Genomic DNA, 65,437 nt, shown 5'->3' on the forward strand with positions numbered 1-65,437 from the left:
AATCACTTAGTGTAATCTGAGCTATGATTATTGATGATTAATTATGGCATGGGCAGATTGTGATTGTGCTGTTTGTGGGCCTTGAACTTGTGTGGACTCTTGGCATTGGATAGTAGCTTACAAGGTAAGCTTTCGTGTCGTCCTCGGTTTAGCCATGTTGTGGTTCCACCATGTCCCATGGGGGTGTGGTTATATGCATGTTGTGTTACATGCTTTGAATATTTGAAATGCTGTTGAGCTTTATGTGTAATGGCTTTTAATATGCATATGTTGTTTCATCTTGACGGTAAGCCTGAGTATGTGGCGTTATACAATATGGCGATCCGGGGTGAATGCAAGTAGCGTCTTGCACTATGTGTGGGTATTTGGCGTATATGAATCCTGCATTTCTCTGGCCAGTAGAATAGAATTGACACACATGACATGATTATCTGCTGCATTGCACTGTTTTAGAAATGATATTGATGAACTGCTTTTAAACTTATATTGCACATGTAAGTGAGCTTGGGGTGGAAGATCCTTGAGGATCCCTTGTCTTACTGAGATTTCTTGTTTAGAGATCTCACCCCACGTTTGGGGAATGCTTATTTCAAGTTCAGGTAGTATGGTGACTGATGCCTCTGGCGGCAGGAGGCCAGAGCTTAGCTGATTATGATATTATGTTGTATTGCTGCCATGACTGGATTTGGATGTTGTTTATGTTTTCCGCTATTTATGATTATGTTGTTGTTGAGACTGATGTTGGGCTTGTTGCCTTATTTGAGTGAGCATGTGGATTGTCCATGACACTTTATGTTAGTACTTTTGGATTGGAGTTGTATAACCTGCTAGTTGGTCCAGCCTACTTGTGGTAGTCCCGTGATTTCTAGAGACACACTTTTATTATCTATGTTATGAGGTATTTCAGTTAGTTGTTTTATTGCAACTACATACAGACAATGTTTTATTAATTGATTAATAAGCAAGTTGGTAATGATAATGACATCATAATTGAAAAGAAAAAGATATTCTGCATTTTTAATTAAGCGCTTCTTAATACGATAGTATGATAACATTACCGGATATATACGGGGTGTTACAGTTTTCATGAGTATTATTTTGTGGAAAAGCTTTTGATTCTCAAATTTAAATTTGGTGGAAATGAGTATGATTTATAATTGATTATTGTGGTGAGGTTGTTAAAGCAAGTTTAGTTGTGAATAAAAGTTGTAAATGATCTTTGAAGAATCCTGTATGATTCAGCCATGGGGTGTAGAAATATGCACACCAAGTGTTTGTAAAATTGTCCAAGAGGAATCATAAATTAGAATTAAAACTATGATGAATTAAATGAAAAATGAGATGATAAATGCTGAAAATTTTGGATATGTACCTCTGACTTTGGAGGATGATATCTCCCTCATACCTTGGTCAAATGAGGCTCATGATACTTCATTTTAATGCTTGAGATGTCATCTATATGGACCTAAAATTTGAGATGATTATGTGTTGTGGTTTTTCCTCAAAGTAAATTTGAGTCCAGACTGCCCAAAATCGCAAAGTGCAGGGGCGTTTCCCAGGATCTAACTTCAAAAATTCATATCTCTCTCATTACTTACTCAAATTAAGCTTATGATACCTAGAATTAAATCCCTAGGTGTCTACTACAACATATTAAAATTAGAGAGAAATAAAACTTGAATAACTCGCACAGGGATAAAAACCGTGAGGGAGGTTGGGATTCTCCTCCACTTCCTAAAACAGCTTTGTGAGTTGAACTTCCAAAAATCATAACTTGAGCTATATAGCTCTGATTAAGGTGTATGGTATCTTGTTGGAAAGTTTAGGAAGTCTAAAAAAAACATACTAAAATATTGGGATTTATTGATATATAGTTCATTCCCAGATTCAGTTTTGAATGAAGGTAACTCAAGTTGGAAAAATATGAAAACACTAAATTGGGCCTTGGGTGATGGGAACCACTTGGGTATATTAGATAAGTGTTGTAAAAAGTTATTTTAGAAGCTTGGTTGAGTCATTTTATAAGCCTATGTAAGGTAAGCATCCTTAAATGATCTAACAAATGAGTTTAAGAAATTACGGTCTTGACTTGTGAATTGACATATGTTTGGCATAAGTGTGAAGAAAGGAAAGTAAGCAATAAAATGTATGCCTTGCGTAAATTACATGGCATCGTATTATTTTATTGATTTTTGTTTTGAATTCTTTCTCTAGGTGTTCCTAGGGACTAAGCGTCTTTGGATTCTTTTGAAGCTAAATAGGTTAACTTGTGTTACAAGTGAGCAAATTGGTAAAGCTTCAGAAGATAAACTCTATGTTTAAGGAGTCTTTTCCTGCTTGAGTGCTCCACCATGGTTAGTGAACTATGGTTGGATTGTATGACCGTATTTGATGCTTTGTATAGATGCATTCATATAGAGCTATTTGATAACATGGTATTATTTGTTCAGATGTGATTTATGTATTGGTCTTTCGCGATTGATTTTATTATGCACTGATGACTGCTTGGGGTCCTCCATCGGGACTGACTGTGAACACCTCTGATATGTTTTGGTTTCGCTTGGGGTCCTCCCTTGGGAATGACTGCGTACGCCTCTGATAAGATATGTATATATGATTTGTTTAGTTTCAATATCTGTTATATGATGCCTTGTATACTCTGTATCTGACTTTCATGCAGGAGTGGGCCCGGGGGTGTGGAGAATTCTCTATAAACATAGAGCTTATTGGGATTTGTTACCTCACCCCTTCTTGGGGACATCATTTCAGGTGTTCAGATTCTCGGTGAGCCCTCACGAGGCAGGGACACGACTCGTGGCTAGAGGGGTTGCGATAGACCAGATTTGGAGTAGCTTTAGGCTACTGATATTTGGTGGATATTTTGTAGTTTCAGTATTTTATTATTTTAGGATCATGATGTTTGATCTGATACTTGTATATGGCCTGTATATATTTTGTACATGTTTCCGCGTTGATGCATGTTCAATTATGTATTCAGACATGTTTATATTATGATGTAGTATTCAGTTATATGATTACATGTTGGATATGCATGTTGTTAGACATAGTGGCACGGAGCCAAGTTATGCATGCGCCCATGGATGGGTATATGGTCTTCTATGGATATCTGGTAGTGTTGAAATAATATATTATATAAATTGTTTATCAGGAGACCTTTAGAGTGGGATTTGCAAATCCCCAGTTCTCCGATTTACAGAGGTTACTCTGCCCGATTTTCGTCTCTGCCAAATAAGAATTAAACTAAAAGAAGTATGTAATGTGATATATCATGTGCAAAAGGATTTAAGAAAAAAAAGAAAAAGTTAGCTTGGATTTTTGTAAGTTAAGTCTTCCGCTGTTTCTGTTTGTATCATATGTATGTTAATTGAACCGGCTCGAGACAGGGATGTTACAGTTATCAATTTGTTTGAATTTCTGTTTAATTTGAAATGAATAGTTGGAAATGAAGCATGCAACTTTGTTACCAGATTATATTTATACATATCGGACAAGAGGAGGGTTATATTGATAAACTTACAAACTACATTGTGTAGTTTATAAGACATTGTGTAGTTTATAAGAGTTTGTAAACAAAAAATTTGTAAATATAACATTCCCATCAGATAAATCATTTTATACATTTGTAAATTATATTTTCAATCTCAATCATGGTTTTTACTTGGAGCTTATATATTCTGATGTAGTAAAAGAAGAGTTATCTTCTATCATAGATATATAGTGATGGGCCCACCACTTAAAAAAACAAAAAAATAATAAAATACAACACAATTTTTGAAGTATGTGTAGGAAGAAAAACTACTCTCCTACAAGATGAGAGTAATTTTTCCCATTTATTGTAATATTTCTCTCAAGTTGCATTAGAGAGAAATATTTTCCTACACTCACATAGTCACATTGATAATTGAGCTACTATTTTATTTTATTTTTCTCTCTCTTGGTGGGCCCTACAATTATATGTGAGCGTAGGAAAATATTTCTCTCTTATATAACTTCAAAGAAATATTACCTTTTATATTTTTATACAGGTATAAGTTGAACTGCTCTTATATGTACCACGATAATAAGAATGAAGGCAAGTGGCTCATTTGAGCTAATCGAGTTATTGCATCGATTCGAAAGGGAAGATGAATCTTCCATCATCCATTTCACATATTATAATTCAAAACTATCAATTTTTATCACCCAATAAATATGGCTCAGTTGACATCACACACACATATATATATATATATATATATATATGGTTTTGAACGTTACTCTAATAAAAAGGATGCTCCCTCCTTGTTTTACTTTTTAGTGGGACCCACATCCTTTTTATTAGAGTGACATGACACAAAAAGTTTCCTACAACATAACATTCATAAAATCCAAAGGAATATAATCCTTTGACACCAGTAGACAAACTAAAAAGTTTGACACCAAATCTTAATCATTGATTTTCGCCACTCGACGATAATAATATATTAAAAATTATTAATTAATTAATAAGTGTGACTCAATAAAATATTATCATTAGATTGACAGAAATCAACGATTAGAATTTGATGTCAAATGAAGTTGTCCATATATATATATATATATATATATATATATATATATATATATATATATACTAGAAAGCATTAAATGTGGGGAATCATAATCATACAAAAGATGAAAGCATTAAATGTGGGGAATCATAACCATACACCTGTCGTTTGTAACATCCCGAGCGCTGACGAGGGCGAGGAGTGATCGTCGGTGCAAAGAGGCACGGATAAGGAGCGGCAACTGACAGGATTCCAGCGGGGGGTTACATGCATGAATGAATCGAATCGACACCCGAAAGAGAGGAATTCCAAAGGTTGTGCAGGTATAAGACTGCACAGTTTGGGATAGCTTATAAGAATTAATTGGTTCTACCTATACTAACAAGATGCATCTGCTTTTCGATAGCCCGGATCGGAAGAACTCCACAGTTAAGCGTGCTTGACTTGGAGCAATTCTGGGATGGGTGACCTCCTGGGAAGTGTGCGAGTGAGGAAAAAGCACACTGAAAAGTCTCGTGTTAGTATGTGGGGATAGTCGTGATTCTTGAAGCAGCTAGGCGTTACAAGTGGTATCAGAGCAGGGCCTCTTATCCAGTACGGTGTGGTTCGAGGACGAACCAGGCGGAAGCTGGTGGGCATGTAACATCCCGCACGCTGACGAGGGCGGGGAATGATCGCCGGTGCAAAGAGGCACGGACAAGGAGCGGCTCCTGACAGGCTTTCAGCGAGGGGTTACATGCATGAATGAATCGAATCGACACCCGAAAGAGAGAGATTCCAAAGGCTGTGCAGGTATAAGATTGCACAGTTTGGGATAGCTTATAAGAATTAATTGGTACTACCTATGCTAACAAGATGCACCTGCTTTTCGGTAGCCCGGATCGGAAGAACTCCACAGTTAAGCGTGCTTGACTTGGAGCAATTCTGGGATGGGTGACCTCTTGGGGAGTGTGCGAGTGAGAAAAAAGCACACTGAAAAGTCTCGTGTTAGTATGTGGGGATAGTCGTTGATTCTTGAAGCAGCCAGGCGTTACATCGTTGTTGTACGTAAAACGGCTGCAGAAATGATTTAACCATATATATATATATATATATATATATATATATATATATATATATATATATATAACGTCTTGAAAAAAAGTCATGATTCAAGGATTATAATCAAAAAGAGGAGAATGCTATAATATTATATTTGTTTATTTATGTATTTAAGGCATAAAAGTTGTTTGTTCCATGCAATTTATGATTTGTAAAAAAAAAAAAAATCGGCTGTATAAATTGTTATGAATAAGAAGTTGGAACTTGGAAGAGTCGCGCCTCTCCAACATGTTTATATATACTAGAGTTCAGTAAATTCAAAATATGAAGTTTTTATTGACTCTTTTTCGAAACTTTGCCAAAGTTATTCCTCACTTTTTTCATTTGCTAACCAGTTCTATCTTGGGATATATTTTGTCCACAAACCATAAGCACGGTTGAGAAGCAAAATTGCCTTATAGACAAAATATTTGTAACCCCTATGTATACGATATGTTATCATCACATATGATATGAAGTGTGTAAGAGTCTGCACCGTTAATTACGGAAGTGAATTAATTAATTATGTGAAATTAGGAAATAATTCCATAATTGACCGTAATAATTATTATGAGGCTCTAATAATTATAGTAAGTGATTAAGAATGCCGAAAGTCGCTTTTCGGAAGAAAAGTGCAGATCCGATTCTGCTAGTCGGTATAAATGAGTACCGAAAAAGTATCCCGGAAAATTATAATAAGTGCATGATATTACTAGAATAACATGTAGGACTTGTAAAACGAGTTTCAAGTTAAAATAATGAGAACTGGTGCCAGAAACTGATACTGACTATGAAAAGCGCGTACCAGAAAGATGCTCCAAAAATTATAAGAAAAATATGATAATTCTTGTAAAATTGAGTAGGTTAAGAATCTTGAGTTATCAAATAACACTAACCAATTTTTACGTGGAAAACTATGTTTTTTTTTTTAATTAATCGTTGAAGATAGTCTCTTTAACTTTTTTCACTCCTCCAATCCTAACAAACCTCTCGCCTTCAATGTTGTCACACCTTTAACATATCTCGATTTTCAATATTGAAAATGTTTATCTAAGTTCATAAAATACACGAAGAGTTTCAGTCAAGTAACATGAACACGAAAGGTACAATAATTGTCAATTAATTTGTCATTAAGGCATTGTCGTCGCACATTGTCTAGCTGAGACGTGTAGAGAGACTGAGAGAGCATACATTGGTAGATCACACAGTCCCCACTAGACTTTCCTACTTGGATGAAAGTTGAGCTTGCAAGTAGTTTTTGATAGAATAGTATACATCATTCTAATAATTTTCATAATTCTGTAAAGAACTATTAAATACTTTTTAAGTTACTTAAATTTCAAATATTTCTTTTTCATTTAATATGTTATTATCTAAATAATTAAAAAAATTAGGATAATTTATTAAGAGATATAACATTAAATATTTTGACACCAAAAGAAACAGACAGCAAATGGATTATTAATACTAAAGTGCAGAAGAAAAATCTTTATCATTAATCAGAAGTTCTGAAAGAAAAAGTTAAAGACTTATTTCTAGTATAATATGGGCAGATATGATATTTAAACGTAAAATTATTCGTTGTTTTAAAAATTATACATTCTAACACATTTTCACTATTTTTGCCAGGAAAGAGAATAAACAATAATGTAATCACACAATACAATTTTTTATTTATAGATAATTTTAAATTGACAAATACTTTTCGTTACTGAGCTATTTTCTAGAAATTGTTTTGTGGGGCTAAATTTTGAAGTCTCCGCAAAGAGCCAAGGACAAACCTACCCGGTATCTAGTGCTTGGATACCATTTTGTTTTCCATTATTTTAGATACAATGTGTAATGCAATTCTTCTTAAATAACTAAAAAGATTACATCAAAGACGTGTTAGTAAAAAATGGAATTATTGTTATCAAAAAAAAAATATGGAATTATTTGATTACCAAAAAAAGAAAAAGAAAAAAGAAATGGAATTATTTGTAATTGAGTTATGCAATGCCCTTTTAACTAGTATAGGAGAAATTGGATCCGCGATGGCATAAGGGGTCATTGTGAAAGTGTGTGGGTACCAAGAAACTCTAACTCTAGACTTCTTAGGTTATTTTCACACACTAAAACCCAAAGGTTTTTTTTTTTTGTTGTGGTAAAAGAGTAATACCCAACAATTTATTCACTTATATCTTTACAATACTTATAGTAATAAACAATTAATTCTCTTAAAGAATAACAAGCATGCATGGTTAATGGCTCCTGAATCAATGATCCATGTATCATTAAAATTCTCCATTAAACAAGCCTCAATCACAAGTAAATTACCCGTACCTTGTTGGTTCATACATGGGCATTTTTTCTTCTAATGTCCCTTTTGGTCACATTTGAAGCACATGCCTCTCGGCTTCTTCATTGTAGCTAGTTTGGCAATTGGTATCCCTGCCTTCTTAATATTGATTTTGTTATGTTTCCCCTTAGGTTTAATAAAACTCTTAGCAAAGTATGCACTGGCTTGCTTGACCAGAGACTGTTCAACACTCTTAAACCCATGCATAAACTGAGTGAGGTCTTTTTTCATTTTGAACTAACTTCATTCAGGTAGTGATTGTGGGAGGAGGTCAACCTTTACCTCCTGAAAACTTGACCACATGATCATCCACTCAATTGAAATGTGCTACCATTGTAAAATAATGATCTCGAACACTTCTTCCAGCTATCCCGAACACGTCTAGCAGAACTACTAGAAGTAGCAAACATTCCATCCACAGTCTTAAGCACTTCTACTCAGTTCTCAATCTTGCTTACATGCTCTTTGTAAGAACCTGCACCGTTAATTAAGGAATTTAATTAATTAATTATGAGATTAATGAGAAAATTCCATAATTGACTCTAATAATTATGAGAAGGCTTAAATAATTATGGTAAGTGATTAATAACGTTGAAAGTCGCTTTTCTGACGAAAAGTGCAGATACCGGTTCTGCCTCACAATATAAATGCGTTAGAGTATCCCGAAAAATTATGAAAAGTGTGCATATATCACTAGAATAATATATAGGACTAAAATAACAAATTTCAAGTTAAAATAATGAGAACTGGTGTCAGAACTGATACTGGCTAAGTAAAAGCGCGTACCGGCAAAGTGCTGCGAAAAATAAAATAAAAATATGAAAAATCTTAGAAAAATGGCTAGGTTTAGAATCCTAAGTTTGGGATTAAAATGCTAAGCGTGACTATTAATACTAATATAGTGTGTTTAAATTTAATTGGGCTATAAATGCATAACTTGGCCCAAAATCCTAGGCCATACCAGTTGCTACGTGACACTCTTGGAGGGGCTGATCAGTTTGGCCCTATTTCATTGCCTTCTCCTCCATTTTTGTGAGCCAAGAGATCATTTTCTTCTTTGAACCTTCACCAAAACACCTTGGGATAGTGTTAAGTAGCCTTATGAGTGAATGAGACTCTCCATTTTCTGTGTTCAGCCACTGTTGGGTAGGGAGAGTGAGCTGACTTCTTGACTTGGTGAAGAGGGAGCCATTTCCTTGGTTGTGGGAGCTCCAAGTGGTGACCTTTGTGAAGAAAGGGCCAACCTTGATACACATTTTCGTGCATCTAGAAGTCAGCACCTTAGGAGCTGAAGTGAGAGCTCCAAGAGCACCTCCTTGTTCTGTTTTAAGCTTGAGGTATGTTCTTGAACCTTTGATCATGAGTTTCCTCAGTTAAAAGTGGAGTTTTGGCATGTTTAATGAGTTGTTTAGGTAACCAACGTGTATATGAACCTAAATGTCTATAAAAATGCATGCTTGGACGTTGAAATGGATTAAAAATGGAACCTTGGGTGTGATGTCTCGCGAAATGCAGAAACTGCATTCTGTCGCGAAATATCTAGATATTGATATTCGGATATAGGGTTGGAAATATCCGGATATGGATATTCGGATATGGGGCTGGAGATATCCGGATATGGATATCCGGATATGGCCCCGACAAATATCTGGATATTCTAGGAATTTCAAGACAGTGACGGTTTTGTGCAGACATAATTGTATTATGGGTTTATAGACCCATGATTGGTTAAGTTAAACCTCTGTAATAATTAACTAAGTCAGAATCAAAGTGATTACGGGCTTGTGGCTTTGTGAGGATCCTAAAGACATGAAACGTAAAAGGAAAGCATTGTCTTTATGTCATATGCTTGTAGATTATGATTGTTGATATGATTATTGGTATAAACAGACTATGAGATTGTTGTTTGTGGACCTTGGACTTGGTTGGACTCTTGGTTGGATAGTTAGCTTGCGAGGTAAGCTTTCGTATCCTCGGTTTAGTCATTGTTGGTTCCACCATACTCCATGGGGGAATGGTTTATATGCATGATGTATTTTCATGTATTGATTTTGAAATGCTGTTGAGCTGTTATGTGCAAGTGTTGTTCCACCTAGACGGTAAGCCTGTGTATGTAGGAGACATACCATAGGGTGATTCTGTGGGTGGGTGCAAGTGGTGTCTTGCACTTATTGTAGGTAATTGACGTATGTAAATCCTACATTTCTCTGGCCAGTAGAATAGTTGACACACATGACATGATCATTCTGCTGCATTGCACTGATTTTGGAACTTATATCATATTACTGCTTTTGAACTTATATTGCACATGTAAGTGAGCTTGGGATGGAGAAATCCTTGAGGACCCCTTGCCTTACTGAGATTTCTATTTAGAGATCTCACCCCATGTTTGGGGCACATTTTCAGGTTCAGGTAACTCAGGGGTTGATACCTCGGGTGGCAGGAGGCCGGAGTTGAGTTGAGATACATGTTGTTTATGATGATATTTTTGGATGTTGTCATGTTATTTTATTTATCATGTCGTTTGATTTGAGACTCTGTTGGGCTTTGTTGCCTTATTTGGTGAGCATGAGGGTTGTCCATGCCACATTGATTATACCTTGTTGATTTAGATTCGCGTTGTATAATGTATCAGGATTATGGTCCGGACTACATGTTGTAGTTCCGTGATTTAGATGCTCACTTATTTATATATGAGGTTATTAGTGTATTTAGTTTTATTGCAATTTGCATACAGACAATGTTTTATGAAAAAGGATTAAGTAATCAACTTGGCTAATGTCAATGACGTCATAATTGAAAAGAAAAAGTTATTTCGCATTTTTAATTAAGCAAAGCTTAATACGATAATATGATAACAAAACGGGTATACACGGAGTGTTACACTCTTGTACATGATTGGCATGAATGGTAAGAATATAGAAGCAAACTGCAATAATCACCTGCTCCTAAAGATTGCGTCTTCATTTCCTCATTTGCATTTTTTGCAGGCTATGTTGGCTTGGGGGTGATTAGAACAAAGTTGAGTTCTTTATATTGCATAACAATATCTAAGCTTGTTTCCCACTGTTTGTAGTTGGAACCATCCATTGGTTTCTGATTCAAAATCGTTGCAAAAGGATTGAAAGAAGACAATTTCTGAAAAACATACAAGGAACACAATCACAAACAAGAAATCCAATAAATCTATTGAACACAAATAAATTCTCTTAACTACTATTGTTTATTTTTAACAACCTTTTAGTTTTCCCCACAAAGCTTACGTTCAATAGGCCATTTGTAATAAAATAAAATTGTCATTTAGGCCATTAATAGAATTATCAGAGCCCCGATGAGAGGGTTAATGATTTTACCAAAGTTTAATGTAGAAAACCATTGTTTAATTTCAAACATTATGCTTAGTAATTAAGCATTGACCACGTTTGGTCGTGCAACACTTTATTAAAACTTTGAAATTCTTGAGACCCAATCAAATAAAATTAGGTCATGCTTATCTTGTGGAGCTTCACATGATTGTCTTATTAATAGACTCACAATGAAGACCACGGTTTTAAAATTAAACAGTTAATTTAAAACCTTCACCCATTCAATATTTTTAATAAAGAATTTTTCAACTTCTAAGAATTGTGCTTTTAGAGTAATATTTGTGTCTTTTTCAAAATCAACTAAGAAAATGGTAACCGATGAAAATGCAGTGCTACACTTATAAAAAAAATTCAAATCATTAAGGTTTAATCTAAAATCCGGTCATGATTGGCAGCGTGTGCTACACACGATCTTGATAAGTAGCCTGTACGATATATGACCATGATAGGCAACATGTGTCTACATATGACCATTTTAGTGGAACCACAACTTACTTATAAAAAAAATATAAAACATTTCTCTTAAGAAATTTTCTTGAATACATGTTTGGATTTTAATTATAAAAAATAATTATTTTAATTATTAATCTAGATTTTGAAATCATAATTATTATCAATTATTTTCAAGAATAACCCAATAATCGTCATAATAACTATCATACTAGTCGGTAAAACATAATAGTTATACACATGTAATAATCAAGTTATGCATCAATATGACACCACTTATTCTATGACATGTTATCACCTAAAACATTCTATCAAACCATATAATTCATCCATTCATAAAAATAAAGAACTAATACAATAAATTTTATTTGATGGTTTTTGAACTAGTCAAGAAGTAGAAATAGAGGTTCGTTTCCTGAACGAGTGAAGTATGTTGATCTGACGATGTCTAAGGAGGTAGTGGTATGGACTAAAGCTATTGAGATCACCGTACTTGCCTTAGGCTAGCTAAGGGTGAAAATTGGGGAGGTGTGTTGGACTCAATTATTGCTATGGCGGGAGTTTGGTAGAGTAACAACAAGCTTAGATGATTGATAAAATGATCATTTGGTGAAGTTAAGTCTTATTTATAAGATGGGGGAGATTCCCTCTCAGCATGGAAAATGTGATGTCATAATTGTTTCAACGCTATGGGCCTTATCATCATGTAAGACTGTGTGGCCCTTGACATGTGTAAAGGACATGCATGCGTGGAAAATGTGAAGGAACTCGTGTATTGGGGAGTCATACGCTCTACTTGTTAGGTGACTGAGGCCTTGCTAAACAACCATCTAAGCTAACTGGGCAGGGCCATCCGGCCGGTCTAGAACAATTTCCTATAAAAAGATAAAAATTACAAGCCAATATTTTATGACCATAATATTTTTAAACTTGTCCATCTATTTTTCTATTTCTTTTGGGTCCATAAGGTTCTAGTTGAAGCTCTTTTGGTAACTATAGGCTTAAAGGCCAAAAATACCCAAACCTGGTAAGAAACCCTAACCCCTTACTTGGTAACCCCAACTATCATATGAGTTGCGTTACCTCAGGACCTCTTATAAACATGTCGATTCCGCCACAGAAAGAGGGTCACACCGCCACTATAACAACCATTTTAAGGTGTATGAGGTCCACTTGCAGCCGCTTCTCATTATGCCTGGAGGCGTGTCTAAAGGTGCATGTTATGCTCGTTCTAGTGGTTTTCGTGCTCATTATGCTCATCTTTCCATGACCTTTCACGTCGTGGTGTTGGTTTCTCCAATCAGTTAACGATCAATCACAAACAAGTTCCAACAACTTCGAGTGTTGTTCCTTTTGCCTTCTTTTCGGTCTTCTTTTCATTACAAATTTGTAATAAAACAAAAAAGAAACAAAAAATGAAATAAAATCAAGGAGGAAACATAATCGTAAAGGATTAGGCCCCTTATTATAATCACACAAAAAAATTTACTAACAAATCTCTATCATTGATTAAAGTCAAAAACTGAATCAAGACATCATTTTTTACGAAAAGAATCATATAAGAAAAAATACAGACCATGTGATCAAACAAGTATAGAATCCTAGGTGTCATATCTCCTGAAGCAAACTAATTATATGAATAAAAACTAACGAACTAGATTCACCCCCAAACCTATAATCTAGTTGTAATACTAATCGTAGGAGAAATTGGATTGAAAGAAGTGTAAGGGATTATTTCAGTTTGGAATGCTAACGAATCATCATGATTTTGCTATCACACAAAAGAGTACACCTCTTGTAGCGCAGACACACGAAATATTCTTTGTTTGGTGTTGCGATCCATTATATCTACTTCTACTTGTAGAGAATGACCACTGTAGAATCCCCTCATAAAGACAACTACCGGATGGAGGAAGAATCTTCCGGACTATTCTCAAGCAAAGGAAGGGGAAGGATGGAGGAGTGTGTGGGCACTCCGGCTCTACCCAAACTTTTCTGGTTTACCCCAACATTCCCCACTTGTCCGACTGTTGCTGAGCAGTTTTTGGATATCAAACGGACCTCCCCAGAAGGTAATTTTAACGTGGCCGATTTTCCCTCTTTTGCAATCAGTTTCGCTATTCACTTTTTGATCAGACATTTGCTGCTCAAGTGGAATATTTATATGGACACCAAAAAACCTTGACCCTAGGCTTCTTGGGTTGTTCTCATGCACAATAACTTAAAGGGCTTTTAGGTAAAAGAGCAAAACCCAGCAATTAATTCTCTTTTATCTTTATAATTTCTTAAAATAAAATAAAAACTTATAAAGTATTTAATATAATTTTCTTCAAATAGTTAAGACTACTAAAAAAATTACGGGTAGAATAAAAAATTATTCATTGAAATTGAATACTATAATATCATCTTAACAAGCTCTCTATGTTTTTTTAAACACTTCAAATTGTAAATATTAAATAAAAAGTTCAACATAATACGAATATAAAAAAATATTAGTCCTTTTCCTTAAAAGATTATTTGCTTGTCAATTAGTAATCTTTTTCATGCTATAGATGAAGATACAAAAAAAAAAAAAGGATAACATAAATAACTTGCCACCCCAATTTGTAATAACTACTAGTTTTGATTTCTGAAAAGTGTAGTGCTTTGCTACCTTTGGTTTCATCATCTTCCCCTGTTTTCTTTCCCTTACCAATCACAGAGACAAAAATGGAAGCAGCATGGGCCACAAGTGCAGCCATAATTATCACAGTGACAGTTGCTGTGATATGGGCATGGAGGATTCTGAACAGGTTGTGGCTGAGGCCAAAGAGGCTAGAGAGGCTGCTAAGAGAACAAGGCCTTAAAGGCAATCCGTACAGGGTTTTGGTTGGGGACTTGAAGGATATTGCGAAGATACAAAAGGAAGCAAGGTCCAAGCCCATGAATCTCTCTGATGATATAGTGCCCTGTGTGTACTCCCATGTCCAACAAAGTGTCAAGAAATATGGTATGACTATGCTTACCACTCTTATTATTTGCAATTGTCATCTATTGGCCTCTTTCTTTATACAGTTTTTGATATTGTATAATTCATCTATTTTCCTTTTTATTTACACTTGTTGACTTAATGACTTTCATAATCCTTGTTCCTACACCTTTTTTTTTATAACATGTTCCTGTGCTATACTCGGGATGTATCTGTGCCCCCTCCCCCCTCCCCCAGTTATTTTCCTCTAAATAGTGACTCTCTTTTGCAGTATCTTATTCAGTGTGTTATTATGTTTGTTTAGTTTATGCATATGTGAATATATGATCAGAGATTTTACAAAATCAATGAGGAATCCTATATATGGTGTGCAGCTATACTCACATCTATTTACCTATCATAGTTAATTATTATCATAGTTAATTATATAAATTTAAAGAGGTCAAGCTTGGAGCAATGGTAAAAGCTGCAATAGTAGAAAGTATTTCTTTGTGACTGAAAGGTCACGGATTCAAATTCGAGAAATAGACTCTTTGTACATATGTACAGATCAAGTTACGTATAAGTATTGCCCTCACCCCTATCCTCACCGGTGGAGATTTAATGAGGAGTAGCTTCCTATAGTTAATTATAGAAATTTAGATAGATATAAGAATGACAGTAGAATAAATGACAATAGACTACTACTACTTTGACCCAATTGTAGCCCATCATAAATTATAGAATAAACCAATCCCCATACCATACGGTTGTCCATTCATAGAGTAAAATTGCTCAATTGTTACAGTATTGACACCACATATAGAACAGACACCATCAGGGCATAACTTCCTCTTGGATACTGGTTCCTGTTGTACCATTCTAGCAGGCTTTCCTCATGTTTGGACAGTAAGGAATCCTGATCTTGTGTATGTCATAATAGCCTATCATCTGCTTTTGCTGTACTAATTACGTTGGCAAGAATGGCATCTGTACTTGGTCTATCAAACATAGATATTAATCATTTACCATCCCCAGTCTTCATGATGGGATTGGTGATTTTGCTTGCTGGTTGATTCTCAACATTTTGTGGAACTTACAAGACTGCAATCTTTCTCACCCATTTATTTATCTGAAATTACTTTCCTACTCCTTCCAATATGCCACTTACAGTGCTTCTTTATGAAATCATTTCTGTGAACAGTACTCTCCAGCACCATGATCCCCTTGGTGATTTTCAAAGTTGGAAATAATCCTTGGATAGAAGATATAAACACTTTAGTATCGGTATCCAAAGGTTCCCAGGGTTTTGAACAATCCTTCATGCCTGATTTCCGATGAGAGCTAGATAGAAATCCCTATGGCTCAAGCCTCAAGCCTCCTTTCCTTTTATACTAAGCAATGGCCCTCCAATTTGTAGAATGTGTAGCTCTTTTCTAACCCCTCTCCTCCATAAAAAAGAAGCTACTTGAGAACAGTCTTCTAAAAAAGTTTTAAAATGACATTGTGCATAGGAGGGAATTTCCTGAATTTGATTTTGAAGGCAGAGGCAAAAGCTGGAAACTTTTCCCTCTATTTTACAAGACTTTTCAGTCCTAATAATTTTTCTTTCTTTGTTTATCTTTAGTTGAGACTTCTTATAAAGTTGCTCATGTTATGCAGGCAAGAATTCTATTATGTGGTTTGGACCAATACCAAGGGTGACCCTCACAGATCCTGAGCTAATAAAAGAAGTATTCAACAAGATATATGATTTCCCAAAGCCTGATATTAATCCGCTTGTCAAGTTACTAGCTATTGGTCTTGCAAACCATGAGGGAGAAAAGTGGAGGAAGCACAGAAGGATAATCAACCCTGCATTCAATTTAGAAAAATTGAAGGTGAGTTTCTGGAGTCTTTTAGTAGAGAAGAACTTAAGAAGTGAAGAATGTTTCTGCAAAGTTGAATTCTTTGCTTATTATGAATTTGATACCTTGATACCAAAGTTGCAATTGCTTTTGACATATCTAATCACTCTCTTTGCAGTCTTGACATGTAATTCACTAGGACAATGCACAAATCGAGATAAAACACTTACAACAATCAAGATATTAGGTCAAGTTGCTGTTAGATACATTAAGAAGCCGATTAGGCTTCTGAAATATGTCTGATCAATCTTATTTGTCCCATCATCTTCGTATAACTTTTCCTTTAGATTCATACTTATTTCTTTGCAGCCTTCAAGTTTGAACTTTTTCAGTGTCTCCTTAGCATACTTCTTCTCACATATGAAGATTTCATATTCTCCTTGTTTAATTTCCATTCCAAGAAAGAAAGTCATCAAGCCAAGCTTCGTCATTTCAAAGACCTCTGTAACATCCCCGTCTCGAGCCGGTTCAATTAACATACATATGATATAAACAGAAACAGCGGAAGACTTAACTTACGAAAATACGGGTTAACTTTTTCTTTTTCTCATTAGGCGTAAACGAAAATCAGACAGAGTAACCTCTGTAAATCGGACAACTGGGGATTTTCCAATCCCACTCTCAAGAGTTCTTGATAGACAGTTTAAACAATATATATATCCAGAAGTACCAGTCATGCAAATATACTCAGATACCCATTTATGGGTGCATGCAGAACTTGGCTCCGTGTCACTAATCTAATAGCATGCAATCCAATACATAACATAACTGAATACTACATAGTCATATCAACATGCCTGAATACATAAATGTACATGCATCAAACTGGAAGACATGTACAAGACATATACAGGCCATATACAAGGTGAGAGATCAAACATCATGATCTCCAAAATAACTGAAAATACGAAATACACTAATACACTCCAAAAAGGGTAGTAGCCTACAGCCACTCAAAATCCGATCCGTCAACTTCCTCAGCCACGTGTCGCGTCCCTGCCTAATGAGGGCTCACCGGGAGTCTGGGAACCTGAAATAATGTCCCCAAAAAGGGGTGAGATAACAATCTCAATAAGCTCCAGGTTTATAGAGAATTCTCCATACCCCTGGCTCACTCCTGCATGAAAGTCAGATACAGAGTATACAAATACATTTATATCAGATATCATAACAGAACAAAGCATATTTCATATCATATCATATCAGAGGTGTGCGCCGTCATTCCCAAGAGAGGACCCCAAGCGGAAATCAACGCACGTGTTCCCAAGGGAGGACCCCAAGCGGAACCAGAACATGTCAGAGGTGTACATCGTCAATCTCAAGAAAGCCCCAAGAAGACATCAGTGTACCATACATCATTACAGAAATCATATCAGAACAAGTCATATCATATTATCAAATAGCTCTATATGAATGCATCTGTACAAAGCATCATAAAAACAGTCATACAGTCCAACCATAGTTCAATAACCATGGTGGAGCACTCAATCAGGAAAAGACTCCTTAAACATAGAGCTTACCTCTTGAAGCTTTTTCAATCCGCTTACTTGTGACACAAGTTACTTCTATATATCTTCAAGAAATTCCGATCCTTTTCAGTCCCTAGGTACACTTAGAGAAAGAATCCAAATTACAAATCAATAAAATGTTATCATGCCTAGATTTCACATAAGGCATTCATTTTATCGCTTATTTTCATTTCTTTACGTTTTTGCCAATCCTATGCCAATATACAAGTCTAAACCATTTCATAATCTTTCGCGTTCTTTAATTTAATCAAGTGTTCACTTGAGAATTTTCAACATAAATCATGCCATTTTCTTTAAAAGGCCGTGGACATATCCTTAGGGAAATCAAGATATTTTTCAACAATTTTCCAAGCCATTTCACTTCTTAACTCATCACTTTCATACATTGAAGAACCACACATTTTATTAAAATAAAATGTAACAAAATCTATTCCTAAAAACTCCTCTATAGGTCGAAATCTCCAAGGAACTTCCAAGGATTCTTTTCTTTTTCAATTCATTTTCTTCACTTAACTTATAACTTGCACCTACCTATGTATGCATCCACAAGGTTCCAATTTAATTTCGGAACATCAAGTCCCTCCAAAGCCCATCATGGCCGAAAATGGTGTGCAACACCATAGTATTTTTCTCACTTTAGCATTCCTACTACTTCATCAAATTTATACCCAATCCCACATATTAAATCTTCTCAATACATAGAACAAAATTTTACACATCAACCCCTAATTACCCTCACAAGGCCGAGGCATAGGGGAAGAGATACATGGGATTTTTTTTTTCAATTTTTTTAACATACATATGCTTATTTTCCTTTTCCTATCTCCAAAACATACACAATACATCATCACTTCCCATTTTAAACTAGCTTATTTTCCACCCAACACATGCTCATAATTTTTCATGGCTTAAATCATCAAAATAATACCATGGGATTAGGGGTTTATTACCTCCAATAGCTTGTACAAGGTCTAGGGAACCATCTCCAAGCAAAACTCCTTCCAAAATACAATTTCTCCTACTTGATGAATAGTGACACGAAAATGGGGGGAGGAAGAACTCTTCACACACTCAACTATAGCTCAAATTGATCGGTGGAATGAATTCATTGGACTTTTTCCTATGATTTTCATGTATAACATCTAGCCTTTTGGTGTAAAAATGGATGGAAATCAAAGGAAGAAAAAGAAGAACCCTAGCCCTATTTCTCCATGGCTGCCGCGGGTTGGGAGGGGAAATGGGAGAGAGAAAATGTGAGGGAATAGTGACCTTAAGTCACTTAAGGTCCTTTAAGCCCATGTGGCTTTTACCGGATGTTTTTCTATCGCGTATTTTAACTTAAACGGACCAGGAACTAACTTAAAGCTACGGACATATTTTTATTTTTTTAAATTCATTTACATTAATTTTTATTTCCTAAGGAACAATATTCAAAATTCACAGTATGGTTTCTGCACCGTTTTTCACGAAATGCACTGTGAATCACTAACTGTACTTCGTTTACTTACGAAACTTAAAACTTATAAACTTATCATTCTTGGGCCTATTTTGACTTGCTTGGCATATATTGGACTTTCTTATTCTTATCTCATCAATTATTTGCTTCTGGATTCTACCGATTGCTTAAACAGCAGTACAAAATACCTGGTAGAAAACACTATTCACGTGATTTTCACGGAAAGTGCCAGACTATACAATTTTTCGTTCTGAACTCATATTTGGCGTTAGAATTGTCAAATTATGTCTCTAACATCATTTTTCTCATTTAAGCTCTACCGGTTAATTCACAAGAATGCAGATCACCCGGCAGAACGCACTGTTCATAACCTAGTCATGATTACAGTCAAAATACTCGAAATCACACTCTGAATCTAATTATGGCATTTAAATCCTTAAATTAAATCCCTAATTAAGATTTACCAGTTAGGGTCATTATAACCTCCGTCATCTCTTGCTTGAATTTCTCTACAAGATTGGTGTTGTTTCCTATTACAAGCACGTAAAGAACCAATTCAACCCAAAAGTTTAAGCTTTTAAGTGAAAGCCCATCAATGATTTATATACTTTTCTAACAAAGCAGATCATCAACATACAAAGAAATGATGAGAATATTAGCCCAATTTTATTTTACATACAAAGTTGACTTGGATACACTTTTGACAAACCTCAGATTCAGAAAGTTTTCATCAATTTTGTTGTACTAGGCCCTTGGAGCTTGTTTCTAGCCATATAGAGCCTTTTTTAAGAGATATACTTTTTCTTCTTCTCCATCTTTCACAAAACCTTCAGGTTGCTCAACATAAATCTTCTCTTCTAGAAATCCATTTAAGAATGTTGATTTCACATCTAGTTGATATACCTTCCAATTCTTTTCAGCAACTATAGCAAGTATAAGACTTAATTATGATGTCTAAGAGAGCAACTGGTGTAAATGTATCTGATTAATCCAATCCAAAAATTTGAGCATACCCTTTCCCCACAAGTCTTGCTTTAAACTTGTTGACAGAGCCATCTACATTTAACTTGGTCTGATACACCCATTTTACTCCAATGACTTTTCTGTCTTAAGGCCTTTCAATCAAAATATATGTATTATTTTTCTCTATCATTGACAACTCCTTCATTGCAGCTATCCAAATTTGATTCTTCATTGCTTCCTCTTAACCTGCAGGTTCACAAATAGTTATATTGCACCTCTGGTATACATAAGAAAGTGTTTACCTCTTATAGGAACAATATCTATCATATCACTTTGCCAATCTTCAATGCCTTGTTTCACCATGTTTGAAATGGGAGCCTTGAGTTTTGGTTCTTTTATGGTTGTGTCCATCCTTTTCTTCGTTCCAATTCCATTCTTCTTTTTCCACAAAATGTACATCTCTGCTCACAACAATTTTTCCAGTTTGCAGCTGAAACACTTTATAAGCCTTTGAGACTAGACTATGACCAATGAAGACTCCTAGAGTTTCTCTTTTGTCCAGCTTGTCTCTTTTAATCTGTGGAACATGAGTGAAGCATAGACATTCAAATATTTTAAGGAAATTTAAGATGGTTTATAATCATACAATGCCTCAAAGGGTGTTTTATCTTTCAGTGCATTGTTGGAAGTCAACTCTTCCAAAAGACACCAGTACTAGCTACTTCTGTGTTTGGGCAAATTCTTTTCATGTAGCATGCATCTGGTCATCTCCAAAATAAATCTATTCTGCCTCTCACTTATCCTATTTTGCTATGGAGTCACTTATTCTATTTTGTATCGTAGTATATGGAGTAATTAATTGATGTTGAATGCCATCCTCCTCTCAAAATCTATCAAATGATTCTGAAGTGTACTCTTTGCCATTGTCAGATCTAGGATCTTGAATTTTGCAGCCACTTTCGTTCTCAAATCTAGCTTTGATGTTTCAAAAGACTTTATCCACATTTGACTTATGCTTTAAAAAGAAAATCCAGCACATGAGGGTAAGATCATCAATAAATAAGGCATAATAAAGGCTACCTTTCAAGGAAGGTGTTCTTTGTGGCCTTGCAATGTCTGTATGAATCAGTTGCAGCTTCTTTGATGCTCTCCATGTTGCATTTGGAAAGGATCTTTTGCTTTGTTTTCCAAGTTGACATGCTTGATAACTTCGAATATGATCATCCAGTTCTGGAATATCATCTGCAATCTATTTTAACTTCATTTGCAACGACCCCTTAAGATGATAATGCCCAAACTTTTTATGCCAAAGTTTTGTGACATTTTCTTTGGCAGAAAAAACAAAGTTTTCCTTCTCCTATGGATTTAGAGCAAAACTTTTTTCCTTTATTTTTAATTTGAATATATCGACCAATTGCATATTTAATCAAGAAGAACTTTTTCTCAAACACAATCAAGTTGTCTAACACTTAACAAATTTTAGAGCACAAGAGGAGGAACCTCCCTCTTGATTCTCCTTTTTTCTGGTTGCTTCAAGGTACTTTGCCGGTAGAGCTCCTTCAATTTCACTTTCTTACCTCATGGCTCTTCATTTCTCTTATGCCTGCAAGGCATTCAACAATTCTGCTTGTGAAATTTATGACATATCCTTTGAGTTCTGCAGAGAAGCAATTGCAGCTTCAAATTTTCAGGAACTGTTACAAGAATCTTTTCAACAATCTTTGATTTCGGAAAGGTGGATTAGATAATCTGATTCAGCTAGAAGTATTAAACAATCGATCAGTGTATTATATGACGGATTCAGAATTCTTTATCCTTTGCATCTCAAAGTCCCGTATCAAATTCAGCACTTGCATCCCTCGAATTTGTTCGCCACCTTCATATTATGATTTCAGATAATACCATATCTCATTTCCGGACTTCAAAGTCATAATGCAAGCGAATATGGTGGGCGAGACTTTAGCATACTAGCAAGCTTTTGCCTTGGACTTCTTCGTCTTTCTCTCCTTCTACACTTGTATTTGAGCCATGGAAGGATTTGCTGGAAGTGGTAGAATTTCATAATCCTCCTCCACTGCTTCCTAGAGATCCAATTCCTCCAAATATGTCTCCATGCGTACTTTCCAAATAGGATAATTTTTCCCGTCGAACATCCACAAAGCAATTGATGTAAGGTGTGATTTGGTTTCCATAGAACATCAAGGTTCCACACAGGTCCCTTAAGAATAGCTGTGATACCAATTATAGTTTTTTAGTAGAATAGAAGTGAAGAATGCTTTTCCAAACTACAAGGAAGAAGAAAATATAAAAAAATTGGAAGTTGTAACGCCCCGTTGTATACCCAGAAACATTAAGTGCAGTTACAATCACATTGATTAATTAAGATTACGAATAAACCTTTTCATAAAAACATTGTTCATTTACTTTTTAAAACAAAATCGTACTTAATATAACCAAAATCATAATTGTAACCATGTAACATTCTCTAAACTGATACCACTACACCTAACCATTAACTCTCACCCTTTCCTTGTTATAAACTAGACAGCTAAGGCTTTCTAGAAAAATATTACAATAACTATTTGGTTAAGTATAGCAAGAGTTATTAAACTCGCAACGTAGCTAACATAACCGAACTTTCGGAATTGGAGATCCAACTTGAATCCTACACTGACATTTATATACTGATCCAATAGCTCTAATATTTTACAGGGTTATATCTCTATGTGTTAGCTTCACATAGGTTCAAACCTCACTCAATTTGGAGCTCTGTAGCTCGAGTTATGCCAATTTAACTAACCTATGTTCGTGCTGAAAACGGGCTGTGTGCTTAAGTGCGCTCTTTGAACATTTTTTTCACCTGGTAGAGCGCTTAAGCGCGCACAGGCAGAGGAAATTGGTACTTTTAGGCCACCAAGAGCGCTTAAGCGCACTTCGATAGAGAAAAACAGGTTCAACCTGCATAATGGCACCTAACTTGATGGAGCATGTGGTGAATTAGACACCTAATAAACTAGACCTGGCCAACAATAATCCAACACATATTGTGGCACTCATATCCCACCATATTCATCAATTTATCATTCAAATCAAAATAAGAAAACATGTTTCACATTCAGTCAATGTTACAATGAATCATTTACAGCAATATTCTTCAAGATAATTACATGTCAAAGGATTTAGCTACAAAAGGGACATGATCAAAAATATTAACCATATACAATAAGACATTCACCACCACAATGGTCATGCACTAAGTCCTCCCAAAATACATCATGTGGCCACAAAATATACATGTACAAGGGATGATTTAAATGGCAAATACATCTAACAATCCTAAATAGCATGCAATCCAAAACATCATGCTATCAGCATATGACATCTAGTTCAAATACGGCCACTTGTCACCAGAGGCTCCTGCAACATCTGTACTTGAAAGGGGATTCCCACAACATAGGTGAGATATACGAAAATATCACAATAAACCAGGGGTCCTTGGAGCATCTCTCCACCCCATAGTTCACTCACAGTGTAATAGCAATAACAGTAATAATGCAGTAAATATATATCCAGGAAGTATGTAACAAACATCTCCAGGAGACATCCCTCGAGCTCTCATGTTGTCCTAAGGATACTCAGATGCAAATAGTCCTACTGGCCAGCTAAACTACCAAGTATGAATTACGAATCATCATGCAACATACAAAACATAGGGAAACATCATCCTATGCCAACCCAGTGCATACGCATACGTACAACAAAGCATTAAACTACTTTATTGCAATTACATACACTATAAACAACCACTACTCAATCAGGGCATGGTGGAACAATAAAGGGATAAATTCCCAAGGTCCAAAAGCTTACCTCAATGCTTCCAATCCAACCTTTGTTCACCAACAAGTTTTCACAATTAATAATAACAATATCACAAACAAACACCAATCCACATGGGCTAATCAAGCTCTATAGCTTCCTCCAATGGTTGGTCTTTCAATGTTGGTCCACAAGGCTCAATCCTAGCACCACAATGGACACAATTAATCATCAAATTCACTAGTTGCTCAAAATGCTAGAAATTCACAAACCCAATCATGAATTTCCCAATTTATTGAGCAATAGCCAAATGACTACCTAAGTTCATTTTCACCGTTTAATTAACATTTCTAACAACTTTTACAAAGGAATTAAGCCTCAAACAACCTCTAGACTACCCCCCTCATACATGCACATTCATGAAATGGAACCCTTACATACCCAACATCATAAAACTCAAGGAGAGTGGGATTTCTTACCATAGATAGTCTTATAATCACTTAGGGAGTAGCTTCCAAGATTTAAATCAATCAATGGATCACTCTAAGTCCATCAATCTCAAGTTAGGGCGCCACTTTCCGCTCCCATTTTCTCTCAAAGCAAGGCTTTTTGGTAGAATATGAATTAAGGGTTGTGTTTGCCTCACAATTCTAAGCAAGATTGGTCTAAGAATCAAAGGATTTGGTTGAGAAATGGAGGAGTTGTGTTTGGAGCACCAACAATGGCTTCCCTCCCTCTATCACGATGATGGCTGCACAAAGAAGTAGAAGAAAGAAAATGAAGCCTCTTTGGCTCTCTTTCACTTAACTTACTTAAGTTAAGTTCAACCCGGTAAAAATTTATTTATCTATTCACCTCCATTCACTTCCAAACTTTACCCCATGGTCTGAAATATTTTTCTAGGAACATTTTTAACTTTACTTTTACATTTGGGTAATTTTTTCTATGCACATTTTTATCCCATAATTTTCCCTGACTGCACTAGTTCCTTCAAAAGTGACCCTAATTCATTAAATTAGATATTTTACTTCTTTCAACCCATTAATACACACTTAATTACTTAATTACATGTAATTTACTAATTAATTAGGTTAGGGCTATTATAGAAGTAAATTACGAACTGAATCACATAGATTTTACTATTTTTCTTCAACATTTCATCATTGATAACATGAAATAAAATGCCTACTTGAACTAAAAACCAACTAAACATGAGAAAAAAAACTACCCACTACTGAACATGAAAAGAAACTACCCATTACACAATGAAAATAGGGAAATAACTTCCTACACACAACACATCTACACTGACAGTTCCTAAGCACGTATTCCGCCAGTTTCCATTTACTAGATATAGATCTTGTATCGACTTGTGTAACTTTTGAAAACATGTCCGAAAAACACTGGGAAAATTAATTTTCCCGGAAATGCATTCTCCTAAGAAAAATATTTGGTATGGCATTTGCTAGTTTAGCCACCAACATATACTTTTGCAAACATCTGCATGTTTATGTGCTTAGTTTGACATTGAATGTTAACTCCTTTGTAATTTCTTTATTACACCACAGATTATGTTACCAGTATTTTTCAATAGCTGTAATGATTTGATTAGCAAATGGGAGGGAATGTTATCGCTAGATGGATCGTGTGAAATGGATGTATGGCCTTTCCTTCAGAATTTGACGAGTGATGCTATTTCCAGAACAGCATTTGGAAGTAGTTATGAAGAGGGAAGAAGAATATTTGAACTTCAAAAAGAGCAAGCTTCACTTATAATCAAAGTTGTAGTGAAATCTTTCATTCCTGGATGGAGGTATGGCTAATCTGTGTATCTGAGTTCTCCATGACTAAAGCAAGATCAAGCTTATTAAATGAGTTTTATTTGACTGAACTAAACTAACCATATTTCATACACGACGCAGCGATTTCCAAATAATATTTATCATTAAGAATCAAAGAAATTGTTTTTTACAACGAGCAATTTATCAATTATTGTGATAGGAATATGTGGTATCTCAATTTCAAGATGAATACGAAAAAATTTCGTTCAAATAAGTTGCATTTATCATAAAGAATAACAATCTATGTGTAATATACAATGTCCCCTTATTTACCAAATATTATCAAGGGAAGATGAGATGCAGTGTCTGAATTGCAACTTGCAATAGTAAAACAGTAGCATATGCAAAACCAAACTATGTTTACTGTTGACAGAACAACCACTAGAAGGCTAGTTGATATTGGAAGAGCATCCCCTTCGTATCATGATAATTACAGGACCGATTATGTTTATTTGTAGGTTTCTACCTACTACTACCCATCGGAGGGTAAAGCAAATTCACAGAGTCATAAAAGCTTCGCTTACGGATATGATTAACAAGAGAGAGAAAGCAATAAAAGCTGGTGAAGCCTCTAAGAATGACTTATTAGGTATACTTTTGGAGTCAAATCACAAGGAAATTCAAGAACAAGGAAGTGATAAGAATGTTGGAATGAATATTGAAGATGTAATAGAGGAATGCAAGCTATTCTACTTTGCAGGGCAGGAAACCACTTCAGTTTTGCTTGTTTGGACAATGGTGTTATTGAGTAGGTACCCTGATTGGCAAGCACGTGCAAGGGATGAAGTCTTACAAGTCTTCGGCAACAAGAAACCAGATTTTGATGGTCTTAGTCATCTTAAGATTGTAAGTATTATATTATTTTGATTTTCAGACTGAATAGTACGTCTATGATACTTATTACCGTTAGCATTACTCTTTTTGTAACAGGTCACCATGGTTTTGTATGAGGTCCTTAGGTTATACCCACCAGTACTTGCTATTCCTCGAACTATTCAGAAAGATATGAAACTTGGAAACCTGGCATTACCTGCTGGAGTGCAGTTTTCCTTACCAATAGTTTTGCTTCACCATGACTGTGAACTCTGGGGTGATGATGCTAAGGAGTTCAATCCTGAGAGATTTTCTGAAGGAGTTTTGAAGGCAACAAATGGCAGAGTTTCATTTTTTCCATTTGGATGGGGTCCTAGAACATGCATTGGGCAAAACTTTTCCATGTTGCAAGCAAAGATGGCTTTGTCATTGATTTTACAACATTTCTCATTTGAACTTTCTCCTGCTTATGCTCATGCTCCGGTTCAAATGATTACTCTTCAGCCACGATATGGTGCTCATATCATTCTACGTAAAGTAGAGATATAAAAATGATAATAAGTTCTTACTGTATGATTTTCATTACACAGCGCTGCTGGAAAGCTTATAGTGTAATAATACAAAACTCTGTTAGATACTATCAGTTGTGATTTCTCATTTGAATCCCTTAGTGTGTGTTTGGATTACAATTTGTAAATATGATTTTGGTATAAGTTTGCAATAATTTATATTGTTTAAATTGTATTGCTACAAATCATTTTTGAATGTGTGTTTATCATTAAAAATGTGATTACACTTGGTATACATGAAATACTCTGTGCCTTAAAAGTTTCTCCTTGTCTTTTGGGTTTCCAGATTCCATTTGCCGAAACAAACATGCCAAACCTGGCTTTGACTTCCCTGCACCCTAAATAAATGGGTGCACCTATGTTCAATATAATCTGAGCAATTGATGATGAACACTTCTAGACCAACCGTAGTAAATGGCAACATACAACTTTTTATATGAAAATTATTATTTACAGTTTTGGTACATCAAAAAAAGAAAATTAGAATACAGGCAATGTATTCTCTCTATGGAGTGCTACAAACCCCATCTTCATATCCGAGAAGTTCTTGTTGCATTTTACCATGTGCAAAGCCCAATCAAGATCATCCTATACTCTCTCAAAGTTTTGGCGAAGGAACGAAGAGGCTGACAAGGATTACTTGATCAAGATCAAAAGAGAATCGATGTTTATCAAAGACCTAGATTGTAAGGTTGCTCTCTGGGAAATGGATTCTGTAATTCCCCTTTCAGGAAATAGATTCAAGTTTCGAATTTACACATGATGGATAAGAAAACTCAATCAATATTTAATATTAACTCATAAGTGATATTTGATAAAAGTGGATAGGAGAAGTGTTATATGTATATCATTCTGTGTAAGCTATAATCTGATACAGAAGATTGTTGGAGTTACAACAGACACATAAAATACACTTACTATATTATCCTCAATTAACATAACAGACTAATTCGCACTCCTCTAGCCAGCACTTAATTACACTTGACACTCTGCTATGTACTTGGGCTTATTCTTAATTCTAACTGGCCAAGTAGTCACAACTTGGGCTGCTACAGCTCCACATGGCACAATTGGGGTAGCACATGTTAGTTTCTTTTTTTTTCTTTTTTTTTTTTTTTTTTGGTATCCTCATATGTTAGTATTTTATTATGCATGAAATAGTCCACTTCTCTTTAGTTATTTTTTCAATGCGTTGAATTTGCTTGGATATATATATATAGGATTTTATTAATCTCCGTTTACATAAGATAATTAACTTATGTTGTAGAGAGAAAATGAGCGGGTCCCACCATTACAAGAAAAAAGAAAAAAAGAAAAGAAAAAGGTGGAGTACGAAAATCAAAGTGAGAGAAGATGAGAGAAGTTGTCTTATGTTAAAGGAGAATAATATTTCTCATATATATATATATATATATATTTTATTTTATTTTTCTTGCTTTCTGATACGATACCAGAATTGATTGCTAGGCCCAAGAGGTTGGCAGGGGCTCCTAGTTGGGCTAAGGATTTCCAATCTCATTGACAAATTGCATCTGTTAATAGAGAAATGGTAGCCCATGTGTCACCATGTGTCAAGTTGTATCTGCTAGGGGTTGTAAGGTGTCAACTGTGGGAAGTGTTAGTTGTATTACGTGTCAGTTTGTGGTTGTTAGGAACCATGACGTGTTGTAATTGGGTTGATGGTTAGTATTGAGTATATAACTCAATTTAACAGAATTCAGAGGGATTGAATAAGAAATCAGTTCATTGTTTTTTTTCACGTTTTGCTTTTCCACGTTCTGCTCTTATCAATTGGTGCTTTCATTTGTCATTAAGACATATCATAAAAGCCTCTGGGAACTTTTGTCCCAAACAGTTTCCACCCCTGAACAGCAGAAGTACGTCTGTAAGCTACTTGGTTTTGATTTTACAATCGAATACAAGAGTGGCACTTCCAATATAGTGGCTGATGCCCTATCCAGAAGTTTGGAAGATGATTTCCCTGATGAAGCTTCATTATTGTGTTTAGTTTCTAAACCAACTTATGCAATTGTGGATCAAATTCGGGAAGAAAATATTTCTGATCCTTATCTTAAGGATATACAGCAGCAACTTATTGACAACACTTGCTTAGATAAGTCATTCACAATTCGTGATGGTATACTGTTCCATAAGGGAAGGTATTTCATTGGTCCAGCATCTGGTTTGAAGCACATTCTTATCAGAGAGGCACATTCTTCACCTGTAGGAGGTCATGCAGGCATCATCCGAACTCTCCTAAGGTTGTCAGCCTCCTTCTTTTGGAACCACATGCGCAAAGATGTCACTACATTTGTCAAGGAATGTCCAACATGTCAATATGTTAAGACAGCAACCACTCCCCCTCTTGGTCTCTTACACCCTCTTCCTATTGCAGATGGTGTTTTTGAGGATCTCAGCCTTGATTTCATTACAGGTCTGCCCTTGTCTGCTGGTTTTTCTACCATTTTAGTGACTGTCGATCGATTGACCAAGTATGCTCACTTTGGTTCACTTCCAGCCACTTATAATGCTATTTCGGTTGCTAAGTTGTTTTGTGACATTGTGGTAAAATTACATGGTTTTCCCAAGTCCTTGGTGTCAGATAGAGACCGCATATTCATTAGCCAGTTTTGGGCTTCTTTATTCAAATTGAGTGGGACTACTTTGAAGATGAGCTCCGCTTATCATCCACAAACCGACGGCCAAACTGAGGTGACTAATCGGTATTTAGAGCAATATCTGCGAGCATTCTGTCATGATCAGAATAGCAAGTGGTCTTTATATCTTGGGTGGGCTGAATTGCATTATAACACAGCAAACCATTCCTCCATTGGCATGTCACCTTTCCAAGCCTTGTATGGAAAGCACCCTACTTTAATTCCAGCTTACACTCAAGGATCAGTTCGGGTTGCTGCTATTGATGATATGCTTTCCCATAGGACTGAGCTCCTCACCAGCCTGAAGCATCATCTACAAGCTGCCCAAAACAGAATGAAGGTTATTGCTGATAAGCATCGCAAGGATAAGGAATTTGTTGTGGGAGATTTAGTTTTAGTTAAACTACAACCCTATAGACAGGTATCCTTGGCTCGAAGAAGTAACCAGAAACTTGCCAAACGATATTATGGCCCTTTTCCTATCAAGAAGGTGTTGAGCAGAGTTGCATACCAGCTGGAATTACCTCCAGAGTCTCGCATCCACCCTTCATTCCACATCTCTGTCTTGAAGCCATTCAATGGAAATTCCAATGTCCCAGTTCTTGATCTGCCTGCAACTTACCATGAGAACAAGCCAGTACAACAGCCTTTAGCTGTTTTAAGCGCACGAGTGTTGAACCACCATGATGTACCGATTAAACAATGGCTTGTGCAGTGGTCTCACTCCTTACTGGAAGATGCATCATGGGAGAATGAGGAGGATCTTCGCCAGTATTATCCAGATTTGAACCTTGTGGTCAAGGTTCCCTTTGAAGGAGGGACGAGTGATACGATACTAGAATTGATTGCTAGGCCCAAGAGGTTGGCAGGGGCTCCTAGTTGGGCTAAGGATTTCCAATCTCATTGACAAATTGCATCTGTTAATATAGAAATGGTAGCCCATGTGTCACCATCTGTCAAGTTGTATCTGCTAGGGGTTGTAAGGTGTCAACTGTGGGAAGTGTTAGTTGTATTACGTGTCAGTTTGTGGTTGTTAGGAACCATGACGTGTTGTAATTGGGTTGATGGTTAGTATTGAGTATATAACTCAATTGTAACAGAATTCAGAGGGATTGAATAAGAAATCAGTTCATTGTTTTTTTTCACCTTTTGCTTTTTCACGTTCTGCTCTTATCACTTTCTCCTTTAAAAAACTCCAAACATATCACATAATTATACAAATATATTTTATGATAACAACTCACCGTCTCACGCTGTTTTCTTTCCTCCACCTTGGTTACAAAATCCTGAGCATATATAGAACAACTTATATATACAGAGTTTCAGTCAAGGAACATGAATTCACATGAAAGGTACAACATTGTCGTTAAGGCATTGTCATCAAGGAGGTGCAAATTGTCTAGCTGAGATGTGTAGAAAGCAACCATTGGTACAAACACTAATCACATTCACACAAGCCCCACAAGACTTCCTATTGAGATGAAAGTAGAGTTTACAAGTAATTTTTTATAGAACAACTATACATCGTTCTAATAATTTTCATAATTCTTTATAGAAGAATTATTAAATACTATTTAAGTTACTTAGATATTAAATATTTATTTTTTATTTAATACCTGTTATTTACATAATTAAATAATTTAGGATAATTTCGCAATCGACATAACATTAATATTTTGATACCAGAAGAAACAGAAAGCAAAGAGATTAGTGATACTAAAAAGCAGAAGAAAAATCTGTATCGTTTAATCAAAAGTCCTGAAAGGAAAAGTTAAAGACTTATTTCTCATATAACATGGGCAGAAATGATATTTGCAAGCAAAATTATTTATTGTTTTAATTGTTTTTAAACAAGAAAAAAAAGAGCATATATTATAACATATTTTCACAATTTTTTCGCCGCAAATTGGAAAAAATAATGCAATCACTCAATACAAATTTCTCTTTATAGATAATTTTAAATTGACAAATACTTTTCCTACCGAACTGAGCTCAATTTTAAACTCTCCAGTCTCCACAAAGAGCCTAAGACAAAGCTAGGCGGTATTTAGTGCTTGGCTTGGCTGTCATTCTGTTTTCCATTAGTTTAGTTAAAATTTGTAACGTAATTCTTCTTAAATAATTTAAAACATCATGTCAAAGACGTGCTATTATGATATAGAATTATTTGTGATTGCCGTACAAAAGAATTATTTGTAATTGAGTTAAGCTATGTCTTTTTAACTTATTCTTTTACATTATTATAATTACTTAAAATAAAAAACACATTAAGTATTTAATATCTTTTTCTTTATGTAGTTGAGATTGATTAAAAAAAATTATATGGGTAGGATATAAATTTATTCTTTAAAATTTAATACTATTAAAACCTCTCAACATGTTCTCTGTGTTTTTTTAATTACTTACTATTAAATAAGAAAATCAATATATAGTACTACTAGTTCTGATTTCTGAAGATTGTAGTGCTTTGCTTCCCTTGGTTTCATCATTTTTCCGTTTTCTTTCCCCTACCAATCACCGACACAAAAATGGAAGCAGCATGGGCCACAAGTGCAGCCATAATTATGACAGTGATAGTTGCTATGACATGGGGATGGAGGGTGGTGAACTGGTTGTGGCTGAGGCCAAAGAGAATGGAGAGGCTGCTAAGAGAACAAGGACTTCAAGGCAATCCATACAGGCTTTTGGTTGGAGACTTAATGGATATTGGGAAGATGCAAAAGGAAGCAAGGTCCAAGCCCATGAATCTCTCCGATGATATAGTGCCCCGTGTGTTCTCTTATGTCCAACAAAATGTCAACAAACATGGTATGCCTACTCTTCCCACTCTTCTTATTTGCAATTGTCATCTATTTGCCTCTTTCTTTACACATTTTGTTATTGAAAAATTCATCTTTTTTTCCTTTTTCTTTACACTTGCTTACTTACTGACTTTTGAGGAGTCCTGTATATGGTGTGCAGCTATACTCACATCCATTTACCTGTCACACTTAATCATTATGAGAGCTAATTATTGAAATTTAGACAGATATCAGAATGACAGTAGAATAAATGACAGTAGACTTCTAGTTTGAATCAATTGTAGCCCATCATAAATTAGAGAATGAGCCAATGACCAGACCATTCTGTTTGTCCATTCATACATTAAAGAGAAGGTGCTCAATTGTTACAGTATTGGCACCACATATAGGACAGACACCATCAGGGCATAACTTCCTCTTGGATACAGGTTCCTGTTGTACCATTCCAGGAGGCTTTCTACATGAAGATTTTCACTTGGGGTGCCACCTTCACATTCCTGATTTCTTCCTATGAACCCCATCAAGGTTTTATGGAGGATTAAGTAACTAGTAGTGGAGGAATACGAGCATGATATCATGTTTGGACAGAATAGGATCCTGATCTAGCGTATGTTATAATAGCCTACCATCTGCATTTTCTGTACTAATTACTTTGGCAAGAATGGCATCTGTTGTTGGTCTATCAAACACAGATATTCGTCATTGACAATCCCCAATCTTCATGACGGGATTGTTGATTATGCTTGCCGGTTGGTTCTCAACATTGTGAGAAACTTAAAAACATTGCACCCTTTCTCACCCATTCTTTTATCTGTAATTACTTTGTTACTCTGGCCAATTTGCCACTAACAGTGCTTCTTTATGAAATCATTTTTGTGAACAGTACTATCCAGCACCAGAACAGATTTCTAACTGCCTGCCCATCATATAAACTGAAGAGGACAATAATTTTTTATTTCCTTTTTCTATAAAAGAAGTAATTCATGTCTCAACCTCACAACATGCCCAATTTGAGCACCTCATCAGAACTGTAAAAGAAGTGAAGCATTTGAACCTTAGACAATTGCAAGCAACACACTCTTTGACACTATTATTGGGAGAAATTTCATGTGCTCTCTAATAGAGAGTGTCGAAGAGTATGTTCCTAGCATAATATTATCTTTAACAATCTGAATGTAAGTACGGAGAGGTTATGCCTACTGTAATCAATGGAAATTACAATGATATTTTTTCTTGCCGTTACTTTTTGGACAATGGTTTGTAATTCATTTCAATTTCAAATAGCACACAACAAAGTTTCCCAATCTCTTCAATTCCTGAATTTTTCTTTTTCTTTTTTTGTTTATCTTTAAGGGGACAAATCGGAGTAGTGGTAAAACTGTCTCTTCATGACTGAAAGGTCATGAGTTCGAATCCAAGAAACAGCCTCTTTGCAATTATGCAAGGGTAAAGCTGCGTACAAAGATTTCCTCCACCCCACACACTCGTTAGTCGGGTTTAACGGGGAGTGTTTTTTTTTTTTATCTTTAGTTTGAACCTACTTATAAAGTTGCTGATGGTATGTAGGCAAGAATTCTTTTTTTTGGTTTGGACCAGTACCAAGTGTGACCCTCACAGATCCTGAGCTAATAAAAGATGTACTTAACAAGATGTATGACTTCCCAAAGCCTAATGTCAATCCTCTTATCAAGTTAATAGCTAATGGCCTTGCAAATCATGACGGAGAAAAGTGGTGCAAGCACAGAAGGATAATCAACCCTGCATTCAATTTAGAAAAATTGAAGGTTATTTTCCCTTTACTAAATATAGATATTATGAAATCCACTTTTGTGCCTCTTGAAAACATGTCAAACACACACCGGAAAAATTACTCTTCCCAGAAATGCATTCTCTTGGGAAAAATATTTGGTATGTCATATCTTGTGCTAGTTTAGCCAGCAACATATACTTTTGCAAGCGATCTGCATGTTTTTGTGCTTAGTTTGACACTGGGAATATCAACTCCTTGTATTTTCTCTATTACACCACAGATTATGCTACCAATATTTTTCAAAAGTTGCAATAATCTGATTAGCAAATGCGAAGGAATGTTATCTCTAGATGGATCGTCTGAAATGGATGTATGGCCTTTCCTTCAGAATTTGGCTAGTGACGTTATTTCTAGAACAGCCTTTGGAAGTAGTTATGAAGAAGGAAGAAGAATATTTGAACTTCAAAAAGAGCAAGTTGAACTTGCAATGAAAGATATAATGAAAGCTTTCATCCCTGGATGGAGGTAGGACTCATCTGTGTATCTAACTGCTCAATAACTAAAGCAAGATCAAGCTTATTAAACGAGTTTTATTTAACTGAACTAACCTTACCATATTTCATACAGGAAACAGCAATTAGAAAATCAGAAAAATGTTTCTGCAGTTACTGCAAATAAGTTATCTGCATTTACTCTCAAAACGACGTCGTTTTGGTGTTGAAATATTAAAAAATTATAATTATAAAGACTATTATAACCCTGAAATAAATTAAAATTACAAAAATACCTTGATTTCCGCCCCAAAACGACGTTATTTTAGACTCAATGCAGATAACTTATCTGCATTAACTGCAGAAAAAACGAATCCTTAAAAAATAATATATAATCATTAAGAATCAAAGAAATTTGTTTTTTACAATGAAAAATTTACAAAATAGTGACATGAATATGTGGTATCTCAATTGCAACATGAATAGGAAAAAAATTCATTCAGGTAAGTTACAATTATCAGAATGAATAAGAATCTAGGTGTTATATAAAATGTCCACTTACTAAAACTATAGCAGATGGAAAACCAAACTGCTTACCGTTGACAGAACAACCACTACAAGGCTATTTGATATTGGAAGAGCATTCCCTTCATACCATGATAATTACAGGACTGATTATGTTTATTTGTAGGTTTCTACCTACTACTACCCATCGGAGGATGAAGCAAATTCACAGAGATGTAAATGCTTCGCTCAAGGGTATGATTAACAAGAGAGAGAAAGCACTAAAGGCTGGTGAAGCAACTAAGAATGACTTATTAGGTATACTTTTGGAGTCAAATCACAAGGAAATTGAAGAACAAGGAAGCAATAAGAATGTTGGAATGAATCTTGAAGATGTAATAGAGGAATGCAAGCTATTCTACTTTGCAGGGCAGGAAACCACTTCTGTTTTGCTTGTTTGGACAATGGTCTTATTGAGTAGGTAGCCTGATTGGCAAGCACGTGCTAGAGATGAAGTCTTACAAGTCTTTGGCAACAACAAACCAGATTTTGATGGTCTTAGTCACCTTAAGATTGTAAGTATTATATTATTTTGATTTTCAGACTGAATAGTATGTCCATGATACTTACCATTAGCATTACTCTTTTTGTAACAGGTTACCATGGTTTTGTATGAGGTTCTTAGGTTATATCCACCAATACTTGGGCTTACTCGAACTGTTCACAAAGATATGAAACTTGGAAACCTGACATTACCGGCTGGAGTGCAGGTTTACTTACCAACAGTTTTGGTTCACCACGACTGTGAACTTTGGGGAAATGATGCTAAGGAGTTCAATCCTGAGAGATTTTCTGAAGGAGTTTTAAAGGCAACAAATGGCAGAGTTTCATTTTTTCCTTTTGGATGGGGTCCTAGAATATGCATTGGACAAAACTTTTCCATGTTAGAAGCAAAGATGGCTTTATCACTGATTTTACAACATTTCTCATTTGAACTTTCTCCGGCTTATGCCCATGGTCCAGTTTCAGTAACTACTCTTCAGCCACAATATGGTGCTCATATCATTCTACGCAAAGTGGAAATATAAAATAATAATAATAATAAGCTCTTTTTGTATGATTCTTATTACACAGCATTGCTGGAAAGCTTTGATGTAATCATAAAAACCTCTTTTGGATACTACCAAATGTTTGATTTCACTTACACGGCTAAAATGAATCCCTTAATATATGTTTGGATTACAATTTATAAATATGATTTCGGTATAAGTTTGCAATAATTTATTTTGTTTAAATTGTATTGCTAAAAAACATTTTTAAATGTGTGATTACCATTAAAAATGTAATTACACTTGATATACATGAAATGCTCTGTACCTGTTTAGTGCTTCGTTTCAGCAAATCTTCCTCCTCTGAGGGAATACGGAGCAGACGGAAAAGCCATCAGGTTCTGTGCAAGAAAAGATGATTAGTCGAAAGAAAGTTTTCTATAGAGACTTTGATGAATATGGCCACTACTTACTTTGAGAAGCTTTATACAGACGAGAGCCCTATCAATCCCCAATTCCCAGTTTTGAATTCTCAATCACAAGCAATTTGGGAAAATATCTGGTGATCCCTCTTCATTATCATAGAGTGGGAAGAAGTTCTGTTATCCACATTCTTAATTGAATTCATCAACTTTTATTATTGGGTGCGCCCATGTTCAATATAATCTGAGCAATTGATTATGAATATTTATTGACCAAAGGTTGTAAATGACAACCTGCAACTTGTTCAATGGATTATTATATAAATATTATTATTTACAGTTTTGGTACATAAAAAAATAAAAAAAAATAAAAAAATTGTAAAAGTATTTGAGAAAAGCCCTTATATTCTCTATTATGACTTCCGTTTCCTTTTAGCAAGGTGAATCTCTCGATTCTATTCACCGGAATCTTTTATTTCAATCTTTGCAAGCAACATGCACACTTTTTGTTGGGCAAATGGCTTCTTTACAAGAGGATGTGGGAGAACACCCGGATGGGGTGAATAAGTGTTTTCAAATTTTTCAAAAAAAAATTTTTAGTAAATTCTTAAATCTGTAAAGTCCATACAAAGTTGAACTATTAAGCTCAATCACCAACTCCTTTTGTTGAAGAATTTGGTGAATGACTTGTTAAACTTTTTCACGAACATTGTCATTTCATCGTCCTCACTAGTACTAGATTCACTTGATGAAGCTTCACTATTTTTTTTTACTTTGCTTAGATTGAGAAGAAGAAACTTTTAGGTCTATACTCTTTGGATTCTTCTTGCTAAGTTCACATTCGCCCTTCTATTTAATTCCAACTTGTACTCCTGAAACTTTCCAAATAAGGTAGCAATGGACATTGTGGAGAGATCTTTAGCTTCATAGATTGCCGAAGCCTTTTCATCCCATTCCTTAATAAGACATCTCAGAATTTTGTTAACTAACAGTTCATCATCTTAAAAAATATTTAAAGCATTCATTGATGTAACTATATACATGAATTTTTTTTGCATGTCAAATATAGACTCACCCTCATACATTTCAAAGAGCTTAAACTCTCTAGATAATGCATTTTGTTTAGAACGCTTTACTTCACTGGTACCTTCATGGGTTCTTTCTAAAATAAGCCACATCTCACGTGAGGTCTTACATGAAGATACTCGGTAGTATTCGTCCTTACCAAGTGCATTAACTATTAAGTTCTTTGCTTTTGAGTTGTATTGGGCTCTCTTCAATTCTTTTCTAGTGAACTCGGTGTATTTTTTAAGCACACTTTTACCATTGTCATCTAGTCTAGTTGGAGGCTGATATCCTTCCTTTACACTATATCAATTTTTAAGATCTACCGACTCAAGGAAAATCTGCATCCTTGTTTTCCAGTAGGGATAATCAATCCCATTGAAAAACGGAGGGCGATAGGTGGAACCATCCTCAAGAGGAATATCCTAATGGAAAGAAGCCATAGGATCTTTAACTCTTTGGCTAATGGTCAATCACTCAGAGCACGAAGCTCTGATACCACTTGTTGGGCAAGTGGCTTCTTTACAGAGGATGCGGGAGAACACTTAGAGGGGGTGAATACGTGTTTTCAAATTTTTCAAAAACATTTTCTTAGTAGATCCTTAAATTTGTAGAGTCTAGAAAAAGTTGAACTATTAAGCTCAATCACCACACCAACTCAACAAGATTGACAATTATCAATTTATTTTGTAAGTTCAGTTCAGATAACAGTCACACAGCTATAAGAATTTTACTATTTTTACCTTAGGTCCCTATATGCCCAAAATAATTTCTGTATGATGTATATCAATAAAAAATGTACCTGACCTTTTATTTTACAGAGCAAACGCAGCAACAACCTTTCTTACTTAAAACAGAAAATGATTAATTTCCAAATACCAGAAAATAGTTTAAGTGTTACAGCAGTTATATCATATCCAGTAAGGTGCTACATCACTTTCAAAAATATATCAGAAAGCAGAAACAATAACAAACCAGAAGCGATGTTATTTTCTGTCTCAAGAATAGAATATTCAGAAATTAAATGAGAGAGACAAGAGACACACGATATATCATGGTTCACGCCCACTAAGCCTAAGTAAGGTGCTACATCCAGACTGAAGTCACTGCAGATATTTTATTTATCACAAGTGTACCTGTTTTACAAATACGCGTCACACAAGCAATCAAACAAAATATCAAAATCCTTCCTAGTGCTTACACTCCTCCAAGCTTTGAGAATACTCTCAAGCTGAACCTACGGAGTCACCAACTCCTCTCATACAAGTCCTCCACTCTCCCTAGTGGATTCTTGAGGCTTCAGGCCTTGAGACACACTCTAAAGCCAAGCACAAGGTTGCCAACCCACACGGTTTCACCCACACACCTATGACAGATTTACAGCACGCAACTACTCCACTTTAACAACCAATACAGAATTTTTCAGAACTGTAACAAGTGAAATAACCCAACAATACAGTGTCATATCATACCAAATATATCACAGAAATATCAAACTAAGCTCCAAAAATTTATGCCATATGCAGAAAATTAGGCCAATGCCATATGTCTCAAAATCTCTAAAATTAATGCACCAAGGAGATTAGATATTACAAAATTAATTCTCTAATCAATGTACACCAAGAAATCTGATTTAAACAAAAAATATCACAATGTAAATGTAAAAATCAGATTCAGAATTTTTCTCAAAATTTCACATAAAATCCAGAATTAATCTTCTTACACAGAACCACAAGAAAATCTGAATTAAACACAATATGCCTCAATGAAACCAAAAATTCAGATTTAATATGCTTAACTAAAATTCTTCAAGATCTCAGAATATAGGATTCAAATAAAAATATTAACCAAGAATATGAGTTGATTAGAGTTTACCACAATGAAGCCCCAAAAGAATATATGAGTTGTTCTCACAAGAACCCCAAGTATTTAGTGTACGCGTCCAAGAAATACCAGTGTAATGCACATCCAAAGAACTAAATCAGAACAGAGCGCATCCAAAAAATCCAGCAGTAAGCGCATCCAAAGAACCCAATCTACCCAAAATGATTTTGTTTAACATCTTGTGTGTGAGATTGTGTGAGATAGAATCATGAAACACTTGCAACTCACTAAGAAGATATTTCACAAATTTCTGCTTGAGCTTTATTGAGGGAATCACGAAGATCGAAGAGAGAGAAATGAGAATAGGGTTTTCTTCTTGAACTATTGTTACAGAGCATAAAAGTATAGGTACTGTGAAATATGTATATGATTGGGAAAGTTTCTCTTTTTTTATTATTATATAAAGCAAAATTCTGATCACTTTTGTTTTATGGGAAAGGTGCAAGCAGTTTCTTTTACACTTTTTCTAATAGAAACAAAACTTAAGACTAAAATTAATTTTATATTCTATTTAAGAGAACAAACCCACGTGACCATATATTTTGTTTTAAAGTACTGAACCTGATTGCTTTATCAAATTGTAAAAGCTACTTTTCATTTTATTTTAAAAACTATTTTATTTCTAAAATCAATTTAATTTCTATTTCTAAAATGAAATGTATATAATGCAATGGAGCTTAGGTGTATACTATATGATATAATATAATGTGTAACAAAATTTTAAATATACCTAACCACTTGTATCATCAAACTCCATCTTCAATTGAGACTTCTTGTAAACCTTTTGTCATCATCAAAATATTTATTCCATAATGCATAAGAGGTCTTCAATCTCTCCCTTTTTGATGATGGCAATTTAAACTCAACTTGAGACAAGTAAGGGTTAGTAGTATGAAAAAGGATGAACTTGAACCCTAAAGGAGACACCTATGATTCAGCCATGTCATGGGATCTAGGGTTTGATGACTAAAAATTTTTATGAAGTGATTAAGTGTGGAAAAATCCTAAGAGGAACTAAGAAAGATTAATTAAATGGGCGATCTTTAAGTGAAACCTACAAATCTTGATTAAGGATGGCTAAAAATCCTAATAAATATAATTAATCAAATCTGCCCCCTTTGATATAATATGAATTATTTGTGTTAAAAATAAGAAAATCATGGATTAGTGGATTAATTAAGTGTAGGTACTAATTAACTAATGAAATGACTAAGAAATAAGCTTAAAAATACTAATTTAAACACCTAAGCATTCGACCATATGTGATTAATTTAGGGTCACTATGTTAAAATTAATATTAAGACCTAATTAGGAAATTAATCTAGTGGTTAAGTGTGGTGAACTATGCATAATACACTAATTAAAGATTAAACCCTAAAAATGAAACTAATTAGGGTTTAGGAGCACTAATCATGCAATTAATGAACTTGAGGTATCATGGCATAATGTGACTAAGTGGAATTTCATAATGTGACCTAATAATAGAAAAAAATCCAAGAATTAAAGTGACTTAGAGTTGCTAACCATAGGTAATTAAGATTTGATAATTAAACCCACTTAGGGCTAAATGACCAGTTTTTAGACTAACTTGGGGATGGCATATCTCCCTCCATAGAGGTCCTATAGGGATGTTCCTTATAAAATTTTTAAGATTGAGATGTTAGCTATGTGGTGTCAAAATTTGGTATCATTTGAAGATGTATAGCATTCTGTAGGTTCGATTGAGTGAAGACTACCATGGGAGGCCATGTGCAGGGGCTGTACATGGCTGCAAATTCCACGAATTTTTTCTCCCTCAGTAATTACTCAAATTAGGCTCATAATATGTCTAATTAAAGCTGAAGGTGTCTAGTTGTCTGCATAAAAATTTGAGAGCAATTGGTTTAGTATATTTTCCAGAATCGCAGAAATTATAAAGGATGTTTAGGGCTCTGTTCGGAGTTGGCAGGCAACTTTGCTTGTTCAACTTCAAATGATTGTAACCGGAGCTAGAAAACTTCAAATGAGGCATGTGATACCTTGTTGGAAAGATAATTGAGTCCAGATTAACATACTAAAAGACGATAATTTTATAATAAGTGGTTTGTGCACAGTGACTAGAAAACAGAAGCATGTACAGTTATGGAAAAACCCTAAAAGTGATATTTAAGCTAAGTGGGCTTATGGGAACCCTTAGTAACTTATAATAAGTATATATATGGCTTGGATGAGTGAAAATAGTCTAAGTTATATATATGGCTTGGATGAGTGAAAATAGTCTAAGTTACCTTAGTGATCCTAGTGTGTGATTCTAAGATTATGCAAGGTTCTTAAACTACGTGGTTGATTGTGTAATAAGTGAACACTTCATAATACACTAAAATACGTAATTATGTAATAATTGGTCTAGACTTGTAATGGGCATATTATTGGCATGTAAGAATGAAATACGGAATCATTAAGTGATTGAGTATTAATGATGTAAATGATTCCTGCTCTAGGTTTGCCTAGAGGATTTGGCACTTAAGGGTTTATTGGAGCATATGTATTTTACTGCTGGAGTTGGGCTTGTGATAAGCTCAGTGAGGTAAGCTCCTAGTTCTGGTTGTTCCTCTCTCTTGTGGCCCCACCATGATGATGGGCATTATGGTTGTATTGTATGAAAGTATGTTGTATAATGTATATGTGCATTCATTCACATTCATATTGATGTTATATGATTCTTGATGTTATGATGATGCACTGACGATTTATGTTATGAGAATCTTGGCCAGTAATTATGGTATGTAGGCTGCCTATGACTTGACTCTGGGAGCTATTTTATACAGAGGTTGTGTTGACTGGCAATGGCTTGACCCTAGAGTCACACATGTGTAACCGTCTATGGCTTTGACCCTGGGGTTACACAAGGATGATATGTTGATGCTATGTTTATGTTGTATGCCTGTATTATATGCTTTATATCTGACTTGTCATGCAGGAAGCGAGCTCAGGGGATTATAGGATCCTCTATGAACCTTCAGCTTACTAAGATGTGTTATCTCACCCCGTTTGGGGACATCATTTCAGGTACCCAGAGTAGTGGTGATGCTTCTAGGGGTAAGGCCCCCGCCTTGGAGTAGTGGATGACGCTGCTGATTTATTTTTATTATGATTAGACTTTATGATGGCATATATACTTATTAACATGCTTAATGATCTTATATTGAGACTATGTTGTGTATTCATTTAGGCTCATAATTGTATTATTAGAGTCATGGATTATTTACTGATGCTTAGCCGTTTTCGAATTTAATATAGACTTGATGTATGTTTTTCTGCTAATTGGGCATGAAGCCTTATTGTTTGTATTGACCCGAGAGGGGATCGCAGTCCGTGTGGGACTTGCGAGCTGTCTGTTTAATAATTGTATCTATCAAGTTATGGTATGTGTGGGACCCATGTCCCCAGTTATTCGAAATAAAGCCGTTATACTGTCCGTGAGACTCCATCAGGAATCACACTTGATGTCATATCCAGATGGTCAACGGCCACTAGTGATGGCCAAATGGTTTTAATCAATAGACTTAGATGTTAACGTTACGCGAATGCAATATATCAGATGAACTCTTTGAAAATGTTTTAGAAAAAGTTTTCTCGTATTTTTATAATACGCTTTATTATTCTTTTAAGATAAGGTCTTCTGCTGTGTATGCTAAATATCATGTATGTTAACAACCGAAGTACTACGGGGTGTTACATAGAACATTTATATTGAACATGTATAACATAAGATGTGTTAAAAAAATCTATGCGTGTCATATTAAACACCAGACAGCAACTAGACATCATGTGCAAAATGATTTATCAAATAAAATAGTCCATGCCACATGATGCATACATGCTCACTAAGTTTTCTTAGGAACATATATCATGTTCTTAACCTTTTGGTTAATAAACGTGCTAGATGTGTTAGGTTGAGGTCCATAAGATGTTGAAGTAATGTTGTCCACATTTATAGTCCTCTTAGGAACCCACTTAAGATTAGTTCTTTTTAGGCCATATTTCTTAATATTGCATTGATATACAAGATGACCACTCATGCAACAATATGTACATTTCTTAAATGGTAGTTTAGACATGAACCTAGGGGGATAATGGTTTTCCTTTCTTGGTTGAGCAAAGGGAGGTTTTCGAAAACCAAGTTCATGTTTAGTAGTCTCAACCCTTTGTCTACCAAGGAGGACATTCAAGTTGTCTCTCTCACTAGTCATTCTATCAACCGTTATCTTTAACCTATCCACTTCATTAGATAATTCAACACATTTAGTACATGAAATAGTGGAAGGGGGATTCACATCATCACATGATCCAACAAGACAATTAATGAAAAGATTTTCATTTTTAAGATCCTCATTGTCTTTCATTAGATCATTTACATTGGTGGTCAAACTATCAACTTTGTCTTGCAAGAATTTTTCTCATTTTTAATTTTCTTAACCTTAGAGGTTAATTTTTCATTTTCAACTTGCAAACACTTATAAGCATACAACAAATCATCATATGATGGACCAACCATAGAAGAGGTATCACAAGAGGAGCTAGAACTACATATTGAATTAGAATCACACACCGAATCAGAATCCCACATAGAACTAGAAGAGTGGCTAGAATATAGCTCAATTTGATCTTTTTCAATTTGTGTCATGAAGCAAAGGTTAGCTTGTTCACTTGATGAGGAGCTTGTAGTACTTGAAGTATCATCTGAAAATACCATGTAAGCTCTCTTCTTTTTGCTCTTACCTTTCTTGAACTTGCCATTGTCATATTTATTCTTTTTGTTTGGGCAGTCCTTTTGGAAGTGATCTTCCTTTCCACACTCAAAACAAGCATTGTTTGAGTTGCTTTCTTTTCTATTTGGGTTGTTGGCCAAAATATTCAGTATACGCGTCCAACAAATACCAATTTAATGCGCATCCAAAGAACAAAATCAGAACAGAGCTCATCCAAAAAATCCAGCAGTAAGCGCATCCAAAGAACCCAATCTACCCAAAATAATTTTCTTTAACGTCTTGTGTGTGAGATTGTGGGAGATATAATCGAGTCTGGAGCTCTGGCACAAGAGACTCGGACACATGAGTGAGAAAGGTCTACAAATTCTCACCAAGAAGGAACTTTTGTCGAACTTGAAAGGTCAACTTCTGAAAAAATGCACAGACTGCTTTGCTGCCAAGCAATGCCGAGTTTCATTCAGAAGACCAAACTAGCCTAGAAGAAGAAGGTATGTTCTTGATCTTGTCCATACTGATGAGTGTACTATGTCAGAGAAATCTCTAGGTGGTGCATATTACTTCGTCACGTTCATTGATGACCACTCCAGAAGAGTATGGGTGTCCTTGCTAAATACAAAAGACCAAGTACTCCAAGCATCCAAGGAGAAATGCAAGGGTTGAAAGGGAGACTGACAGGAAGCTGAAGGTCGTTCGAGCTAACAACGACGGAGAATACCAAGATCTATTCGAGATGTATTGCAGGGCAACAAAGCTGGAGAAGACACCTTCAAAGACACCTCAGTTGAATGGTGTAGCCGAAAGGATGAACCGAACCATTGAAGAGAGAGTCCAAAGTATGTTGTCACATGCAAAACTTCCCAAGGTGTTCTGGGGAGAAGCCTTCAAAACTGCAGTCAACTTGATAAATCTGTCATCTTCAAGTCCTCTCGAAGGAGAAATCCCAAAATAAGTCTGGACGGGTAAAAAGCCAAGGTACGAGCATCTGAAAGTATTCAGATATTGTTCATTTGTTCACAATCCCAAGGATGAACGAGTAAAGAGTGTGTTTATCTTGGCTCACCAAAAGACAAGTTCGGTTATCGTCTTTGGGACCCCATCAACAAGAAGGTTATGAGAAGCTGAGATGTAGTATTCTTAGAGGATCAGACAATTGAAGACATACAGATGCCCAAGGTCCGAGTTATAGTTTGTTAAGAAGATCTCATCTCCCCTATCTGAACTGAAGTAGGGGGAGAACCCAATCAACAAAACACTGAGGAGGGAAGACAACAATAAGAGCCACCAGTTGAAGGTGAAATAGAATCAGAACATCCGAAAATTCAAGATGAAATAGAATAATCGGATTTCGAGGTGCAACCATAAACTCGGCAAACTCGCCGAGTTAGACGCCTTTCCACCAGATATCCTGCAGACGAGTACACAGTTGTTGCAGAAGAAGGAGAGTCTCAGGGTTATGAAGAGGTAGTGACTAGCGCTGAAAAGGAAGAGTGGGAGAAAGCCATGCAAGACAAGATAAAATCCTTGCACGAGAATCACACCTTTGATCTGGTCGAGTTACCAAAGGGCAGACAAGCTTTGAAGAACAAATGGGTATATAAACTCAAGGTGGAGGAGAACAACCTAAAACCGAGATATAAAGCTCGAATTGTGGTGAAATGGTGCAATAAGAAGAAAGGCATAGACTTTGAAGAGATATCCTCACCAGTTGTGAAGATGGCATCGATCCAAACTATTCTAGCAATAGAAGCCACTCAAGACTTGGAGGTCGAACAGCTTGATGTGAAGACAATTTTTCTTCATGGAGACTTGGAAGAAGAAATATACATGGAGCATCCACAAGGTTTTGAAGTTCCAGGTAAAGAACATCTGGCATGCCGACTTAAAAAGAGTCTGTACGGCTTGAAGCAAGCACCCCGACAATGGTACAAAAGTTTGAATCTTTCATGATTAAGCATGACTTCAAGAAGACTCAAGCAGACCATTGTGTGTTCATCAAGAGGTATGACAATGATGACTTCATCATCCTCTTACTTTATGTAGATGATATGCTGATAGTGGGAAAAAATATGGGGAAGATTAATGCCCTCAAGAAAGTCTTGAGCAAGTCATTTGCTATGAAAGATCTAGGCTCAGCAAGACAGATACTCGGGATGAAGATTGTCTGAGATTGCTCAAAGAAGTTGTTGTGGTTATCTCAGGAGAAGTACATAGAGAAAATCCTGAAGAGGTTCAACATGAACCAATCCAAAACGGCTAGTACTCCTCTGGCTGGACACTTCAAGTTGAGTCAGAAGCAAAGTCCAACCAGTGATGAAGAAAGAGATGAGATGTCAAAAGTTCCATATCAATCAGCCATAGGCAGCCTTATGTATGCCACAATATGCACGAAGCCCGACCTTGCTCGTGTAGTCGGGATTGTAAGCCGATTTATATCGAATCCAGGAAAGGAACATTGGAATGTCGTCAGATGGATATTCAGATATCTCAAAGGCACGGTAAATAAATGTTTGTGCTTTGGGATAGGAAAACCCGAGTTAAAAGCCTACTCGGATGCCGACATGGGTGGAGATGGTGACTCAAGGAAGTCAACCACAGGTTAACTAACTATTTTTGCAGGGGGAGCTATTTCTTGGAAGTCTAAACTCCAGAAGTGTGTTGCCCTATCTACTACTGAGGCTGAGTACATTGCTGCAATAGAAGCTTGCAAGGAGCTAGTGTGGATGAAGAGTTTCCTACAAGAGCTAGGCCATAGTCAGGAGAAATATGTGTTGAAGTGTGATAATCAGAGTGTTATTCACTTAGCGAAAAACTCAACTTTCCATGCACGATCAAAGCACATAGACATGCGCTACCACTGGATTCGAGATGTGATAGAAGAGAAGTTTCTTCAGCTCGATAAGGTGCACACCGACCTAAACTGGTCAGACATGATGACCAAGACGGTTCCAATATGGACGTTCAAAGATTACTGCAAAGGTGCAGGCATGATAACCCTATCTAATTAAGTCGAAAATGGGGAGATTTGTTGGATTTTTTTCCTCCTAAATTATTATAGTAGGTAGATGCTTAACATATGGATACTGCCAAACTTTTAATCAAATTGGTTCAGCTGACTTTTTGGTAGCTTGTGTCGGCAAGCTTTGTTTTCAATGTTCACATGTTTCTTCACTATTCATTTGACGGAAAGCATGAAATTACAATCCATTTGGAGGCAAGCATACTATAGCAATTGTAGAAACTTTAAAGGGTGAACACGGATTTAACATAGAGATGTTGTTCGGATGCGGGAAGATGTTCCTATGAAAAGGCAACTTTTCATTTGTTCAAATCATCCCTTCGAAGCATTATGAGAGTAAGAGATAGTTCCTCTTAGGAGAGAGAGAGAGAGAGAGTTCCACCATATAGGTGAGAGAGAAATCCTCCAAGTGAGAGATAAAAGTGTTGTAAATTACCCTTAGTGGGTGATGTGTTTGTGTGTAAACCTCTAGTATTGTACTAGAGAGATCATTGTTGTAATCTTACTTTCATAGTGGAAGTTTTCTTGGACTTAGTGATCCCGTGGTTTTTACTCCTCGCATTGAGGGGGGTTTCCATATTAAAATTGTCGTGTGTTCTCTGTGTGTTATTTTTCTACTTCTTTATTTTTCCATCTTGCCACAGATTTACTTCGCTTCTGCAAATAGAAGTTGTTACTAACACAACAATTCTTAACCGTTGATTTCAGTGCATTTAAAGGTTGAGATTTATTGGATCCCACTCATTAATTAATTATTAATTTTCAATAAATCTCAACCGTTAAATACATGAAAATTAATGTTTAAGATTCAATGTAAGACTTATTATTCTTGAATCGGTGTAAGTTGACCCTATATATGTATATATAATATATAGGGCTTATCGTTTCTCAAGCTGCCGGAGATAATTTTATCTCCGGCTACTAAATCATAACATACAAAGATGGATCAATGGTGATAAAGGAAGAGAGAGAGAAAAGGAATCATAACCATTCAAAGGTGAATCAATTAATATAAGGAAATAAATAAATAAAACGACGTAGTTTTGGGGTAGCTGGAGATAAATTTATCTCAAGTTGCCGGAGAAATATTTTCCCCATATATATATATGTATATATATATATATATATATACATGATCCGGTATAAGAAATAATAAATCTTACAAACTATCTTAGTCGTTGAATTTCGTCCATCAAACGATTATAATTAATTAAATTATTCTCATTAATTAATTATTAATTTTCAATAAATATCAAGATATGCTTGATCGATTTACACCGGTATAAAGTCATCTATATATACAAGATCTCTGCTGATCCAAAAAGACACTTCTCTTATGGGCTTTTATAGAGAATTGCACTTAGTTGAAAATTTGATTTAATGTGTCACCTTTTATTATTTTTGAGAAGTACTAGTAAGGTTTTTTTTCTTCATTGTTATTCTAGCTATTGTTAGAGTTAACAATAAGGGAGCAATTGTCTTGGAACAATTGGGAAACTTAGACCTAAGGGGGTGTTTGGTTGGAGGATTTTGAAGAGATAGATAGGAAAATGGAGAAGTGGGATTGCATGATCACCTTGTTTGGTTGAATGGTATCACATATTTATCTACCTAAATGATATATCCAGCTAACCTATTTGCATGTGTTTTTGATGGAAATAGTTGGCCATGTTATCCCAATTGAGAGGTGGTATTGTAAGTTATCTATGTAAGTGGTTTGAGTGTGCAAAGACCAATTGACGAGCGTACCCTCTAAGAACAGCGTGCGAAAGTGAAAACATGTAATTATGTATACAACAAAAGAGAGCATCAGGTTCTATTGATTGACATAACTACCTCCGAGAGAAGCTGATTCAAGTCTTCCAATATATACAGCAAAGGAGGGGTCGTGATGAAGTTGTTGGCTAACAGTGAGGAAGAATCTATTACCGACTAGATAAGGGGAGTCAGACGTTTCTTTCTCAATGATGTTATAATCAACAAAATCAAAATCACTCGCACAAATATCAGAAACAACAATCGATTTAACATCAGTCCTCAAGTTGAAAGACAAACGATACTGATGCTTGGTTGGCCTAAACACATCGCTATTGAATCCAAATTTTTTTATAAAATAGCACTCTCCTTCGTTGATTTTATTCCGCACCTGCAAGGTACCTTTGACAGTGGCGTGGATCCTACCACCCTACAAAAGAATGGAGCCAACTTATGTCAACAACGTTAACTAAAATGATCAAAACAAAGATGGAAGATTTTTAAAACACAGAACACAACCTGTTCATCCAATAAAACCATTTCAAGATTGTCCTCCAAATTTTTACGCTGAAAGTTAGGAACTTTCCAAGTCCGAACCACCTTCACCTTAATCCTCCAGTCCTCCTTGGCAGGATTAACATCCTTCAGAAAATCATATTTTGTGTAAGAAGAAAAAACAGAGAAGCAGTCACCGATGTTGAAGAATAATGCGTATCAGGAATTGTATAAATGAGAGTGATTTAAAGTTTTTGATTTGTCTTCTTTAAAAAATGTGAAGTTTTTGAATTAAACTGAATAAAGATTTAAAAAACAAAGATAACGACAAAGAGTGATTTAGTAGTTATAAATCAATGAATAAGCAATCTTGACCATTGATTTAAAGTAACAAATCTTGTCCATTGAAAATATAATTCTTTTTTGTATTTATTATATTCACCGATTTACCATTAAAGGAAACTTTTTTAAAATTTGTAGTGTGAACATAATAGTGAAATTGAACCACAGTGCGACACGTCAGCAAGGTTTGCATAGAATGGAATTCCTTTATAATATAAGATAATAATATGCTTATATAAAGAAGATAATCCCAAGCAAGCAAATTATCAAGTAGGAGTTGTTCCAGCTTAATGAGTGGTATAATCTTTATAATCCTACCCGACTCAAATGAGACAAGTTGAGTAGTCGCTTTAATTGATGATATCAAAAAAAATAAAAATTAGACAGAAGATATATATGATATTGTTGGTCTTACCATTAAAAAAATTAGGTGATATTTTCATCAGTGTTTTAAAACCCGGCTCGGACCGGCCGGGTCGACCCAGGACTCGGTGACCCGGTGGGTTCCCCGGCCCGAGCGGGTAGTTGGACCGCTTCTGCAGTCAACTCGGATTGGACCGATTGACCCGGCCGAAACCCGGCGACTCGGGTTAGACTGGTTATTCCTTTTTTTTTGGTAATTTTTTTTTTGTTGATAAGAACTCTTGAATTAAATCATATTCATATTTTATGATGAATATGATTAAAAGTAAGGTGAAAATAATAAGGTATTTTAGATTAATGCAGTTTGTTTATGTAATTTAGTTACATCTTAATTATAATGATCTCATGAAGTTAAGTGGTGATAAACATTGATGGTCTCATGATCTCATCTCAACGGTAGACACTTTTTTTTAATGTATATTTCATGCATACTATTTGTTATCATGATAATGGTGACACTTTTTTCTTAGTGTATATTTCATGCATACTATTTGTTATCATGATTTAATTTATCCGTATCATGTCAAGCACAAAAGGTGTATTTAACTTATATTGTAATTTTAATCCAATATTAGGATATGGTCTAGAGCTAGAAGCTTAGAAGTATATAATATTTGCTATCATTGAAAATCAATTTATTTTTTGAAGCTCATTGATAGTTTTTTTACGTGAATTTTTATTAATATAAGTAATATTTTTATATTTTTAATATGTGAACAGTAAATCAGGTTCAACCCGGTTGAACCAGTGACCCAGTACCTCGACCGGTTCGATGACCGGTCTGAGTTTTAAAACACTGATTTTCATGTCATGTGTATCTAAGGTTGGCAAAACGGGCCAACCCGACTCAACCCGACCCAACCCGCGTTCAATTAAAAAAAAAGAGTTGTGTTAGGATTGGCTCGAAAAATAAATGAGACAGAAAACTCAACCCAACCCGACCCGAGTCGGGTTAGGGTTAGCTCGCGAGTTGCCTCGAAAAAATGGAAAAAAAATTAAAATTCCATTAATGCTGTAAATTCTAATTTTTTTTCCTAAATTATTAATTCATTCAATACAAAGACATTATACAAATATAGAAAATTCCTTTTGTATTTGGACTTGGACTTATTGGCAGTTGACACCACCACATTCACACTATCACACATACTATAAAAAAGGTCCTTAATGCACGGTTTTGGATTTATTGGCAGCTGTATTTTTGTTTGGGTCTTTGGAATTGGAATTTTAAGTTTTAGCTTTCCACTTTATCTTCATTAATTTTTATATTTTTATATTTTAAAAAAAAAACATAACCCGTGAGCCAACCCGGTTGACCCGTGAGTTACTAACTCATTTTTTCTAACCCAACCCGACTCATTTTAGCCGGGTTACGAGCCAACCCGTTTTGCCAAGCCTATGTGTATCTATGATGACTTGTTTAAATTTCAAATTAATGGATTGAATGAAATGTTACGAATTGTTCAAATTTATGTGCATGGCGAGGAATTAAAAATTGTCAAAACGGGGGCATCCTTATAAGGTAACAATTAACAAAAAAAATTGAAGAAAAAAACATGTTTATGAGAACTATTAACATATGTATGTTATGTTAATGATATGATAAATTTTCGCATTCTCATGGTATAATATTCATTTTAATCTTGTTATTCATTGAAGGTGTGAACAGCAATATTTGTTCACTTATTATATTTTTTTATTTTATTAATCAACTTTTGTTGTTATTCAAAGATAGCAGTGAAGTGTAGCAGGTAGAGAGCATAGACAATGACACATAGGAGAGGCCAAACATTTTTTATGCCAAATCCAAAGTTTAAGTAATCAAAGCAGTAAAACAAAATGCATTAATAAATTTCACAAGATCTAATCAGCGTGAAGATGTAATTGGTATAAGCAAAATGAAAAAAAGAAGAAGAAAGATGAACATTAAAATGGAATCTGCTCTAAACTTAGCATAGGTTAAATTATGTATCTAAATTATGTATTAAATAATCTCACATAACATTAAAAATTTAAATGAACAATTATCAATGATTATATATCAAAACAAACATATAAAAAGACACTAACCTTTCTGATAAGCATTTCAAACTTGATTATATATTTTTGTTTGATTCTTCCATCTTTGCATTTTGTAAAACCCATTGCATTTTTGTAATCTTCATAGTTCATATAAAAAAATAATGGACAACCTCTTATAACTTTCCATCAAGCTAGTGACTATACAACAAGTGCCTATCATTTAAATAGATGAGATTTGGTTACTTTTTACCCCTCTGTGTGAAGTAAATTACAAAGAAGTAGTTATATTACTATCAACTAATATGCAACCAAGTTTAACTCCTACTCTTTACACTTTTCTTGTAACATACAGATTGCTCATAATTACATATGAAACCAATAAATGCAATTGTAATTTGTAAATGCCTTCATTTATATTTTTTTAGAAAAAAAATGCAGGAAAATAGAATAATAGATACCTCCTCTGTTGTGCAACTATAAATGTTCTCTTTCTTTACTATTTACTTGTCTCACTTCCGTTTCACTGCAGAGGCAATTATCAAATAAAATAATCAATATTCAATAACCTAAAAAAAAAAAAAAAAAAAGAAGCACAAAGGACAAAGCTTTTCGATTAAGAGACAAGCACCATTCGATTAAGAGAAGAAGAGACAAGCACCATTCGATTAAAAAAAGAGAAAAAGCACAACTTGCACAGGCACCTTTTTGAAAGCACAAATCATGTTTTTAATCGATATACAAGCGCCCAAACTGGAAGCCCCAAGCAACCACACTCACTGCTATTTTTGTATGAACAAGCAAGTTTTGTAGCAAGTCAGACGAAAAAGTAGCAAGGCACAAGGTTGAGAGAAATCTGATTCAATTGTAAGTTATAAATTAGGGCTTTGAAAGTGATTTTAATTGATAGATCAAGTAAAAGAGTTTGAGTATTGGATTTCATTTTTTTGATTGCAAACATAAATATAATTATATTTTTTAGATGGTGCCAAATTATAAATTTAATCTTAGTTAATTATAATTAATTATATATTTATATATAACAAGTAACTTTTTTTAAAACCAAGCAGGTGCCTTGGCACATGCTGGCATGAGGGCCGCTACGCAACTGACAACTTATATCATTTCACTCTCACAAAGAGGTGAGACTCACATTTTTATTTTTTTGTCCACACTCTCTTCTTTATCTATCATTTTTTCTCACTTAAAATGACACAACTTTTCATCCTTTAAAATGACACACATTTTTTCCTATATCTTTTCATCTATAAATTTGGAGCCAAATTTCAAACACAAGAAGAATGGAAGAGAAAAGGAGAGGATTTTCCTTTAACACAACACACTTCTAAACATCTTAAAGATTTTTAAGGAGTTTACCAGAAAAAAAAAAAAGATTTTTAAGGACACTAATACTTTTGAAAAATAGAGGGGAGAAGGAGAGAATTCGTGGGAAACTGATATTTGAAAGGGACAATTTGTAGGTAACATGGCACATTATGTGAATTTCCTTGTCACCCTTTCATGGAGAATTATTAAATACTATTTAGGTTACTTAAATATTATAGAGCTTTCTCTAGAAATTGTTTAATGAGCTCAATTTTAAAGTCTCGACAAAGAGCCAAAGACAAAACTACGCGGTACCTAATCCTTGCTTGGCTGTCATTTTGTTTTACTTCAAGTTTTTTTTTTTTTTTTTTTCCACTTCCCTAGAGGAAAAAGTATTTCTCGAGTCACTGGAGATAAAGTTATCTCCAATGAGTTAAAAATGATGTCATTTTGAGTTATAAAATTAAAAAATTATAATGATAAAGACTAATATAACACTGCAATATATTATAATTACAAAAACACCTTGATTTTCGTCCCAAAACGATGTCGTTTTGAGTTCACTGAAAATAACTTCATCTCCGGTGACTTAGTTAAAATTTGTAACGTAATTCTTCTTAAATAATTAAAAAGATCATGTCAGGTTAGTGTGATATAGAATTCAGATCTGTGAAAAAAACATGATATGATGATATAGAAAATCATAATCATACAAAGTGAATCAATGATAATAAAAAAAAAAAAGGAAAAAAAATATTAAAATAGGTAATCACAAAATCATAACCGTTGATTTATTTTTGTATGATTATGATCTTCCCACACGAGAGGATCCATTTATAATTCCTTAAAAAAAAAATATATCAAGTAGTATTTAATATATTTTTTTAAATAGTTAACATTCAAATAAAAAATTATGAGTGGGATATAATAATTAGGATATACAGTTATTCTTTGAAATTTAGTATTATAATAGGAAAAATATTTATGCTTCTGCATAAAAAAGTTTTCTACCACACTCATATAAAAATGAATTAGGCCCACTAATTTTCTCTTTCTTCTCTTTATAATAGAACCCATTCATTTTTATGTGAGTATAACAGAAATTTTTTTTATAATAAAAACAGAAACATTAAATCCATTATAATTACTTTTAACAAGTTATCTATTTTTTTCAATATGAGTATAAAAATAATAGTATTTTCTTCTTTGAATAACTTATAAAATTATTAGTATAATTCTTCACTAAATGATAAAATTATCTCGTCAAATATATCTCAAAATGAATTATTTGTAAGAATGTAAATGAATTCAGATAAATTAAATTATAGGATTGGTTTGCCATTTAAAAAAAAAAAATTGGCCTGACTTATTAAGCCTACCAAAATTTCAAAATGACATATAGCTCCCTGTAAATCATTTGTTATGATTATTTTATTTTATTTTTATGTTTAAGATGATGAAAAATGGAAACAATATAATAACTGAAGCCATAAAACTTAATTAAAATTCAAAATAATGACACATATTAACTCACTCATATATTATATAATCTCACTCCACAAAAACAAAATTCAAGATAATAATAAAAATCAAAAGGTGAAGACATTAAATTATTATATAGTACCATTAAAACTTTATTATTTTATTAAAAAATATAGATTAGGTCAGGAAACATAGGCCCTAACTAGCCGCCGACTAAATATGTGCTTGTCAATTAATAATCTTGTTCACGCCAAATCTGAAGATATAATAATAATAAAAATATTATTATTTTTATTAATATAAAAAATATTATATTTATAAATTTTTTATTTATAAACTTTTACAAATTATACACCTTTCAAGAGTGTATAATTTGTAAAGAAAACCTTTCACGTTAATACAGAGAATAGTACAGCACTATAACATCCACTAGTGCTGAGTTATGCGTAGTGCTTGACTTTCTTTGGTTTCATCATCTTCCCCCGTTTTCTTTCCCTTACCAATCACAGAGACAAAAATGGAAGCAGCATGGGCCACAAGTGCAGCCATAATTATGGCAGTGACAGTTGCTCTGATATGGGGATGGAGGATGCTGAACTGGTTGTGGCTGAGGCCAAAGAGGCTAGAGAGGCTGCTAAGAGAACAAGGCCTTCAAGGCAATCCATGCAGGTTTTTGGTTGGGGACTTAAAGGATTTTTTGAAGATTCAAAAGGAAGCAAGGTCCAAACCCATGAATCTTTCTGATGATATAGTGCCCCATGTGTTCTCTTATATCCAACAAAGTGTCAACAAACATGGTATGTCTATGCTTCCCACTCTTCTTATTTGCAATTGTCATTGATTTGCCTCCTTCTTTACACTTTTTGTTATTGAATAATTCATGTATTTTCCTTTTTCTTTACACTTGCTGAGTTAATGACTTTTAATCCATGTTCTGTGCTATATTTGGGATGCATCTGTGCCTCCCTTCCCTTTTCCCCAAAATAGTGACTCTTTTTTTTTAGTATCTTATTCAGTGTGTTATTATTATGTTTGTTTAGTTTATGCATGTGTGAATATATGATTTGAGATTTTACAAAATCAGTAAGGAGTCGTATATATGGTGTCAGCTATACTCACATCCATTTATGTGCCACATTTAATTATGATGATAGATAATTATAGAAATTTTAATAGATATAACAATGACAATAGACGCCTAGTTTGACCCAATTCTAGCCCATCATAAATTAGAGAATGAGCCAATCCCCAAACCATACCTTTGTCCATTCAAACTTCAAAGGGTAACAAAAGGTGCTTAATTGTTACAATATTGCCATTTAGGATTGGTGATTACGCTTGCTGGTTGATTCTCAACATTGTAAGGAACTTATAACATTGCATCCTTTCTCACCCATTTTTTTATCTGTAATTACTTTGCTACTCCTTCCAATATGCCACTAACAGAGCTTCTTTATGAAATCATTTTTATGAACAGTACTATCCAGCACCATGATCACCTTGGTGATTTCTAAAATTGGAAATAATCCTTGGACAGAAAATATAAACAGTTTAGTATCTGTACCCAAAGGTTCCCAGGGTTTTGAGCAATCCTCCATGCCTGATTTTCCAAGACTTTGATATCCTTATAGCTCAAGCCTGAAGCCTCCATCACTTTTTTACTAAGCAATGGTCCTCCAATTGGTAGAATGTGTAAACACTTTTCTTGCCATTCTTTTTACTAAGCAATGAGAAATTCTTCTTTCATTGCAGACATCAACCATTTCATGTGTTCAACGTCAAGAGTGCCTCACGTGGCTAATAAACAGCTCATCATTTTTGTCATCAGATTCTATCTAATAAGCATTTTGTGTTCTTCTCTCAATAGCTAACTAATGATTTTTATATTTGTTATTTTTTGTAAACCTGCAAAGAATGGTGCTATTCTGTACTCCTTGCAATGAATTTCCTCATAGCTTACCAGGAGAACAGATTTGTAATTGCCTGCCCCTCATATAAACAGATGAGGAAAATAATTTTTCATTTCCTTTTTCTTTAAAAGAACTAATTCATCTCTCATCAACCTCACAACATGCACAATTTGAGCATCTCATCAGAACTGTAAAAGAAGTGAAGCATTTGAACCATAGAGAATTGCTAGCAACACACTCTTTGGCAATCCCTCTATTATTGAGAGAAATCTCATGTGCTCTACTAATAGAGAGTGTCAAAAAGTGAATACCAAGAAAAAAAAAAAAGTGTGTCAAAAAGTATGTTGCTAGCATAATATTGTCTTTAACAATCTGAATGTAACTCTGGAGAGCACATGACAGCTATAATCATTAGAAATTAGAAAAATATTTTTTCTTCCCGTTACCTTTTGGACATAGGTATGCAATTCATTTCAATTTCAAATAGCACACACACAAAGTTTCCCAATCTCTTCAATTCCTGAATTACAAATAAATGACAAACCTAATCTTTAAACCTAAATTAAAATAATACTAGTTTGAACCTTCGTATAAAGTTTCTGATGGTATGCAGGAAAGAATTCTTTTATTTGGTATGGACCAATACCAAGGGTGACCCTCACAGATCCTGAGCTAATAAAAGATGTACTTAACAAGAATCATGATTTCCCAAAGCCTAATATCAATCCAGCTTTCAAGTTACTAGCTTCTGGCCTTGCAACTCACGAGGGAGAAAAGTGGAGCAAGCACAGAAGGATAATCAACCCTGCTTTCAATTTAGAAAAATTGAAGGTTAGTTTCCCTTTACTAAATCTGGATATTATACAATCCACTTTTGTGTCTCTTGAAAACATGTGAAACACACACGGGAAAAATTACTCTTCTTATACATTCTCCTGAGAAAAATATTTGGTATGGCATAGATTGTGCTAGTTTAGCCAGCAACATATAATTTAGCAAGCGATCTGCATGTTTTTGTGCTTAGTTTGACTCTGGGAATGCTAACTCCTTGTTGTTTCTTTATTACACCGCAGATTATGCTACCAATATTTTTCAAAAGTTGTAATGATCTGATTAGCAAATGGGAGGGAATGTTATCTCTAGATGGATCATGTGAAATGGATGTATGGCCTTTCCTTCAGAATTTGGCTAGTGACGTTATTTCTAGAACAGCCTTTGGAAGTAGTTATGAAGAAGGAAGAAGAATATTTGAACTTCAAAAAGAGCAAGCTGAACTTACAATGAAAGTTGCAATGAAAGCTTTCATCCCTGGATGGAGGTAAGGCTAATCTGTGTATCTAACTGCTCGATTACTAAAGCAAGATCAAGCTTATTACACAAGTTTTATTCAACTGAACTAACCTTACCATATTTCATACCGGAAACAGCAATTAGAAAATAATATTTTATCATTAAGAATCAGAGGAATTTGTTTTTTACAACGAGCAATTTACCAAACATTGTGACAGGAATATGTCGTATCTCAATTCCAAGAAGAATAGGAAAAAATTTAATTCAGATAAGTTACATTTATCATAATGAATAAGAATCTGTGATATATACAATGTCCACTTACTTACCAATTATTGTGATGGGAAGATGAGATGCAATGTGTGAATTGCAACTTGCAATACTAAAACTCTAGCAGATGGAAAACCAAACTGTGTTTACTGTTGACAGAACAACCGCTAGAAGGCTAGTTGATATTGGAAGAGCATTCCCTTCGTATCATGATAATTACAGCACTGGTTATGTTTATTTGTAGGTTTCTACCTACTTCCACTCATCGGAGGATGAAGCAAATTTACAGAGATGTAAATGTTTCGCTAAAGGGTATGATTAACAAGAGAGAGAAAGCACTAAAGGCAGGTGAAGCAACTAAGAATGACTTATTAGGAATACTTTTGGAGTCAAATCACAAGGAAATTCAAGAACAAGGAAACAGTAAGAATGTTGGAATGAATCTTGAAGATGTAATAGAGGAATGCAAGCTATTCTACTTTGCAGGGCAGGAAACCACTTCGGTTTTGCTTGTTTGGACAATGATCTTATTGTGTAGGTACCCTGATTGGCAAGCACGTGCTAGGGATGAAGTTTTGCAAGTCTTTGGCAACAACAAACCAGATTTTGATGGGCTGAGTCACCTTAGGATTGTAAGTATTATATTATTTTGATTTTGATACTGAATGGTATGTCCTTGATACTTACCTTTAGCAATAATCTTTTTGTAACAGGTCACCATGATTTTGTATGAAGTTCTTAGGTTATACCCACCAATACTTGGGCTTTCTCGAACTGTTGACAAAGATATGAAACTTGGAAACATGACATTACCTGCTGGAGTGCAGGTTTCCTTACCAATAGTTTTGGTTCACCATGACTGTGAACTCTGGGGTGATGATGCTAAGGAGTTCAATCCTGAGAGATTTTCTGAAGGAGTTTTAAAGGCAACAAATGGCAGAGTTTCATTTTTTCCATTTGGATGGGGTCCTAGAATTTGCATTGGACAAAACTTTTCCATATTAGAAGCAAAGATGGCTTTATCTCTGATTTTACAACGTTTCTCATTTGAACTTTCTCTGGCTTATGCTCATGCTCCGGTTACAGTAATTACTCTTCAGCCACAATATGGTGCTCATATGATTTTACGTAAAGTGGAATTATGTAATAAATAACAATAAGATCTTATTGTAAGATTTTCATTACACAGCACTCCTGTAAAGCTTATGATGTAAGCATAAAAACCTCTTTTAGATAATATCATACGTTTGATGTTGTACCGTTCAGTTCTGTGAGCCCATTATGTACCCTTGAGGGTAATGTTATTATATGGATTACACCACTAGTTGAGGTAAAGACCAGGCTAGAAGGTATAGTTCCAAGAGGTAACAAGCTGATATCAATGGCAGATAAATAACAAGAGTATGACTTGGGAGTAAATGGACATAACAACAGTACATAAAAGATATCTCTCTAGTGTGCCCCCTGAGGGCTATTTATAAGGAAGATGATGCGGGTTGGTGAGGTGGGGGTCAACCCTTCTTGGGGTGCACACCCATGATGGCAGTGTTAGGCGTGGTTGGCGCTGCCACAATGGCAGTGCTGCAACCACTGCACCCAGCGATGTCAGCACTGATCAAAGGGGCAGGTTCCTTTGCAGTGCTTATGGCGACTGCCTTTAGCGGTTGATGTCCCGAAGTGGGACATTTTGGTGTATCTCTTGGACGTGCTGCAGTCTTGGAGATCGTGAGGGTCTGCGTCAGCCCTAAGGGCTGACGCGGAACAAGGCTGAGGGTGGGCTTGAGTAACTAGGCCAGCTGAGGGTTGAGCCTGAGTAATTGGGCCATTCCAGTACTTGGGCCATCCAGAACAGGAGCCCCCCAGCTTGGTAGCAACCATGGGATGGTGCCAAGTTAAAGACTTTGGTCGTTCTCGTCAGGGCGGTGTGCGTCCTTCGAGAGGGAGTTACTGACGCTCTATGGGGCGTCCTTCAAGAGGGAAATGACTACAAAGCCTCGTATCGCCGTGGCGCCATGAACCCCAACCTGGTTATAAGCATAAGTTGGCGCCTTGGTAGATAGGATTTGGCGACGCATTGTTTGGCGATGTGAAATGTTTGAGCACGGGCGATTGCTTTTGGTGATAGCTGTAATAAGGTCATTGATGATGGGGATTGGTAGGTGACGGAAGCGAAAAGCTGCCTCTTAAAGACACTTTAAGAGGCTTTTCGGTTTCCGAGGAGCCGTAATGATGAGTTATCCCATCATTACTATTTATTGCAGGCATCCAAGCGTCATAAGGTTCGGCGCATTAATGCGACGCGACTGGTGACTTGTCCCTTGAAGTGACCACTTTGCCCCCTCTCCTTAACCGCTCATCACACGATGAGCATGTCATCGTACGGTTAAGTGAGGAGGACTTACACATGTCCGTGTGAGACCTCTCTCTTTCTTTACACGTGTCTGTGTGAGACTTGTGTGAGACCTCTCTCTTTCCCCCCTTTTTTTATAAAAAAGGGGGGGAGCCCCTTTGTTGGGGCTCTTTCTTACGCGAAACCTACACTCTTACGCTTTGCTCAAAGCCTTTGCTCCCTATCCTCAGTTCGGTGTGATAGTGCCGGTCTTCTTTCTCTCCTTTTCTGCGATTCTCAGGTATAGTCCTTCTTCTCTTGTCGTTTCTATTCTCATTTCTGGTTGTCTTCTACTCTTTTTTCTGCTGTATCGATGGTTAGGTTTACAGAACCTATCCCAGGCCTCATACTCCCTGAATCAGAAGTAGAAATAGGAAGAGGAGTTTGACGAGGCCTTTGAGGCACTGGGGAATAGTGCGGTGGGGCCAGCGATGCGAGAGTATCTTGCTAGTTGCGCCCCAAGTTGTCCCTTAGTTCCTGGGGTTGAGAAGTTTCCCCACAGGAAAGTACCCGAACTTCTGGGTTTTAGCGAAAAGGAGATTCAAAATCTCCTTCCCGAGAGAGCTTTAGGGCCTGTCCTCCCGTATGCCGGTGAGGCGTCATGTTCAATTCCCCGTAGTGGGCGCCGCAGAGGGCGCCACAATTTAGTTGGTGAGAAGAACTCCAGATCTGGTGGGCGTTCGCGTGCCGCCTCTAGGAGGCAGAAAGTCGCTTCACGTCGTTGCGTTTCTCGGCGTTCTGATCTTGGAACTGGGCGATTAATTCGACCCGTATCCAACATCAATCGCCTGCGTCAAAACCGTCCTTTGGAGTATTATTTCCACCCTCGCCCTCCTTCAGTTGCCCTTCGCTCCTCTCATGGTCTAATTCCCTCCATTCCCCAATCTTTCCATCGTCGTATGTATGATGAGTCCACAGAGAACCGTTTGGGTAGATATCACCCAGAGGATGGTCGCCTTACAAGGAATGGCGTGTGGGACGCCATTTTTGAGGACATAGGGCTTTATAAGATACCGTCTTCTTGGTGGCCTTCTAACCTGAGCTATTCAGATTTTTATTCAAGTTCATCAGATACCTCGGATTCTGATGGTGAGTTAACTGTTTAATTCTTCCTTTTTCCTTTTCATTGTGCTTGGCGTGGAGGGAGTTGGAGGTGACAGGGGTGTTGATAGGGTGGGTTGGACTATCTCGTTTCCTTTTGCAATGGTCTTCCTGGCGTCAGTGAAGTTTAGAGGACTGACTGTGTGTTTGTCGCTCCTAGGTAGGACTTACAAAGATTTCCCAAACTTATAGCGACTGTTCAGTCGGACGATGGTCTCGGGGCGCGGGATTGGGTTGATTCAGTGGTGGCCTCAACCTCTTCAAGCTACTCTGACAAGAGCATCTTACGCAGTCACTATAAAGGTGAGCCTAGCTTTAGCATAATTGAAAATGGCGCAATGGAGGCGAAGTGGCAACCGATCGCGGTCGGCGCTGATCGTCGAGTTTGTGACGCTCCTCTTATGGAGCAGCGATCACGGTGGCGGTTTTTGGTGTACAAAACGCACTTTACTGATCAGAAGGTGAGGTTTCCGTTATCCGAGTTCGAGATGGGGGTGCTATCTCACTTACAGGTCGCGCCTTCACAACTGCATCCCAACGCTTGGGCGTTTGTCAGAGTTTTTGAGAGTATATGCAAGTATTTTGATATGGCCTACTCTGTACGATCATTCTTCTACTGTTTTCAAGTGTCGCCATCCAAGAAGACGAAGCTTGGTTGGGTTTCTTTGAAGGCGGGCAATGCGATTGGATCAATATTTGCCCAGTACGCCAACTCTTATAAGAATTGGACGCGTACCTTCTTTTGGATTGAACCAGTGCTAGGCGAGGGCCAGTTCCCTGTCTTTGTTGATCCGTCGAGTGGGGAGTGTCGGTTTCCCCTATACTGGACTAAGGCTCACTACGAAACGCCGGCCGGTCAGTACTCGTTTGCTCTAGGGTTTCTGTCTCCTGGGGAGGTAAAGGCGATCAGTTGTTTTTTGGAAGTAAAGGGGGGTCTTGACAGGTGGCCCACAAAGCAAGTGTTGTGCCATGGAGGTGTGGTGGCGTTCAATGTTTTTTTATTTGTGGCGATTTATTCTGTCTCTTCTTGTGTTTACCCTTTCTTGTGTTTGTACTGACTCGTATCTTTATTGTTTGTAGTTGGAAACATGGCAATCGATGCATTGAAGCTTGCGCGTGACGCCGCAGCTAAAGTGAGGGCCAAGCAGGGCGTAGCGCCTCAGACTCAGACCATCCTTCCTTCAAAAAGGAAAAGCTTGGACAAGGGTAAAGCAATAGAGGTCCGCCCTAAAAAGAAGAAAGTTCGGTCTGCTGCTGACATCCCTGCTGGTGAACTTGAGAAACGGGCTAACCGCCCTATTATTAGAGATCCCACTGGCGTGACTGGCAACTCTTCTGCAAGTGAATCAACACTTGGTTCTGGGTTACAAGGTGCGACAGCGAGCTTAACACCTCCAAGATCTTCCTAGGCGAGGCGCACTGAGCCTTCTGGGGGAGGTCTGACCCGGGATGGTGCTTCTGAAGGCGATCCGGCAATTAACAACACTTCGGGCGATGGAGGAGGTGGCCACCCTGTTGAGCCGTCTGAGGCTGTAGGTTCAACTCCTCTTCCTGAAATTCTTGTGAGCAGGGCGCTCAGATTGTCAGAGAGGGACCTTGTCCACGGCTTCCCCAACATCAGGCGTCCCAAGATGGTAATGCCTGCGCGTTTCGACCGTCAGAGAAGGACCTTGTCCACGGCTTCCCCAACATCAGGCGGGGGTGAGAACCGTCCCGTAGTTGGGCGTTGGCTGGGGGTGAGAACCATCCCAGTTCAACTGCGGCGAGGGTGAGTACCATCTCGCTTGTAGGGCGTTGGCTGGGGGTGAGGACCATCCCAGACCAACTATGGCGGGGGTGAGAACCGTCCCGCAGTTGGGCATTGTCTGGGGGTGAGAACCATCCCAGACAAACTATGGCGGGGGTGAGAACCGTCCCGTAGTTGGGCGTTGGCTGGGGGTGAGAACCATCCCAGTCCAACGGTGGCGAGGGTGAGAACCGTCCCTTAGCTGGTCACATTTTTTGACAGTGTTAAATTGAATTGGCTATCTTTTATTGAAGCTCAAAACTCTGCCTCGTTAAAAACCTTTCCCGGCAAAACCCTATGGGATAAAAGCCTAGGAAAGGAAAAGAGTGCAGGAGTTGTTACATGATAACTTAACTATAATACTTTTTGAGCTTATCGGCGTTCCAAGCCCTCGGTAGCGCCTTTCCTTCTAGTGTTTCCAGGGAGTAGGCTCCATGACCTAGCTTGTTGATTACCCTGTAAGGTCCTTCCCATGTTGGAGCGATCTTTCCTTCGCGAGCGTTTTTATTTCCAACGTCTGCTCTTCGAAGCACCAAATCTTTTTCTTGAAAACTCTGGGGGATGACCTTCTTATTGTAGTAAGTAGCTGATTTTTCTTTTGAATGTAGATCGGACTCAGCGGCAGACCTTCTGAGTTCGTCTAGCAGGTCCAGTGCTTCTTTCAAATTCTGGGTGTTGTCGATCTCGGTTACGTGCTCTCGCCGCCAGGAGGGTTCACCGATTTCCACTGGGATCATGGCTTCAGTGCCGTAAGTCAGCCTGAACGGAGTTTCTTTTGTGGATGACTGGGCGGTCGTTCTGTACCCCCATAGGACGTTGTCAAGATTGTCAATCC

General features: G+C 36.0%; 2 protein-coding genes, 1 long non-coding RNA gene and 1 pseudogene across 4 annotated transcripts; 3 read left to right on the top strand and 1 right to left on the bottom strand.

The window, feature by feature from the left end:
• The first annotated feature begins 14,427 nt into the window (after nt 1-14,427).
• LOC133308835 (cytochrome P450 72A68-like) lies at nt 14,428-27,759 on the top strand. Its single transcript, XM_061509559.1, has 5 exons — nt 14,428-14,772; nt 16,393-16,610; nt 25,970-26,214; nt 26,701-27,088; nt 27,173-27,759. Exons 1-5 carry the CDS (start codon nt 14,493-14,495, stop codon nt 27,602-27,604), a joined length of 1,563 nt encoding a protein of 520 aa, XP_061365543.1. The 5' UTR covers nt 14,428-14,492; the 3' UTR covers nt 27,605-27,759.
• LOC133308849 (uncharacterized) lies at nt 17,495-37,514 on the bottom strand. Its single transcript, XR_009751228.1, has 4 exons — nt 37,350-37,514; nt 37,205-37,277; nt 18,158-18,239; nt 17,495-17,667 (listed from the first exon to the last, which is right to left on the bottom strand). It is a non-coding gene; the product is annotated as an uncharacterized LOC133308849 (long non-coding RNA).
• On the top strand, nt 32,810-36,915 carry LOC133308839 (cytochrome P450 72A68-like; annotated as a pseudogene).
• Nucleotides 37,515-49,972: 12,458 nt separating the features above from the next.
• Nucleotides 49,973-60,562, top strand: LOC133308807 (cytochrome P450 72A68-like). Of its 2 annotated transcripts, XM_061509528.1 has the most exons (6): nt 49,973-49,983; nt 56,397-56,653; nt 58,380-58,597; nt 58,840-59,084; nt 59,571-59,958; nt 60,040-60,562. In XM_061509528.1, the coding sequence occupies exons 1-6, from the start codon at nt 49,979-49,981 to the stop codon at nt 60,478-60,480; spliced, it is 1,554 nt and encodes a 517-aa protein (XP_061365512.1). In that variant the 5' UTR covers nt 49,973-49,978; the 3' UTR covers nt 60,481-60,562. The 2 variants fall into 2 exon arrangements, with proteins under 2 accessions (XP_061365512.1, XP_061365504.1); XM_061509520.1 differs by lacking the exon at nt 49,973-49,983 and having other exon boundaries at nt 56,280-56,653.
• Nucleotides 60,563-65,437: the final 4,875 nt, after the last annotated feature.

Source organism: Gastrolobium bilobum, unplaced genomic scaffold, assembly GCF_033153095.1.
Source record: "Gastrolobium bilobum isolate Gb01-03AN ecotype WA unplaced genomic scaffold, APGP_CSIRO_Gbil_v1 utg2596, whole genome shotgun sequence".
NCBI classification, from domain to species: Eukaryota; Viridiplantae; Streptophyta; class Magnoliopsida; order Fabales; family Fabaceae; genus Gastrolobium; species Gastrolobium bilobum.

Coding starts and splice junctions, on each gene's coding strand:
- LOC133308835 (XM_061509559.1), top strand. CDS start 14,493: ATGGAAGCAGCATGGGCCACAAGTGCAGCCATAATTATCACAGTGACA. Junction 14,773..16,392: donor ACAAAGTGTCAAGAAATATG/GTATGACTATGC, acceptor CATGTTATGCAG/GCAAGAATTCTATTATGTGG. Junction 27,089..27,172: donor GTCTTAGTCATCTTAAGATT/GTAAGTATTATA, acceptor TTTTTGTAACAG/GTCACCATGGTTTTGTATGA.
- LOC133308807 (XM_061509520.1), top strand. CDS start 56,374: ATGGAAGCAGCATGGGCCACAAGTGCAGCCATAATTATGGCAGTGACA. Junction 56,654..58,379: donor ACAAAGTGTCAACAAACATG/GTATGTCTATGC, acceptor GATGGTATGCAG/GAAAGAATTCTTTTATTTGG. Junction 58,598..58,839: donor TCAATTTAGAAAAATTGAAG/GTTAGTTTCCCT, acceptor ATTACACCGCAG/ATTATGCTACCAATATTTTT.